The sequence below is a fragment of the Salmo salar genome, chromosome ssa27 (genome assembly GCF_905237065.1).
Source record: "Salmo salar chromosome ssa27, Ssal_v3.1, whole genome shotgun sequence".
Taxonomy (NCBI): Eukaryota; Metazoa; Chordata; class Actinopteri; order Salmoniformes; family Salmonidae; genus Salmo; species Salmo salar.
The window spans coordinates 7603474-7675562 of NC_059468.1; positions in this window are offsets into that span (position 1 = coordinate 7603474).

The following is a 72089-nucleotide window of genomic DNA, read 5'->3' on the forward strand; positions in this document are numbered from 1 at the left end:
GCGTACAGAGGCCCATTATCAGCAACCATCACTCCTGTGTTCCGATGGCACGTTGTGTTAGCTAATCCAAGTTTATCATTTTAATCCAAGTTTCTCTGTCCAATTACAAAAAAACCTTGTTCAGTAATCATCTCTCTTGTTAGATGGCAGTGTACAATGTGGCCATTGAGGACAGCAGTGTTGATCAGATGGAAAAATATCTTCTTATACCACTTGGTAGTTTTCCGAGCGCATTCCACAAAGCTGTTTATCATGTCCGTTTTATCCACTGCCCCCATTTTGCGATTAAAGTCAAACACACAGTCTGGTTTGATCTTTCTCTCTCTCTCGTCAGGTGGTCCACCTTCCATGTGGCTCTCTCTTCTTCTGTAGCTCCAAGGCATAGCGATTGGTGTCCTCAACTTCGTCTCCCACCAGGTCCTCTGTCAGAAACAGCTTGAAGCACTCTGCTACAGAGGGAGATGACAAGGGGCTTTGCACTCCATACTGTGACTCATCAAAGCCAACAGCAGGGCCAGGAGGGGTGAAATGGCTGTCGGCCTTCCAGCTACAACAGACATTCAAATCAAATCACATTTTATTGGTCACATACACATGGTTAGGAGATGTTAATGCGAGTGTAGCGAAATGCTCGTGCTTCTACACTGCGTGTACAATTATTAGGCAAGTGAGTATTCTGATCTTATCATTGTTTTCTATTCACATTTTCGAACTCCAAACCACATAAACTTAAATGCTTATTGGATTTAATAATTTTCAGGTGATATGTATTTGTGTAATGAGGGAGGGTGTGGCGAAAGTGAATAACACCTTATATCAAGGTGTGCATAATTATTAGGCAGCCTCATTACCTCAGGTAAAATGGGCCAAAAAATAAATGTAACTGACACTGAAAAGCCAAACATGTAAAATGCCTTTCACATGGATGTGACACTCTTTAAATAGCTAAACTATTGAGGTGTGACCACCTGACATTCAAACGTTTTGTTGCGAATAGTCAACTGGGGCGCAAAAAACGCATGGGGAAGAAAAGGTGCAAATTAACTGCAAAAGACTTAAGAAGAATTAAACGTCAAACTACCAGGAACCCATTATCCTCCAGTGCCACCGTATTCCAGAACTGCAACCTACCTGGAGTGTTCAGAAGTACAAGGTGTCAAGTGCTCAGAGACATGGCCAAGGTCAAGAAGACTGAAACAAGACCACCACTGAATAAGATTCACAAGTTGAAGCGTCAAGATTGGGCAAAGAAATACCCGAAGACAGATTATTCAAAGGTTTTATGGACAGATGAACTGAAAGTAACTCTTGATGGACCAAATGGATGGGCCCGTGACTGGATCAGTAATGGACACAGGGCACCACTTTATGTCAGGTGCCAGCAAGGTGAAGGAGGGGTACTGGTATGGGCTGCTATCATTGAGGATGAGGTAGTTGGACCTTTTCGGGTTGAAGATGGACTGAAACTCAACTCCCAAATCTACTGCCAGTTTCTGGAAGATTCTTTCGTCAAACAGTGGTACAGGAAGAAGTCCTCAGCATTCTAGAAGGCCATGATCTTTATGCAGGACAATGCTCCATCACATGCATCCAATACTCCACTGCTTGGCTAGCCAGCAAGGGCCTCAAAGATGCCTGAATAATGACCTGGCCCCCTTCCTCACCTGACTTAAATCCTATTGAGAACTTGTGGGCCCTTCTCAAACGTGAGATTTACAGTGACGGAAGACAATACACCTTTTTGAACAGCATTTGGGAGGCTGTGGTTGCTGCTTCAGCGAAAATTGATCGTGAACAGATCAAGAAACTGACAGACTCCATGGACGGAAGGCTCATGGCAGTTATTGAAAATAAGGGTGGCTATATTGGTCACTGAATATTTTTGAAAGGCCAAAAATGTTATATAATTGTCACGTCCTGGCCAGTATAAGGGTTAATTGTTATTGTAGTTTGGTCAGGACGTGGCAGAGGGTATTTGTTTTATGTGGTTCGGGGTGGTGTTTTGGTAAAAGGGCGTTTGATTTATTATTTCCGGGTTTTGAGTTATGGTCTATGTTTATGTATTTCCATGTGTAGTCTAGTAAGTGTGTTTCTATGTTGAGTTAATTGGGGTGGACTTCCAATTGAAGGCAGCTGTTTGGTGTTGCCTTTGATTGGAAGTCCTATATTAGTTGGGTGTGTTTGTCTGTGTATTTGTGGGAGATTGTTCTGTGTTTAGCCTTGTGCCTTGCCAGACTGTCTGTATATCGTTCGTTCACTTGTTTTGTTATTTTGGTGTTCATTTTGGGAAGTTAATAATAAACGTCAAGATGAGCTTACACATACCTGCTGCGTTTTGGTCCTCCATTACCGACGAAAACCGGGACAGAATCTCCCACCAAACCAAGACCAAGCAGCGGAGAGAGGAGCAGCACGCTCAGGATACGGACTATGGGGAGAGATGGACATGGGAGCAGGTTATGGCCGGAGAAGGCCCATGGAGTAAGGATGGTATGGACCGGGAACGTTTCCGAGGGACACGACTGGCGTTGAAGCACGAGAGGCACCCCCAAGAATTTTTTTGGGGGAGGCACACGGGTAGTTTGGCTAGGCCTAGGAAGAGCCGGAAGCCAGCTACCCGTGGTTTTATGGAGGAGCGTATGAGGTGGAGAGCGCCATGTTTCGCTGAGGAGCGCACTCTCACCCATACGCACGCACAGGCCGGTGCGCGTTATTCCAGCCCCTCGCAGGTTCCATGCTAGAGCGGGCATCCAGCCTGGTAGGAGGATGCCTGCGCAGCGCATCTGGTCGCCGGTACGCCTCCGAGGACCAGGCTACCCAACGCCCGCTCTACGCACGGCTACCATCAGGCCCCTGCACAACCCAGTCCGCCCTGTACAAGCATCCCGCTCGTGCAGGTCTACTAGTTCCATCCAGCCAGGACGGGTTGTGCAGGAGGTAAGATCAAGACCGCCTGTGCGCCTCCATAGCCCTGGGTTTCCAGCTCCTGTCTCTCGTGCGGACCCGGAAGTGCGTCAGCCCAGTCCGAATCGTCCTGTTCCCGCTCCCCGCACTAGCCTGGAGGTGCGTGTTCCCAATCTGGTACGTCCAGTACCAGCACCACGCACCAGGCTTCAAGTGCGTCATTCCAGTCCGACGTCACTAGAGCTGCCCGTCAGTCAAGAGTGGCCAGACTGCCCCGAGCTGCCAGAGCGGCCAGACTGCCCCGAGCTGCCAGAGCGGCCAGACTGCCCCGAGCTGCCAGAGCGGCCAGACTGCCCCGAGCTGCCAGAGCGGCCAGACTGCCCCGAGCTGCCAGAGCGGCCAGACTGCCCAGACTGCCCCGAGCTGCCAGACTGCCCAGACTGCCCCGAGCTGCCAGACTGCCCAGACTGCCCCGAGCTGCCACACTGCCCCGAGCTGCCAGACTGCCCCGACTGCCCCGAGCTGCCAGAGTGGCCCGACAGCCTGGAACGGCCAGAACCGGAGCCACCTCCAGATATAGGTGGGTTGGGGAGGGGGGGTGTAGCACAGTGCCGTCGTTGACGGCAGCCACCCTCCCTTCCCTCCCTTTAGTAGGGGGGAATTTTTGTTTTTGTTGTTTGGAGTTGTTGTTTTTTTTGTTTTTTTAAGGTGCTTCCGGGGTTAGCACCTTTAAGGGGGGGGGTACTGTCACGTCCTGGCCAGTATAAGGGTTAATTGTTATTGTAGTTTGGTCAGGACGTGGCAGAGGGTATTTGGTTTATGTGGTTCGGGGTGGTGTTTTGGTAAAAGGGCGTTTGATTTATTATTTCCGGGTTTTGAGTTATGGTCTATGTTTATGTATTTCTATGTGTAGTCTAGTAAGTGTGTTTCTATGTTGAGTTAATTGGGGTGGACTTCCAATTGAAGGCAGCTGTTTGGTGTTGCCTTTGATTGGAAGTCCTATATTAGTTGGGTGTGTTTGTCTGTGTATTTGTGGGAGATTGTTCTGTGTTTAGCCTTGTGCCTTGCCAGACTGTCTGTATATCGTTCGTTCACTTGTTTTGTTATTTTGGTGTCCATTTTGGGAAGTTAATAAACGTCAAGATGAGCTTACACATACCTGCTGCATTTTGGTCCTCCATTACCGACGAAAACCGTGACAATAATTCTCATTTTGTGTTACTTATCTGTTACACTTACTCTAAAAATTGAGAATAAACAAGTGAGTTGAGAGAGATTATTTTTGTAATTTAGTTGCCTAATAATTCTGCACACTAATAGTTGCCTAATAATTGTGCACACATATATTTCCCTGAGAAAGACAAAACGTACTTTTCCTTTGTTAAACATTCAGGTTTGAGGTTCAATAACATTTTGGATTGACTGAGAGCATTGTTTGTTCAACAATAAAATTAATCCCGAGGAATACAATTTGCCGAATAATTGTGCACGCAATGTAGTTCCAACAGTGCAGTAATATCTAACAAATGTGCGATGGCCTTGCGGCATAGGCAAGATGCAATAGATTGTATAAAATACAGTATATACATATGAGATGACTAATGTAGGATATGTAAACATTATTTCAAGTGACTAGTGATACCTTTATTAAAAATTTATTAAAGTGGCCAGTGATTTAAGTGTGTTGGCAGCAGCCTCTCTATGTTAGTGATGGTAGGTGCTATAGGTGTCCTGGAGGACAGGTAGTTTGCCCTTGGTGATGTGTTGGGCATACCGCACTACCCTCTGGAGAGCCTTGCGGTTGAGGGCGGTGCAGTTGCCGTACCAGGCAGTGATACAGCTCGACAGGATGCTCTTGATTGTGCATCTGTAAAAGTTTGTGGGCTTTAGGTGACAAGTCAAATTTCTTCAGCCTCCTGAGGTTGAAGAGGCGCTGTCTGTGTGGGTGGACCATTTCAGTTTGTTTGTGATGTGTTCGCCGAGGAACTTAAAACTTTCCACCTTCTCCACTACTGTCCCGTCAATGTGGATAGGGGGGTGCTCCCTCTGCTGTTTCCTGATGTCCACGATCATCTCCTTTGTTTTGTTGACTGAGACGTTATTTTCCTGACACAACACTCCGATGGCCCTCACCTCCTCCCTGTAGGCCATCTTGTCGTTGTTGGTAATCAAGCCTACCACTGTAGTGTCATCTGCAAACTTGATGATTGATTTGGAGGCGTACATGGCCATGCAGTCATGGGTGAACAGGGAGTACAGGAGAGGGCTGAGAACGTACCCATGTGAGTATCAGCGGGGTGGAGATGTTGTTTCCAACCCACTACCTGGGGGCAGCCCATCAAAGTCCAGGACCCAGTTGCACAGGGCGGGGTCGAGACCCAGAGTCTCAAGCTTAATGATGAGTTTGGAGGGTACTATGGTGTTGAATGCTGAGCTGTAGTCGATGAACAGCATTCTTACATAGGTATTCCTCTTGTCCAGACGGGATAGGGCAGTGTGATGGCAATTGCATCATATGTGGACCTATTGGGGTGGTAAACAAATTGGAGTGGGTCTAGAGTATCAGGTAGGGTGGAGGTGATATGATCCTTGACTAATCTCTCAAAACACTTCATGATGACAGAAGTGAGTGCTACGGGGGGTGGTCATTTAGTTCAGTTACCATAGCTTTCTTGGGAACAGGAACAATGGTGGTCATCTTGAAGCATGTGGGGACAGCAGACTGGGATAGGGATTGATTGAATATGTCCGTAAACACTCCAGCCAGCTGGTCTGCGCATGCTCTGAGGATGCGGCTAGGGATGCCGTCTGGGCTGGCAGCCTTGCGAGGGTTAACATGTTTAAATGTTTTACTCACATCGGCCACGGAGAAGGAGAGCCCACAGTCTTTGGTAGCGGGCCGTGTCTTTGGCACTATATTGTGCGCAAAGAAGTTGTTTAATTTGTCTGGGAGCAAGACGTCGATGTCCTTGACGGGGCTGGTTTCCTTTTTGTAATCTGTGATTGTCTGTAGACCCTGCCACATACATCTCATATTTGAGCCGGTGAATTGCGAATCTACTTTGTCTCTATACTGACGCTTTGCTTGATTGATTGTCGCGGAGGGAATAACTACAATGTTTGCACAGTGTCTTGCAAAAGTATTTTTCCTATTTTGTTGCATTACAACCTGTAACTTAAATTGATTTTTATTTGTATTTCATGTAATGGACATACACAAAATTTAAACGGAAAAGTGTTTTTTGCATATGTATTCACCCCCTTTGCTATGAAGCCCCTAAATAAGATCTGGTGCAACCAATTACCTTCAGAAGTCGCATAATTAGTTAAATAAAGTCCACCTGTGTGCAATCTAAGTGTCACATGATCTCAGTGTGTGTGTATATATACAACTCTTCTGAAAGGTCAGAGTCTGCAACACCACTAAGCAAGGGGCACCACCAAGCAAGCGACACCATGAAGGCCAAGGAGCTCTCTAAACAGGTCAGGGACAAAGCTGTGGAGAAGTACAGATCAGGGTTGGGTTATAAAAAATATCCAAAACTTTGAACATCCCACTGAGCACCATTACATCCATTATTTAAAAAATGGAAAGAATATGGCACTGCAACGAACCTGCCAAGAGGGCCTCCCACCAAAACTCACAGACCAGGCAAGGAGAGGCAACAAACAGACCAAAGATAACTCTGAAGGAGCTGCAAAGCTCCACAGCGGAGATTGGAGTATCTGTCCATAGGACCACTTTAAGCCGTACACTCCACGGAGCTGGGCTTTATGGAAGAGTGGCAATAAAAGACATTGCTTAAAGAAAAAAATAAGCAATCACGCTTGGTGTTTGCCAAAAGGCATGTGGGGAGACTCCCCAAACATATGGAAGAAGGTACTCTGGTCAGATGAGATTAAAATTCAGCTTTTTGGGCATCAAGGAAAATGCTATGTCTGGCGCAAAACAACACCTCGTCACCCCGAGAGCACCATCCCCACAGTGAAGCATGGTGGTGGCAGCATCATGCTGTAGGGATGTTTTTCATCGGTAGGGACTGGGAAAACGGTCATAATTGAAGGAATGATGGATGGCGCTAAATACAGGGAAATTCTTGAGAGAAACCTGTTTCAGTCTTACAGAGAATTGAGACTGGGACGGAGGTCCACCTTCCAGCAGGACAATGACCCTAAGCATACTGCTAAAGCAACACTTGAGTGGTTTAAGGGGAAACATTTAAATGTCTTGGAATGGCCTAGTCAAAGCCCAGACCTCAATCCAATTGAGAATCTGCAGTATGAAGTTTTGCCTTGATGAATGGGCAAAAATCTGAGTGGCTAGATATGCCAAGCTTATAGAGACATACCCCAAGAGACTTGCAGCTGTAATTGCTGCAAAACGTGGCTCTACAAAGTATTGACTTTGGGGGGCTGAATAGTTATGCACGCTCAAGTTTAGTTTTTTATACTTATTTCTTGTTTGTTTCCCAATTAATAAAATATTTAGCATCTTCAAAGTGGTAGGCATGTTGTGTAAATCAAATGATACAACCCCCCCCCAATTTTAATTCCAGGTTGTACGGCAACAAAATAGGAAAAATTCCAAGGAGGGTGAATACTTTCGCAAGCCCATTTATTCGGTCATTTAGTCATGTCGCCTTGCCATGACTAAATGCAGTGGTTCGCGCTTTCAGTTTTGCACAAATGCTGCTATCAATCCACGGTTTCTGGTTAGGGAAGGTTTTAATAGTCACAGTGGGTACCATATCTCCATTGCACTTCCTAATAAACTCACTCATCGAGTCAGCATATATGTCAATGTTATTGTCTGATCGAAGCAATCTTGAAGCGCGGAATCTAATTGGTCAGACCAGCGTTGGATAGACCTAAGCACGGGCACATCCTGTTTTAGTTTCTGCCTATAGGAGGGGAGCAACAAGATGGAGTCAGGGTCAGATTTGCCGAAGGGAGGGCCTTGTATGCATCGCGGAAGTTAGAGTAGCAGTGGTCCAGTGTTTTGCTCGAGCGGGTTCTACAATCAATGTGCTGGTAGAATTTAGGTAGCCTTGTTCTCAATATAGCTGTGTTAAAATCCCCAGCTACAATAAATGCACCCTCAGGATATATGGTGTCCAGTTTACATAGAGTCCAGTGAAGTTCTTTCAGGGCCGTCGAGGTATCTGCTTGGGGGGATTATACACGGCTGTGACTATAATCGAAGGGAATTCTCTTGGGAGATAATGCGGTCTGCATGTGATTGTAAAGAATTCTAGGTCAGGTGAACAAAAGGAATTGAGTTCCTGTATGTTGTTATGATTACACCATGAGTCATTAATCATGAGGCATACACCCCCGCCCTTCTTCTTACCAGAGAGATGTTTGTTTCTGTCAGCGCGACGCATGAAGAAACCTGGTGGCTGTACCGACTCTTACAACATATCCCGAGTGAGCCATGTGTCCGTGAAACAGAATGTTACATTCTCTGATATCTCTCTGGAAGGCAACTCGTTCCCTAATTTTGTCCACCTTGTTGTCTAGAGACTGGACATTGGCGAGTAACATGCTCGGAAGCGGTGGATGGTGTGCTCGCCTTCTAAGTCTGACCAGGAGGCCGCTCCGTCTACCTCTCCTGCGGCAACGCCGTTGTTTTGAGTCAGCCTCTGGGATTAGATCCAATGTCCAGGGTGGAGGTCCCATCAAAGGATCAACTTCGAGGAAGTCGTATTCTTGGTCGTAATGTTAGTAAGTTGACGTCACTCTTATATCCAATAGTTCTTCTCGGCTGTATGTAATAACACTTAAGATTTTCTGGGCTAACAATGTAAGAAATAATACATTAAAAAAAACGAATTACTGCATAGTGTCCTGTTTCCCATCTCTGTCGGCACATTCTTGCTGAACCGGTACTTTACCCACTGTTGGTCTTCCTCCATTACCACCAGAATCTTCAGAGGGACCTGGGACTTCGTCGGTGGGCAAGGGGTCCCCAGATGCAGGATTCTCAATGGCCACAAGGTTGGGGGCAGATCCCACTGTCATTGTCAGAATCTGATTCCTCACTGTCATACTCAGAATCACTGTCAGAATTTACAAAAATAATGGTTTGTGTGAAAAATCATTTCTTTATTTACTGTTTTATTCAGGTTTTCAAATACTGATGACAAATCATGCATTCTGATCTTACATAGATTGTAATGGACACATATCATGTGTGCAAAATCTTTTTTGAAGGTTGTACTGATTAGGATGAGCTAATGCTAAGCTACAGCTAAGCTACCAGCTACAGTATGTGCGGAGCCATGTTCATTGACATCATTCAATGCATTCTGGGTGTCACATAAACGTCCGTCAGAACAAAGATTTTAAGCAAAATGAGGTGAAGGGATGGTTCATTTGTCTTTTGAGTAAACTTCCGGAAGTGAATGATGGGAAGTGAATGATGGTAGATGACACACCCCCTTCGCCTTCAACATGCATACTGCAAACATACCCAACTCATCTTGTTACCTCTTATCTTTTGTTGATGCAGTTAAAACAAACATGGCGGCTCGCACAAACTCTACCCACCGTCGGATTACTTTCGACTTTCAGAAAGTGTTTTACTCAATTATTTTGAACACAGTCAGCGTTTGAGCTGGCCAGACTGGTGAAAAATCGGTGTGGCCAGCTCAAACGCTGACTGTTGCGTCAGACATTCTAATGAAGTGTTCTAATCACACCGATTTGAGCGTACACTGCAGGGAACACTGTAGAATGATAACATCCATGTTCAAATGAAACAAAGGGTAAAAACAATAATAATGTACATAAGTGTTGGCATTTCATTTTCTGCTGTACCGGAACTGAATCAAACCGTGACCCCAAAACCGCAATACGCACTGAACCATGGGTTTGAACCAATACACCCCTAGTTCAAAGTTATATCCTGGAGTGTAATATGCATTACATTGTATTTTTCCTCTAAAAAAAGATAGTGTATATACACACTAAGTGTACTAAACATTAAGAACACCTTCCTAATATTGAGTTGCACCCGCTTTTGCCTTCAGAACAGCCTCAATTTGTTGTGCATGGACTCTACAAGGTGTCAAAAGTGTTCCACAGGGATGCTGTCCCATGTTGACTCCAATGCTTCCCACAGTTGTCAAGTTAGCTGGATGTCCTTTGGGTAGTGGAACTTTCTTGATACACAAGGGAAACTTTTGAGCGTGTAAAACCCAGCAGCGTTGCAGTTCTTGGCACTTACTATCATACCCTGTTCAAAGGCACTTAAATCTTAAGTCTTGCCCATTCACCCTCTGAATGGCACACACACAATCCATGTCTCAATTGTCTCAAGACTTATATTATATAAATATTTATTTAGTGTGTCTCCTCCCTTTCATCTACACTGATTGAAGTGGATTTACTAAGTGACATCAATAAGGGATCATAGCTTTCACCTGGTCAGTCTGTCATAGAAAGAGCAGGTGTTCTTATTGTCAGTGTATACAGTGCCTAGTGAAAGTCTGCACACCCCTTGCACAGTCTTCACATTTTGCTGCCTTAAAATAACACCTAAAAGGGATTCAATTCAATTTTTTTCCCCCTACAGATCTACACAACCTCCTCCACATACTAAAAGTGAAAGAAAGTTAAAGAAAATGTTCTAAATGAATTAAAAATAAAATAACTAAGATATCTTGATTGTGTGTCTTCACACCCAAGAGATAATAATTGGTGGAAGTTCCTTCGGCAGCGATTACAGCTGTGAAAAATTTTGAATAATATTCTACCAATTTAGCACAACTCTTAGGGAAAGAGACTGCATGTCCTTTTTGTTTTGACAAAATTTCTCAAGTTCAGTAAATTTGGTTGGTAATGATTGATTGACAGCAATATTCAAACCTTGTCTCTGATTTTCAAACAAATTTAAGTCATAACTGAGATTAGACCACTCAGGAAAACTCTTGGAATAAAAATGTATGTAATTGTCTCACTGAAAAATAAAACTAGGTTTTCAGAAGACTGAGGCGGGTTTTCCTTTGACTTATTACCTGGGCATTGCTTCTTTCATATTTATTTTGATCCTGACAAACTCCCCAGGCCCTGCCGATGACTAGCATACCCATAACATGATTCTGCCACTACAATACTTAAATACTAAGGGTTTTTACTCTGTGTTGTATTGGATATGACCCAAAACTGTAGTTTTTAATTTAGGCCAAAAAGTAAAAAATGTAAACCTGAAATGACTTGAGTCATTAAGTATTCAACCCCTTTGTTATAGCAAGCCTAAATAAATTCAGGAGTAAAACTGTGCATAACAAGTCACATAATAATGGGTTTAACATGTTTTTTTAATGACTACCTCATCTCTGTACACCACACATACAATTATCTGTAAGGTCCTTCAGTCAGCAGTGAATTTCAAACACAGATTCAACCACAAAGAACAGAGGTTTTTCAATGCCTCGCAAAGAAGGATAACAGTAAAAAAAAGCAGACAATGAATATCCCTTTGAGCATGGTGAAGTTATTAATTACACTTTGGATGGTGTATCAATTCACCCAGTCACTACAAAGATACAGGTGTCCTTCCTAACTCAGTTGCCAGAGAGGAAGGAAACCGCTCAGGGATTTCACCATTTTTATTTAACCTTTATTTAACCACGAAGTGCTCATTGAGATTTAAAATCTCTTTTTCAAGAGCGTCCTGGCCAAGATAGGCAGCACCAAGTCATTACAAAAAATTACAGACAAATAACATGGAAAACTACAAGTAATCTAGTAAAAACCATAGAATTCACAAGAGTATATCAAAAACAGCAAATTAAAAACATTGACAGGTCAGGGAATCAGTATCAAGATCATTAATCAGTGATTTAAAAATACCAAGCGGGACAAGTTCTTCCAGTTTAAAAGTATTTTGTAAGGCATTCCAAGATGATGTCGCAGAGTACATAAAAGCCCTTTTACCAAATTCAGTTCGGACATTTGGAGCAGTTAGCAGGATAAAGTCCAACGAATGAAGAGAGTACCCACCACATTTCTGAACAATAAAAATGCCCAAATAAAAAGGTAGTAAACCCAAAATGACTTTGTATACCAGTGACTGAGCCTACGAGTGACTAGAGAATGCCAGCCAACCCTGGTATACAAAGTGCAGTGGTGCGTAAGGGTTTTGCAGTTTTAAAATAAATCTCAAAGCACCATGGTAAAGGGTGTCAATTGATCTCAAACACTGAGCGGAAGCATTCATATATAAAATATCCCCATAGTCTAGTAAAGGCATAAATGTAGCTGATACTAGCCTCCTTCTGGCTTCAAAAGAAATACGGGCCTTATTCCTAAAATACAATCCCAATTTCAGCTTCAATTTTTTTGTAAGTTGTTGAATATGCAATTTAAAAGAGGCCGTCATCAACTAAAATTCCAAGATATTTATGAGGTTACAGTCTCAATCTCATTGCCCTGACAGGTAATAATAGGTGAAAGGTTCAGAGGTCTATTTCTTGCTTTAGAAAACACCATTAGTTTAGTTTTGTCAGTATTGAGGATAAGCTTCAATTGACACAAGGTATGTTGAACAGTATTAAAAGTAGTTTGCAAGTTCTGGAAAGCTTTTGTAAGAGACGAGGCACAACAGTAAATAACAGTATCATCAGCATAAAAATGAAGTTGCGCATTTTGGACATTTGTCTAAATTATTTATATAAATAGTGAATAAGAGAGGACCAAGTACAGAGCCTTGGGGCACACCATTACAGACAATTTAACAGACATGAGCCCATCAAATTGAGTTCACTGAGTTCTATCAGACAGATAGTTAGCAAACCATGCAACTGCATGCTCCAAAAGTCCTACACTCAACAATCTCTGCCTTAGTATAGCATGATTAACTGTATCAAAAGCCTTAGAGAGATCAATAAGAAGTGAGACACAGTGCTGTTTCTTGTCAGGGGCTTCAGTGATATCATTTAAAACCTTCATGGCTGCTGTAATTGTGCTATGCTTCTTCCCGAAGCCCGATTGGTACATTGATAAAATAGAGTTAGTAAATAAATACTCTTTTAGCTATTCACTCACAAGGGTTTCAAGTATTTTCACCAGGGGTGACAGCTTTGAGATTGGCCTATAATTATTTAAAATTATTTAAAAGAGTTGGATCTCCCCTTTTTAAAAGTGGTAGGACAAATGCTGATTTCCAGATTTTTTGAATTTCATTACATTCCAGGGTTAGATTGAACAGATATGTAAGTGGTTCAGCTATGAAATCAGCTGCCAGATTTAAAAAGCAGGGATCCAGAAGATCAGGACCTGCAGGCTTTCTCTGATCTGAGGATTTCAGGGCTTTATGTACCACCTGCACTGAGAACGGCAAAAAGCTAAAAGTTTGACCAGCTCTCACTGGTTCAACCACACAGGGTTGTACAAAGACAGAGGACACTGAATCAAACAGCCTACCAGATGATACAAAGTGCTCATTGAAACAATTCAGCATTTCAGTTTTGTCATATACAGCAACACAGTCCTTCAATAAACATGACGGTAATTCTTTAACATTACCTGTTACCAGACAGACTTAATAGCCTTCCAAAACGTTCTAGGGTCATTCAGGTTATCAGTGGTAACAGACATAAAATATTCAGACTTGGCCTTCCTGAGAAGAAAAGAACACTTGTTTCGTAACTGCCTAAAAAAGAATGAGTTCCTGCAGACATAATGTCTAATGGACGGGAGAGCACATTGTCAGATGTACTCACCCAGCGACAATGTTCGTTTTCTCCAGAGTTCAGTAAAGTTAGTGCACAAAGCAATACCACGAAAATTGTCATTTTCTTTGAGAAATGTAAGAAAGAGGCCAAGGTAAGGGGAGAGGGAGGACAGTATCTATATATGAGTCTGTATGTGTCACACGCAAGTGAGTAGATTGGGTGTTGAGGTCGATTGAGAGAACAGGTTGGGGATTGTTGAGCTGCCACTGACAGCCAGGCAAAGAGCAAAAAGGAGCAGCTTGGACGAGACATTCCGCGAACGAAGAAGAAACTCAGGCCAGCCAGAGATGGGGTTACTTTGGAAAACTTCAAGTGATGAAGTGCCGAGTTGAGGGAGACCCGCGATCTTCACACCAGCAAAAACAAAATAGTTTGCACTACACAACAAGGAAATTACTCAACCATAAATGAATAGGTTATTAGTAGGTTAAAATATACTAGTCACAGACAAACGACTTGACATGCTGCCATCTTGGATTCTGAGGGCAATGGTGATTTTAAAACAGTTACAGAGATTAACAGCTGGGATAGGAGAAAACTGTGGATGGATCAACAACATTTTAGTTGCTTCACAATACTAATCTAATAGACAGAGTGAAAAGAAGGAAGCCTGTACAGAATACAAATATTCCAAAACATGCAACCTGTTTTCAACAAGGCACTAAATTATTCTGAAAAAAATGTGGCAAAGCAATTAACTTTTTCTAGATAAAAATGTGTTTGTGCCAAATCCAATACAACCCATTGCTGAGTACCACTCCATATTTTCAAGCATAGTGATGGCTGCATCATGTTATGGGTATGCTTGTAATTGTTAAGGACTGGGGAGTTTTTCAGGATAAAAAAAACTATTACAAGCACAGGCAAAATCCTAGAGGAAAACCTGGTTAAGTCGGCTTTCCACCGGATACTGGGAAGTTATGTCACCTTTCAGCAGGAAAATAACCTGAAACACAATGCCAACTTTACACTGGAGCTGCTTACCAAGCAGATAATGAATGTTCCGGAGTGGCCTAGTTACAATTTTGACTTAAATCTACTTTAAAATCTATGTCAAGACCTGAAAATGGTTATCTAGCACTGATCAACAACCAATTTGACAGAGCTTTAAGAATTTTGAAAAGAATAATGGGAAAATGTTGCACAATCCAGGTGTGGAAAGCTCTTAAAGACTTACCCAGAAAGACTCACAGGTGTTATCGCTGCCAAAGGTACTTCTACAAAGTATTGACTCTAGAGTGTGAATATTTATGTAAATGTGATATTTCTGTATTTTCTTTTCAGTAAATATGCAAACATTTCAAAAAACATGTGTTCACTTTTCATTATGGGGTATTGTGTGTAGATAGGTGAGAAAAACTTTTTGAAGGCACTGTATGGATGTCTGAGCTGTATGTTATTTGATTATGCAGACAATCTGACATTTTTGTCACAGCAAAATTGCTCATAAAAACTAGAAGAGAAGCAGTTCATCTCTCATCAAACTTCAACCAGGAAAGGCTGGCATGCATGTTGATGTTAGTTCTGTATGTGCAGTTAAGGGCTCAATGGTCACACTCTTTACTCCAGTTTAGGTCTTAGAGAAGGTTTAACCAAATATTATACTTTTCGTTTTAGATGTATTTATGACAAGTTTATTATTAATCATCCATTCTGATACTGACTAACTCATTTAGAATTTTTGTGAGCTCACTGGCTTTGGTTGCTGACATGTAGAGTGTTTAATCATCCACATACATAGTCATTCTACCTTTGAGTAAGACCAGCGGCAAATCGTTCTAACAGCACTGTACATATTTGATGTACACTCTCTGGATAAATAACTCTACAACCATGTGATGGCAGGTGATATAAAGCCGTAGAAAGTGAGTTTTTTTAATAACAATTTATGATCAATAACATCAAAGGCTGCACTAAACTCTACAGTTCCAACTATCCTTTTATTATCCATTTACAATATTTTAACCAATCGTCAGTCATCTGAGTCAGTGCAGTACAAGTTGAGGGCCCTTCTCTATGCATGCTGAAAGTCAGTAGTTAACTTGTTCTCTGACAAATAGCATTGTATTTGGTCAAACCCAATTTATCTCTATCAATTTATTAAGAACAGGCAAACTGATTGAGCAGCTGTTAGAGCCAGCAATGGGTGCTTTACAATTTTTTGGCAATGGAATTACTTTAGCTTCCTTCCACACTTGTGGACATACACTCCTTTAGGCTTTGGTTAAATCTATAGCAAATAGGGCCAAAAATACAGTCTGTTACCTAGTGACTGCTGTCTACGGAGGGCTAAATAAAGGGGGAGTAATCAAGGAGATAATGATGACCAGGTGTGCGTAATGATGGGGAGCAGGTGTGCGTAATGATTGTTGCCAAGGCCGGTGGTTAGTAGGCCGGCAACATCAAGCGCTGGAGAGAGGGTGCGGGAGTAGGCGTGACGTCTGCGATCATTTCCCATTAATGTTGTCTATACCTGGTGGCTTATTACTGTTGATGAATAGCACTAACTGGACCAACAACAATCCTTCTCTTTCATTATTAGATATTTTATCCTATAAAAATATGTTAGTTCACTGTTCAATCTCATTTCACTTCTGAGTTTTTCTACTGTACCAGTGTGACCCCCTCTTTCTTCAGGCAGATTTGTTATGACTAACTAGGCTAGTACTAATAGAGAGATAAGACCTGGGCCCCGTTTCAGAAAGCGGGTTTGGTGAAGACTCAGAGTTCGTTGACTCAGAGTTGAAGGAAACTCTGGGTTTTCAGTTTCACAAAGCCTGTTCAGCTTAACTCTGAGTCAGTTACTATGGCAACATACTCAGTGAAGCCAACATGCTCGCTGGCAGGTTATCTTCAACTAACCCTGAGTTTCTCCTTCTCTTTAGCTGAAGCCTGCAGACTGAAGGTGTCAGACATGGCGTGTCCTTTTCTTGAAGAGCCAGTTGATATTGAAGCACAAATACTAAAAAAAAAATCTCCATCGGGAAGAGGGTGATCAGACCCCGCTTGGATGTTGTATCATTCCCTGATGATTATCTGTTTGAGCGTTCCCATTTCTCTGCACAATCGATCATTCATCTGAACAATATTCTCAGCCCTCATATCGTTCATATGACACATCGTGGACATGCTCTCAGTTCGGAACAAATTCTTTGTGTTGCACATAGTTTTTTTGCCAACAGAGTTTTCTATATAACGTCGGTGACGCTGAGCATATTTCCAAGGCAACCATCTGTCGGGCTGTCAGAAATGTGACTCTTGCACTGAAACATTTACTGTACACGTTTGTGGTGTTCCCAAGTCACAAACCCACAAGACTCATCAAAGAAGAATTCCACAGAATTGCAGGTATTTATTGACACGTTGAGACTTGAAGCACTAATCAGTTAGTTTGATATATTTTAGGGTTTCCAGGTGTGATTGGCTGCATAGATGGCACTCATATAAATAAATGAAGGAGATTATGTGAATAGGAAGTCTTTCCACAGCATTAATGTGCAGGTAGGCCTAAATTGTAGCCTTTAGCATTCCAAATGAAAGATACTTCACAATACAGCTACTGTAGCTAATTACTGTTCTACACCGTGAAGATCATATGTGATTCAGCCCACATCATCAGCAACGTAGAAGCAAAGTGGCCTCTGTCTGTTCATGACTCACAAATTTTTCGTGAGTGTACACTGAGCACTAGATATGCCCGTGGTGAGATATATATATATATAGCTATATCCTATTATAATCAATATTTGGTTTCCTCTTATTAACTCTATCCTCGTATTATCATAGAAGAGTTCGATAGTTACCTGCTCGGTGACAGAGGGTACCCCTGCCAGCACTATTTGCTGACCCCTTACCCTGATCCTGAGCCCGGCCAGCTGCAATGTTATAGCTTGGCTCACTGCCGGACACGAGCCAGGGTAGAGATGACCATCGGGATGCTCAAGGCCCGGTTCCAGTGCCTTCGTAGGCTCAGGGTCACCCCAGAAAGGACATGTGACATTATTGTGGTATGTGTGATTCTCCACAACATTGCCACAATTAGAGGAGAACAATGTCCTACTCAACCAGTGAACGATCCTGATAACGATCCTGACCATCCCGCTGACGCACCAGATGGAAGAGCAGTCAGAGACACAATATTCTACCATCATTTCTGATTGACCCATCACCTGTCAAATAAAGACAATATGCCTTTCTTTTTATGAAGTCTTCTTTATTTCCTGCAAGTACAAATGGAGTACAATAGTTAATATTTTTTATGTTGTTCAAACAAGTAAAATCATCCACCCGTGGGCACCTCCCCCACCTTTAACTGATGATCCAGCAGTTGTATTTCTATTTTTATATTTTGCATCTGCAACCCTATGTGGTCAATTTCTACATTACATTTGAATAACTAACCTCTTATCAAAGCTAACGTTTTGTCACATGCACCGAATACAAGTGTAGACTTTACCGTGAAATGCTTACTTACAAGCCCTTAACCAACAGTGTAGTTCAAGAAGAGTTAAGAAAATATTACCAAGTAGACTAAAATAAAAAGTAATAATAAAAAGTAACACAATAAAAATAACGAGGCTATTTACTGGGGGCACCGGTAACGAGTCAGTGTGCGGGGGTACAGGTTGGTTGAGGTAATTTGTACATGTAGGTGGGGGTGAAGTAACTATGCATAGATAATAAACAGCGAGTAGCAGCAGTGTACAAAAAGGGAGGGGGGTCAATGTAAATTGTCCGGTGGCGATTTTATTAATTGTTCAGCAGTCTTATGGCTTGAGGGTAGAAGCTGTTGAGGAGCCTTTGTCCTAGACTTGGCGCTCCGGTACCACTTGCCGTGCGGTAGCAAAGAAAACAGTCTATAACTTGGGTGACTGGAGTCTCTGACAATTTTATGGGCTTTCCTCTGACACCGCCTATTCCATAGGCCCTGGATGGCAGGAAGCTTGGCCCCAGTGATGTAGTGGGCCGTTTGCACTACCTTCTGTAGCGCCTTACGGTCAGATGCCGAGCAGTTGCCATACCAGGCAGTGATGCAACCGGTCAGGATGCTCTCGATGGTGCAGCTGTATAACCTTTTGAGGATCTGGGGACCCATACCAAATCTTTTCAGTCTCCTGGGGGGGAAAGGTTTTGTCATGCCCTCTTCACGACTGTCTTGATATGTTTGGATCATGATAGTTCGTTGGTGATGTGGACACCAAGGAACTTAACTCTCAACCCGCTCGATGTGATGAGCTTCATGGGCACTATGGTGTTGAACGCTGAGCTGTAGTCAATGAACAGCATTTTCACATAGGTGTTCCTTTTGTCCAGGTGAGATAGGGCAGTGTGGAGTGCGATTGAGATTGCGTCATCTGTGGATCTGTTGGGGCGGTATGCGAATTGGAGTGGGTCTAGGGTGTCCGGGAGGATGCTGTTGATGTGAGCCATGACCAGCCTTTCAAAGCACTTCATGGCAACCGACGTGAGTGCCACGGAGTGGTAATCATTTAGGCAGGTTACCTTTGCTTCCTTGGGCACAGGGACTATGATGGTGTGCTTGAAGCATGTTGGTATTACAGATTTAGTCAGGGAGAGGTTGAAAATGTCAGTGAAGACACTTATGTAGGCCCTTGTGTCCTGGGGGGTGGTTGGGTAAGATGAGCTTCCTCCAGAGATGCCTTCAGCAATAGGTCACCCACTGTTTTGACTGAGGGCCATCTCTTCATCCTCTGAGTGGTGGACCGCACCTATTTTTTGGCCCTCACCCTTTTTTCTATTGGCTATAATGGAGGCAAAATTTGAACATGTCCAGTAAGCACAAATATGGAGACTTGTATGTACAAGGCATGTAGGTGTTTCTTTGAAATAGACAATATTAAATACTGGCAGGGCTGGGATGGATGAAAAAAATAAATGTTTTGCTTAGAAATCTTTTACCAGATCTATTGTGTTATATTCTCCTACATTACTTTCACATTTCCACAAACTTCAAAGTGTTTCCTTTCAAATGGTACCAAGAATATGCATATCCTTGCTTCAGTGCCTGAGCTACAGGCAGTTAGATTTGAGTATGTCATTTCAGGTGAAAATTTAAAAAAAGGGGCGGATCCTTATGGACACAGATAGATATACACACAAAAAATATATAACACAATACCAGTCAAATGTTTGGACACACCTGCTCATTCCAGGGTTTTTCTTTATTTGTACTATATTCTACATTGTAGAATAATAGTGAAGACATCAAAAATATGAAATAACACATATGGAATCATGTAGTAACCAAAAAAGGGTTAAAGAAATTCATCTACGTAGCCTCCGTACTTCAGGCCGCTGACACAGATCAAGCAGTACCAGCACTTCAGGTGAAAATAATTTTCATTGCACTGTATGAGGTTATTTTTCTTATCTGAACTTGGGAGGTGAATTGATGTTGTGCAAGGTTGTAATGGCTTCATTTTTTGTTTGTTATTTCCTGTTTTACAGCCTCGATGCTCTGGAGGCTGGTGTTGTCGCCAAGGAGCGTTCGAACTCAGTCGGGACCAGGTTTCAGCTGCTGCGCATCACTGACATCTTTCCTCCCATAGATGGTCTGCCTGTACAAGCACCACCTGGACTGGACACAGCTATGAACATCACATGCCCTGCACCAAAGTCAAGTCCAAATATAGATTCCCTTGTTTACACTTACATTTTAGTCATTTAGCAGACGCTCTTATCCAGAGCGACTTACAGTAGTGAATACATACATTTCATTTTCATGCATTCTTTTTTTTTTTTTGCACTGGCCCCCCGTGGGAATCGAACCCACAACCCTGGCGTTGCACACACCATGCTGGCGTTGCAAACACCATACTCTACCAACTGAGCCACAGGGAATGCGTGGTTCGGACGGACCAGTTCATCACTGGGGGCGAGTTCCCAGCACTATCTGCACTACCAGCACTATCTGCAGTGCCTCTATTCAAATGGCTCTCTCCTAACACACACGCCATATGTTGCTGCTACAAAAAAATTTATCCTGCTGCCCAGCCACTTTACCCCTGATTGTATGCATATAACTACCCCATCTATCACTGATATTGTTATTGAGATTGTTCTTGTACATAAATGTATTTATATTGACACTATCTATTTTTTATATTGCTACTATGCAATTAACCTCTCTAGGGGAGGTGGGACGAAATCGTCAACAGCCAGTGACAAATTCAGAGCGGCAAATTTAAAATAACAAAATGTCATAATTCAAAGTTCTCAAACATAGGACTATTTTATAGATACACTTCTCCTGAATCGAACCACGTTGTCCGATTTCCAGAAGGCTTTACAGCGAAAGCAAAACATTAGATTATGTTAGGAGAGTACATAGACACAAAAAAAACACACAGCCATTTCCAAGCAACTAGCATGCATCACAAATACCCAAAACACAGCTAAATGCAGCACTAACCTTTGATGATCTTCATCAGATGACACTCCTAGGACATTATGTTATACAATACATGTATGTTTTGTTCAATCAAGTTCATATTTATATCAAAAACCAGCTTTTTACATTAGCATGTGATGTTCAGAACTAGCATACCCACCGAAAACTTCCGGTGAATTTACTAAATTACTCACGATAAACGTTGACAGAATACATAACAATTATTTTAAGAATTATAGATACAGAACTCCTTTATGCAATCGCTATGTCCGATTTTAAAATAGCTTTTCGGCGAAAGCACATTTTGCAATATTCTGAGTACATAGCTCGGCCATCACAGCTAGCTAATTTGACACCCACCAAGTTTGGGACAACCTAAACTCAGAATTACTATTAGAAAAATTGGATTACCTTTGCTGTTCTTCGTCAGAATGCACTTCCAGGACTTCTACTTCAACAACAAATGTTGTTTTGGTTCCAAATAATCCATAATAATATCCAAATACCGCCGTTTTGTTCATGCGTTCAGGTAACTATCCAAACGGTGACGCGCGAGCGCATTTCGTGACCAAAAAAATTCAAAATATTCCATTACCGTACTTAGAAGCATGTCAAACGCTGTTTAAAATTACTTTTCTCGTAAAATAGCGATAATATTCCAACCGGGCAACGTTGTATTCATTCAGAGAGAGAAAGAAAAACATGGAGAAGTCTCATGAACGCGCATTTCAGTCTCACTGTCCCCAGGCTGACCACTCACAAACAGAGCTTTTGTACTTTTCCCAGAGACAGCAGACACCCCATTCCACTTTCTGGCGGCTTTAGAGAGCCAATGGAAACCTTAGAAAGTGTCACGTTACAGCACAGATGCTGTAATGTCGATAGAGATGCAACAGAAGGACAACAAATTGTCAGACAGGGCACTTCCTGTATGGAATCTTCTCAGGTTTTGGCCTGCCATATGAGTTCTGTTATACTCACAGACACCATTCAAACAGTTTTAGAAACTTTAGAGTATTTTCTATCCAAATCTATTATATGCATATTCTAGTTTCTGGGTAGGATTAGTAACCAGATTAAATCGGGTACATTTTTTTTATCCAGACGTGCAAATGCTGCCCCCTAGACCCAACAGGTTAACTACTTGTAACTTTTATTTCTTATTCTTATTTGTATTTTTAAACTGCATTGGTAGTTTTCCGAGCGCATTCCACAAAGCTGTTTATCATGTCCCCCTTATCCACTGCCCACATTTTGAAATTATATTCAAGCTCACAGTCTGGTTTGATCAGTCTCTCTCCCATCAGGTGGTCCACCTTCCCTGTGGCCGACATGGTTGCTCTATGGACAGTGGAGAGGACATGGACGTCTTGTTTGTCATGCAACTTTACTGCCAGCTGTTGACCGTTCTCCTTCAACTCCACCTCCCCTCTCTGCATCTTCCTGCGTCTGAATGCCGGCATCCCCTTTCTGTTCGACCAGACTGTGCCACAGGCCCCTGTGCTGTTGGAGAGCAGATGCTGGAAGACTGTGGGACTGCTGTTCCAATTTTCCACATACGTGTGTCCCTTGACGAGATGAGGAGCCAGCATCCCCCCCGTGGTGCACTCCATCAACAGCAGGTGCATTTCAAGAGCGGCAAATTTGAATCCAAATAAATGTCAAAATTCAAATTTTTCAAACATACAACTATTTTACACCCTTTGAAAGATAAACATCTCCTTAATCTAACCACGTCTTACGATTTCAAAAAGGTTTTACGGCGAAAGCATAAATTTAGAGTATGTTAGGACAGTACATTTACAAGAGTTGTGTGTAATGTTTTGTCAATTCAAAGACAGGGTCACCAAAACCATAAAACCAGCTAAAATGATGCACTAACCTTTTACAATCTCCATCAGATGACACTCCTAGGACATTATGTTAGACAATGCATGCATTTTTAGTTCTATCAAGTTCATATTTATATCCAAAAACAGCGTTTTACTATGGCATTGATGTTGAGGAAATCGTTTCCCTCCAATAACCGGCAGTCAAGTCAGCATCACAAATTAAATAATTAAAATTAGAAAACATTGGTAAAATATTATATTGTCATTTAAAGAATTATAGATTTACATCTCTTGAACGCAATCAACTTGCCAGATTTAAAAATAACCTTGCTGGGAAATCACACTTTGCAATAATCTGAGGACTGCGCTCAGAAAAATACGCGTTGCGATACAGACTAGTCGTCATGTTGGGGAGATCTAAAATCGAAAATACTATGTAAATAATCCATTACCTTTGATTCTCTTCATCAGATGTCACTTCCAGGTATCACAGGTCCATAACGAATGTAGTTTTGTTCAAAAAAGCTCATCATTTATGTCCAAAAATCTCCGTCTTGTTAGCACATGATCTAAGCCCGCCGGACTTCACTTCATGAACGAGGGGAAAAAATATATTTACGTTCGTTCAAACATGTCAAACGTTGTATAGCATAAATCATTAGGGCCTTTTTTAACCAGAACATGAATAATATTCAAGGTGGACGAATGCATACTCTTTTATAACGTATTGGAACGAGGGTACCCAACATGAACTCGCGCGCCAGGTGTCTAATGGGCCATCATCGTTCCATGGCTCTTGTTCGGTCAGATCTCCCTCCAGAAGACTCAAAACACTTTGTAAAGGATGGTGACATCTAGTGGAAGCAATAGGAAGTGCCAAAATATTCCTCAGCCCCTGTGTTCTTCAATGGCATAGGTTTAAAGGTAATACAACACATCAGGTATCCACTTCCTGTCAGAAAATGTCTCAGGGTTTTGCCTGCCAAATGAGTTCTGTTATACTCACAGACACCATTCAAACAGTTTTAGAAACTTTAGAGTGTTTTCTATCCATATATAATAAGTATATGCATATTCTAGTTACTGGGTAGGATTAGTAACCAGATTAAATCGGGTACATTTTTTTTATCCAGCCGTGCAAATACTGCCCCCTAGCCCTAACAGGTTAAAACATGTTGGTATTACAGACTCGGACAGGGAGAGTTTGAAAATGTCAGTGTGAATGTTGACCTGTTTAAAGGTCTTACTCACATCGGCTGCGGAGAATGTGATCACACAGTCGTCCGAAACAGCTGTCGCTCTATGCATGTTTCAGTGTTATTTGCCTGTTTGATGGTTCGTCGGAGGGCATAGCTAGATTTCTTATAAGCTTTCGGGTTAGAGTCCCGCTCCTTGAAAGCGGCAGCTCTAGCCTTTAGGTTAGCGCAGATGTTGCCTGTAATCCATGGCTTCTGGTTGGGGTATGTATGCATGGTCACTGTGGGGATGACATCCTCAATGCGTTTCTTGATGAAGCCAATGAATGATGTGGTGTACTCCTCAATTCCATAGGAAGAATCCCGGAACATATTCCAGTCTGTGCTAGCAAAACAGTCCTGTATCTTAGCATCTGCTTCATTTGACCACTTTTGTATTGACCAAGTCACTGGTGCTTCCTGCTTTAATTGTTGCTTGTATGCAGGAATCAGGAGGATAGAATTCAGGTCAGATTTGCCAAATAGAGGGAGAGGGAGAGCTTTGAATCCATCTCTGTGTGTGGAGTAAAGGTGGTCTAGAGTTTTTTTCCCCTTGATTGCACATTTAACATGCTGATAGAAATTTGGTAAACATATTTCCCTGCATTAAAGTCCCTGGCCACTAGGAGCGCCGCCTCTGGATGAACGTTTTCCTCTTTGCTTATGGTGGAATACAGCTCATTGAGTGTGGTCTTCGGTCTGTGTTGTTATGTAGACGGCTACAAAAATACAGATGAAATCTCTCTAGGTAGATAGTGGTCTACAGCTTATCATGAGATACTCTACCTCTGGCGAGCAAAACCTTGAGACTTCCTTAGATATCGTGCACCAGCTGTTGATTACATACAGTGCCTTGCGAAAGTATTCGGCCCCCTTCAACTTTTCGACCTTTTGCCACATTTCAGGCTTCAAACATAAAGATATAAAACTGTAATTTTTTGTGAAGAATCAACAACAAGTGGGACACAATCATGAAGTGGAACGAAATTTATTGGATATTTCAAACTTTTTTAACAAATAAAAAACTGAAAAATTGGGTGTGCAAAATTATTTAGCCCCCTTAAGTTAATACTTTGTAGCGCCACCTTTTGCTGCGATTACAGCTGTAAGTCGCTTGGGGTATGTCTCTATCAGTTTTGCACATCGAGAGACTGAAATTTTTGCCCATTCCTCCTTGCAAAACAGCTCGAGCTCAGTGAGGTTGGATGGATGGAGAGCGTTTGTGAACAGCAGTTTTCAGTTCTTTCCACAGATTCTCGATTGGATTCAGGTCTGGACTTTGACTTGGCCATTCTAACACCTGGATATGTTTATTTGTGAACCATTCCATTGTAGATTTTGCTTTATGTTTTGGATCATTGTCTTGTTGGAAGACAAATCTCCGTCCCAGTCTCAGGTCTTTTGCAGACTCCATCAGGTTTTCTTCCAGAGTGGTCCTGTATTTGGCTCCATCCATCTTCCCATCAATTTTAACCATCTTCCCTGCCCCTGCTGAAGAAAAGCAGGCCCAAACCATGATGCTGCCACCACCATGTTTGACAGTGGGGATGGTATGTTCAGGGTGATGAGCTGTGTTGCTTTTACGCCAAACATTACGTTTTGCATTGTTGCCAAAAAGTTCGATTTTGGTTTCATCTGACCAGAGCACCTTCTTCCACATGTTTGGTGTGTCTCCCAGGTGGCTAGTGGCAAACTTTAAACAACACATTTTATGGATATCTTTAAGAAATGGCTTTCTTCTTGCCACTCTTCCATAAAGGCCAGATTTGTGCAGTATACGACTGATTGTTGTCCTATGGACAGAGTCTCCCACCTCAGCTGTAGATCTCTGCAGTTCATCCCGAGTGATCATGGGCCTCTTGGCTGCATCTCTGATCAGTCTTCTCCTTGTATGAGCTGAAAGTTTAGAGGGACGGCCGGGTCTTCGTAGATTTGCAGTGGTCTGATACTCCTTCCATTTCAATATTATCGCTTGCACAGTGCTCCTTGGGATGTTTAAAGCTTGGGAAATCTTTTTGTATCCAAATCCGGCTTTAAACTTCTCCACAACAGTATCTCGGACCTGCCTGGTGTGTTCCTTGTTCTTCATGATGCTCTCTGCGCTTTAAACGGACCTCTGAGACTATCACAGAGCAGGTGCATTTCTACGGAGACTTGATTACACACAGGTGGATTCTATTTATCATCATTAGTCATTTAGGTCAACATTGGATCATTCAGAGATCCTCACTGAACTTCTGGAGAGAGTTTGCTGCACTGAAAGTAAAGGGGCTGAATCATTTTGCACGGCCAATTTTTCAGTTTTTTATTTGTTAAAAAAGTTTGAAATATCCAATAAATTTCGTTCCACTTCATAATTGTGTCCCATTTGTTGTTGATTCTTCACAAAAAATTACAGTTTTATATCTTTATGTTTGAAGCCTGAAATGTGGCAAAAGGTCGAAAAGTTCAAGGGAGCCGAATACTTTCGCAAGGCACTGTATATGCATAGTCCGCCACTCCTTGTCTTACCCCTTGTCTTACCAGATGCCGCTGTTCTATCCTGCCGATACAGCGTATAACCAGCCAGCTGTATGTTGATAATCATTCAGCCACGTCTCCGTGAAGCGCAAGTTATTACAGTTTTTAATAGGTAGTCGCACACGGAGGCAATGCAAAGTTTGCCTGTCTGGCACCAGGAAAAGGAAGCATAGGAAGTTGACAAAGTATGTGTTCAGCTTGTGACACACCTCTATGTGTTTCACCATGCTTTGGGAAGTATCATACGCTCAAGCACTATTGAGCACATCTGCAACAATTACTGACTGACTGACTTGACTGAGCAGTTCCAGTTATGATATTGGCAAATAATGTTCAATACTGAATGTGTGTGGTTTCTGAAAGTACAGAATAAAGAGGAATTATTAGTAATTAGAATGCAATATCAGGATATAGCAATGAAACAATTTTACAAAGAATTGACAATGCATTGGCAAAATCACAAATATGAGTTATATAACAGTAAGAAACAGTAACTGTTGAGCTCCACAAGGTGGCAGGGCAGAACAGAGCTATGCTAAAAAGGCCAAATGAAAACAAACCAAAGGCCAGGGTAGCTTCAAAAGTTAACACAAGCTAATATTTCTCTGATGCAATTAGAATTGTTTTACAGAGGTAATAAAATAATGTAGCTAGCTACATAAGCACGACTGAGTATAACACCATAAAGGACATGAAATTAGTAACGTTACCTCACGTGTCCACGGTTATAAGGAATATAAACAAATATACTATGCTCCATACATACAGTGAGCTACAGTAGAAATGACATAACGACATAAAGAAACTATTATAATGTAACAAGGCACTTACTTTGATAGAAACATATTATCATGTAGTAATGAAAACAACAATGAAGGCGAAGCAAGCACCAACCTGAAAATGTGAAAACATTTGTGCAGGTCCTGTTCTGACTGGAGATGTGCAAATGTCTGCATACTTGATCTGCGGAAACAATGGGGAAGTGCTTGGGGAAGTTTGTCCGGCTCAGTAATGCCTAAAACATAAATTGTCCGCAAAAGTGAAATGGCCTATTTTTATGTGAAATAATGAGGAGGCTGAACACACCTCAATTCAAACTGTTGTTAGAAAATAAACTTGTTCGAAAATCATTTGAAACTGATAAGTTGATACAGCCTATAAATAAAATCAGGCAGAGTACCTTAGTTTGAAGGCAGCGCAGATTAACTGTCCTGTTGCGTAACAATCACATTTTGGAACAGTGAGCGCATTCTGACATCACGTGCATAAAAACACTCACGCTCGGGCAACTGTTAGAGATATTTGGAACTCACATTTGAAAAGGTTAACGGTCAATTTCCGTGAGGCCGAAAGTTATTTGCTAGACAATTACCGGCTGACAAAATTTTGTGACCTCCACAGCCCTTCCTCAGGTGCATTCTGTTTCCATTGATCACCCTTGATGTTTCTACAACTTGGAGTCCACCTGTGATAAATTGAATTGGTTAGACATGATTTGGAAAGGCACACACCTGTCTATATAGAGGTCCCACAGTTGACAGTGCATGTCAGAGCAAAAACCAAGCCATGAGGTCGAAGAAATTGTCTGTAGAGCTCCGAGACAGGATTGTGTCGAGACACAGATCTGGCGAAGGGTACCAAAACATTTCTGCAGCATTGAAGGTCCCCAATATCACAGTGGCCTCCATCATTCTTAAATGGAAGAAGTTTGGAACCACCAAGAGTCTTCTTAGAGCTGGCCGCCCGGCCAAACTGAGCAACCAGTACGTAAAAAAAAATGTATAAAATGTATGCATTCACTACTGTAAGTCGCTCTGGATGAGAGCGTCTGCTAAATGACTAAAATGTAAACGTAAATGCAATTGAGTGAGAAGGACCTTGGTCAGGGAGGTGACCAAGAACCCGATGGTCAGTCTGAAAGAGCTCCAGAGTTCTTCTGTGGAGATGGGAGAACCTTCCAGAAGGACAACCATCTCTGCAGCACTCCACCAATCAGGCCTTTATGGTAGAGTGGCCAGATGTAAGTCACTCCTCAGTGAAAGGGACATGACAGCCCACGTGGAGTTTGCCAAAAGGCATCTAAAGACTGAGAGCATGAGAAACAAGATTCTCTGGTCTGATGAAACCAAGATTGAACTCTTTGGTCTGAATGCCAAGCGTCACATCTGGAGGAAACCTGGCACCATCCCTACGGTGAAGCATGGTGGTGGCAGCATCATGCTGTGGGGATGTTTTTCAGCGGCTGGGACTGGGAGACTAGTCAGGATCGAGGGAAAGATGAACAGAGCAAAGTACAGAGGAATTCTTGATGAAAACCTGCTCCAGAGCGTTCAGGACCTCAGACTAGAGCGAAGGTTAGCTTCCAACAGGACAATGACCCTAAGCATACAACCAAGACAGCGCAGGAGTGGCGTTGGGACAAGTCTCTGAAGGTCCTTGAGTGGCCCAGCCAGAGCCTGGACTTGAAGCCGATCTAACATCTCTGGAGAGACCTGACAAAGCTTGAGAGGATCTGCTAAGAAGAATGGGAGAAACTCCCCAAATACATGTGTGCCAAGCTTGTAGTGTCATACCCAAGAAGACTCGAGGCTGTAATTGCTGCCAAAGGTGCTTCAACAAAGTACTGAATAAGTATGTAAATGTGATATTTTATTTTTGAATTTTAATACATTTGCAAAAATGTCTAAAAACCTGTTTTTGCTTTGTCGTCATGGGGTATTGTGTGTAGATTGATGAGGGATTTTTTTCTTAATACATTTTAGAACAAGGCTGTAACGTAATAAATGTGGAAAAAGTCAAGTGGTCTGAATACCTTCCGAATGCACTGTATATTCCTAATCGATTCATGTCTGAGTAAATGTCCAATTAATCTGCATTATCGTATCAGTGGGAGTTTAGCACCATGAAATATGCATGAGTGATCCTTCAGACAGCCCTGTGTTTAAATATTCTTTTCATCCCATTGCCTGAGGAAATGTGTCAGATTGGACCGGAGTGTGTGTGTGTGTGTGTGTGTGTGTGTGGGGTGGGGGGGGGATGTGTTTAGCTATATTTGTAGTTACCAGAAGTCCCCAGAAGAATAGTAAACGAACATAAATTTGACCAACTGGGGACATTTTAGTCTTAAGGTTAGAATTAGGGTTAGGGTTAGAATTAGGGTTAGGTATAGGTATAGGTATAGGGTTCGGGTTAAGGTTAGGTTTTCGGGTTAGGGTAAATAGGATTTTGAATGGGGACTGAATTGTGTGTCCACAGAAGGTTAGGTGTGTGTGTGCGTGTGTGTGCGTGTGTGTGCGCGTGTGTGTATGTGTGTGCGTGTGCGTGCGCGTACGCGTGTGTGTGTGTGTGTGTGTGTGTGTGTGTGTGTGTGTGTGTGTGTGTGTGTGGACTCCCAGACCTCTAAGGGTAGCTCTTTCTGGGAGATGAGCACTGATGTGAGTGGGCCCATTGTCCGGAAACACACACACACGAACACATACACCCTTGAACACACGCATGCACATACTGTATGTATACACACTCACCAATAAACACACACAACCAGTAACATAAACACACTTATGTGTGCCAACACAGAACACCCCATTAAAACACACACGCTCACCTAGAAACACATTCCAACACATTAAGAAAACCACTGAATATCCCCTAGCACCAGTTCTCAGGCTAGGTGATCAATAGATTGTATCCAGAGCCAATAACGGGAGAGGATCCAGGGCCCGTGAGTGGTCTAAGTAATCATTGTGTTTAGTTACCCCACACTCAGGGCTGGCTCTAAGTGAGCTGTTTGTTGCCCCCCTCTGTTTTACAGTTAATTCCCTACAGTTTTACCCATTGAGCCATGACTTACGCCATGTTAATGATATCTGAGTGAGAGTGACTAACAAAATCAATGTGGGCTCCCTGGAAGTGAGGGCCCCTGGTTACATGCCCTGCGTGCCTGGTCGGTATTCAGCCATGGTTACTACAAGTTTAGATAACTGGCTAGACTAACTTACCAATCTAACAATTGTTAGCTGACATGGTTAATTGAGCGATTGTCAGTGACTGACAAAACAAGATAAAAATTGCTGATGCACAACCACATTTCGAACTTGCACCTTGTGTATTCTACTGTTATAACTCTCAACAGTAAGTTGAGACACCGACTGAGTTTTTTTAGGTTGGGGGCCCATAGCGGCCTAGGGCCCTAAGTGACTGCTTATTTCGCTTATGCCTGGAGCCGGCCCTGCCCACACTTTTATTTCCCTGGGGGACCTGGCACTATGGATTAGTGTTTGTTTGTTTCTTTGTTTGTGTGTGTGGTGTTAGTGTCGCGCGGGTCAGCTGTTTGTTCACCCACACCCGGCCGCAATTGCTAATAGCCAATCCGCAACCGCCTAACTGTATGTAAACATCTGAGGACCACACCCAACCGTAACCCGCAACTATAGAAAATGCTCCATAGGCTACAGTCAAAGATGGCAGAACGATTTTTGACAGGGGGTGCAGGACATTTTTTTGCTTCATTTAGATACACAATATATACAAAAGTATGTGGACACCCTTTCAAATTCAGCCACACCTGTTGCTGACATGTGTATAAAATCACTGCCCCTCCTTTCAGTGATGATATACTCCCAGTGTTGTGTAAAGAAGTGGAGTACAACTGTCCATAGTCACTGGTCTTAGAAATGTCCACACTGTTCTGAGACCAGTGTCTGCTAATGCTGTTTGTACCCCAAGCCTTAAATAAAGATGTCCCACCATGATAGGGAGAGGGAAAGGGGGAAAGAGAGAGAGAGATTGAGACGTAGAGAGATGTTTTGAGAAAGCCGATCGAGCAAGACAGATAGAGGAAAAGAGTGTATATTAAAATGTATGTGTGTGTACAAATATATATGTGTGAAAGTGTAAAGGGGGTTAGTGTGCTCCTAACCGCTTAGCTTCCTCCACTTTACTGGGCATAAACCAGTGATCCTTTGCTTCACAGCACACGTGACCGGCGCCAGTGCTTAATTTTGGACTGTTTTGTTTCCGTAACCTATTTGGCCGGATCCGGTAACTCTAGTAGAAAAATTCAGATCAAAGTTCATTCGAGTTGCATCTTCACTAATTGTCCTGCCCCCACAAAAAAATGTAATGTTAAAAAGTTGATTTTCAGCACCTACCTAATATTCAACGGGTTCGGCCAGCCCGGGTTTATGGTTTGCGCAACATTGTAACCAACTGTAGGCCTATGTGTGAGACCAAGTGTCCGAGGTTGTGTGAGACACGCTTCTGTATCTCTCACATAACTAGAAGGAGATTCACTTTCTATGATCTCTCTCCCTCTCTGCCCTGACAGACATGAGCCTGCAACTCTCATCTCTCCAGCGTTGCATGTCATCATTTATTTCCTTCTAGAATCACAGCCCCGCGATGGGTTCTGAAGGAACTGCACCACCCCTAATAAATTGAAATAAATACTGTTGTCTGTTCAGAAAGTAATGAAATCATTCAGAATAGCCTACTACACCACGAGAAGGCCTATAATTTAGCCACAGAGGATAAATAGCTTATTTTTAATATAGCCTAGCTTTGGATTGTAGCCCAATAACAAGGATAGCCTACATTCAGGAACGCGCGGTAAATCTGTCATTGAACAAACAGCATACAGACAAAACAGTCCTTTCGCAATATTTCAAATACAACGAGGAAAAATACAAGTTGGAATGCAAATGGCTACTGCTGAAAAGAGAAGACTCTATGCTGTAGGCTACTAAAATATTTGATCAACTTCCAAATATAGTTTAACAAAGTAAAACAAGAAAGAGATAGGCTTTTGGCATGAGCGCATTGGCCATCACCAGCGAGTGAACTGCTCATCATTGGGTAAATCAGTGAAATTGGAAAGCATTTTTAAGACTATAATTTCCTCCTCATATTGTAACCTACAATATGATTGCACACACCTAGGCCTAGGCCATTGATGGATTCAAGACATGGCCATTTTTATTGATCTCAGTTTGTCAGTGTCAAAGTAGCCTGCCATCTCAATCATTTAGTTTCCAGTCATGTAAAATGGCGTAGAATTGCATGAAATGAGTTTATTAAAAGCCACATTTTCCCCAGACCCTAGGCTACAAAAATATACTCCATGTGTGCAACTTCTGTAAGTGCCTATACTCCACTGCTTTATGCCACTACGCAAATGCGATCATATGCATGCAATGCTTTATTATAAAGGAGATTCTTTCCTCAAAGTTCTGTCACCTCAGAACTCCCCCACCCCCCTCTCACTCTCACATTTTTGTTCCGGCACCTCTCAATTTACAAATTAAGCAATGGTGACCGCCCTCCTTGACAACGTGCAAGCAGATTGAGCCTTAAAAAAGGTACCTCTTGAATGGCTCCATCCGTGACATTTCAAAATAGCTGTGGAGTGAGTTTATGGTACGTTCTTAACTCTGTTACACGTGTGTTGTACTGTATTTCATATAACAAAACTGTATAGGACAGAATGCACTAATTCACTCCAAACAAGTAATTTACATGTAATTACAGTCGGTGGCAGTATCTGCAATTTAATGGAATCCCTTATTATGCATGATGGTGTTTACATCTTCACTACCTTATCTGGTTCTATGTATGGTTTTATAATGGCTATATTCTCTGTGTACAAAGGTCTACTCGGGTCTAGATCCGCTTGGGAATAAACAGGCCTGCTGTTGGAAATAGAAAGCCAAGCTTGTATGATTTAATTTCCATGGAAATAGGCTGAGGAGAGTGCTGGAATGAGATGGGAATTCCAGAAGCCCTGCTCATTTGCTTCCCTCCTGGAATTCGGTATCCGGGCATTTGCCCCTTCATCAGGAATCTGATTAATTCAGGCTTGGGCTTCTCTGGCCTCGGTCTCTATGAGGCAGAGAGAGGAAACCTCTGAATCATTACAATTGGTTTGCAAAGTAAAGGTTGTGCTACCATTTAAAGCATGCTGCTGTCCCCACGGAAATGGACCCATCACCTGAAATAACATTCAGATAAAGATGTTGCATTTGAAATGAGGTGGACAATATCAAGTGACAGTCAATTTTCCAGACAATATTTGCAATTTTAACACTTTTTCTGACCGGATGTTGCCTGAACGGTCCTGTTGGGGACATGAACACAAAATTCCGGCAGCTGTCCCAAAGCCGATTTGAATCAAAGATAGTAACGACCTTTGACTTTTGTAATATCTCTCCCAAACCTGCGGCCTGCATGGCACTATAGACAATGGCAAACTGTTTGTAACGGTTGTCGTCGGATTTAGACCAAAATGCAGCGGGGAAATGTGCACTCATCTTCTTTATTATACACAGACAAGAAGGAGAACCAAAACAAACACAAAGAAAACACAATGACTAATCACAGGCTTGTAAGGCACAAGGCTATACACAGAACAATCTCCCACAAAGTACTCAACAAACACATACCTATATATAGGACAATCAATCAGAGGCAACTAGAAAACACCTGCCTCCAATTGAGAGTCCAACCCCAATAAACAAAACATAGAAATACAAAAGACTAGATAAAACATAGAAATACACTAACATAGAACAGTGCCAAACAACCCCCCGGAATACATAAATCAAATACCCTACTAAAACAAACCACCACCCCAAACCACATAAAACAAATACCCTCTGCCACGTCCTGACCAAACTACAATAACAAATAACCCCTATTACTGGTCAGGACGTGACAGTACCCCCCCCCAAAGGTGCAGACCCCGGATGCACCTCACACAAAACATTTTTTTTTTACCCCAAAACAAACATAAATCCTCTAAACTAAAGGGAGGGAAGGGAGGGTGGCTGCCGTCAACGACGGCACCTGTGCTATACCCCCCCTCCCCAACCCACCTATACTGGAGGTGGCTCAGGTTCTGGTCTACAGCCACCCCCTGACCAGTCCACCCCTGCACAATGTTCAGGGCTGTAGAGCGTCTCAGGGGGCTCCGGACTGTGGACCAACTCTGGAAGATCCAGACTGTAGGCAGACTCGCTTGGTTCCGGACCGTAGGCAGACCCATTCGGTTCCGAGCTGTAGGCAGACTCACACAGTTCGGATTTATCGGCAGACTCACACAGTTCGGAGTTATAGGCAGACTCACACAGTTCGGAGTTATAGGCAGACTCACTCGGCTCCGGACCGCTGGCAGACTCACTCGGTACCGGACTGCAGGCAGACTCACTCGGTTCCGGACTGCAGGCAGACTCACTCAGTTCCGGATTGCAGACAGACTCACTCGGTTCCGGACTGCAGGCCGTCTTGCTCGGTTCCGGACTGTAGACCCATTCACTCCTCTCCGAACTGTGGGCCATCTCACTCGGCTCTGAACAGTGGGCCGTCTCCCTTGGTTCCGAACTGTAGGCCGTCTCACTCGGTTCCGGGCTAGACACTCTTACCGGATACTCTGGACGGGGCACTGTTGCCAAATATTCTGGACGGGGCACTGTCGTCGGACACTGGACGCACTGGAAGCCTGATGCGTGGTGCTGGTACTGGAGGTATTGGGCCGTGGAGGCGCACTGGCGGTCTCGATCGCACCTCCTGCACAACCCGTCCTGGCTGGATGGAACTAGTAGCCCTGTACGAGCGGAGTGCTGGTACAGGGCGAACTGGGCTGTGCAGGGGCCTGATGGTTGCCGTGCGTAGAGCGGGCGTAGGGTAGCCTGGTCCTAGGAGGCGCACCGGTGACCAGACGCGCTGCGCAGGCATCCTCCTACCAGGCTGGATGCCCATTCTAGCACTGCATCTGCGAGGGTCTGGGATCACTCGCACTGGACTGTGCGTGCGTATGGGCGAGATCGTGCGCACTTCTGAAAAACTCGGTGCCCTCCACTCCATACGATCCTCCATATAAGCACGGGGAGCTGGCTTAGGGCTCACCCTTGGCCCAGCCAAACTACCCGTGTGCCCCCCCAAAACATTTCTTGCGGGTGCCTCTTGTGCTTCTCCCTCAGCGCGTACATAGCCTCGTACCGACGCCTCTCCGCCTTAGCTGCCTCTATTTCCTCCCGTGGGCGACGGTATTCCCCAGCCTGGTACCAAGGTCCAGCCCCGTCCAGAATTTCTTCCCATGTCCATTTCTCCCGATAGTCCATATAGAATTCCTCTTGCTCTCCTTATCCCGCTGCTTGGTCCTTTTTTGGTGGGTAGTTCTGTCATGGTTGTCATAATGTAGAGATGACCAAGATGCAGCGGGGAAATGTGCACTCATCTTCTTTATTATAAACGGACAAGAAGGAGAACCAAAACAAACACGTACACAAAGAAAACACACCGACTAATCACAGGCTTGTAAGGCACAAGGCTATACACAGAACAATCTCCCACAAAGTACTCAACAAACACATACCTATATATAGGACTCTCAATCAGAGGCAACTAGAAAACACCTGCCTCCAATTGAGAGTCCAACCCCAATAAACAAAACATAGAAATACAAAAGACTAGACAGAACATAGAAATACACTAACACAGAACAGTGCCAAACAACCCCCGGAAATAGTAAAACAAATACCCTACTAAACAAACCACCACCCCGAACCACATAAAACAAATACCCTCTGCCACGTCCTGACCAAACTACAATAACAAATAACCCCTATTACTGGTCAGGACGTGACACTGTTTTAATATCGGCCCGGGCCTGAGATACGCTGGAAGGAAGGATGACCTGAGAGAAGGGGGAGGGAGGAGTGGTTGGGATGGAGGGGCGGAGGGGCGGAGGGATGACATTATTGAGCGGTGGGGGTAATAATAAACAGACGATTGGATGGGGTGAAGGTGCGGGTCGGGGTGGAGGATGGAGGGAGGATGGGTGAACGTCTTCAAAGGCCCTGGCTATAAACAAGAGCGGGACTTAAATATTCATAACCTGGGAATGGGTCAGCCCGTTCCTTTCATCTCCTTTGGGGAGAGACGGCCAGAGATTAGGAAGAGAGGAAAGAGAAAGATGAAGAGGGAGGAGAGAGAGGGAAGAAAGTTTGGCGTTAACTTTGAATATAGGGTGATTTCAGGCTCAATTACAGAGCTGATGAAAGCCGGAGCTTTGTAATTTAGCTTCTTGCTCCCCTTTCTTTATCTCTCCGTTCCTTTCAGACAGTCTTCTCTCTCACTTCTTTCTCTCGCTAGCTCGCTCTTCAACTCTTGCCCTCTTGTTTTCTTTTTTCAACCTTCTTTTCCTCTCTGTTTTCTCCTGTGTTGACTCCAAGAGGCCTCTAACTCTGTCAAAGGAGGAAAGTAATCATGGTGATCTCCTAGCTGTGCCAGTGTGTTAACTGGCCTAAAGGTAGAATGACAGCAGTGGAGTGGGGAACAATCGGACACTGGATCTCTGTCTGTAAGAGGAGAGAGAGATGGATAGGAGGTCAGACCAGTGTGGGTGTGCTTCATTGGTCATAGTATGATCCTGGGGGATTTATACACCATTGTTGACCATACAGTTCATTTCAACACAAATCAAATCATAGTTAACATTTATTTACAGACTTGTTCACGACACCTGCAATGTAAATAGTCCGGTGGCCATTTGATTAATTGTTCAGCAGTCTTATGGCTTGGGGGGTAGAAGCTGTTAAGGAGACTTGGCGCTCCGGTACCGCTTGTCGTGCGGTAGCAGAGAAAACAGTCTATGACTTGGGTGACTGGAGTCACTGATTATTTTATGGGCTTTCCTCTGACACCGCCTATTATATAGGTCATGGATGGCAGAAACCTTGGCCCAGGTGATGTACTGGGCTGTACTCACTACCCTCTGTAGCGCCTTACGGTCAGATGCCGAGCAGTTACCATAGCAGGCTACTTAATGTTCATGGTTTAGATATATCTGCATATACGCTTGTTACGCTATCCACGGCTCACACGTTCCAAGACTACAGCTATAGTATAATAACCAGCCCTCAGTATCATTGCCAAAGATTTATAAGGCCGCTAATAGTCTCGTTAAACCACAGTCTAAAACTTATATGACGCTTCAATGGAGGTATTAATGCCAAGTTTTCTTTGTTCTTTCTAAGGGCCTGTCTGTCTTGGTCTGTCTGTCTCTGCTGAGTGTGACACGAGTTGTAGGGATGTCAGGTGTAGACTGGACCACGGATGACGACTCAATCCCTTGAATCAGAGATCACTCGGGAACAGCCAACAGGGAGACAGAGGATAAGACAGAGATTGGTACCAGAGACCAAAAGCTTACATCATACCTTACTTCATACCATCATACCACATCATACTCTTTTCATTTAAAAACATTGTTATATAGAACCCCGCAGTATTAGTTCCACCAGGTACTCCTCTCCAGTCCTTATACAGACACAGAATAATGGATGTAGGGGAAGAATTACATCAAACAACCCGTAGCAATTTGATGTCTACAGTACCATAATCTTTATACCATTATGGTGTGTTCTTTATTGCATCATACCTTGTCAGGTTTGTGTGTCCCTGATTGACAGATTTGTGTGTTTTATTACGTCATGTTCCCTTACTGTGATCTAATCTCGACTTTGGGCTCTCTGTCGTTATTACATCACACGCTCCACTTTATTGCATCTGTGTCATAGGGGTATTACATCTTCGCTGCATTGCATGACAGTTGGAGATCGTGTCACTGTAGTCCCGACTCCCGAGCTTCAGTATCTGTTGTCATCATCAACAGATGTGGGCAGATTGAAGCCGGGCGAGATACAGAGGGCGGGAGGGGCAAGCTATAACATCTAAGGGTCAGGGGCCCTAAGCTCAGAGATCTGGAATCATATTGTTCTCCAGCCTGGTCTCATAGTCTAGATGTAACATAGTAAACCTGAATCTGGGACACTCACATTAGTATGATGTGTTTGGTATGGTTGCATGAGACAGATGGTTACTTAAGGCAAAAACAAAAGTAAGGTGGTTGGTCAGGGTGGATGGGTAGACCTATAACACGAACGTCTAGCAATGGGTCTTCCAAATGGACAATGACTCCAAGCATACTTCCAAAATTGTGGCAAAATGGCTTAAGGACAACACATTCAAGGTATTGGAGTGGCCATCACAAAGCCCTGACCTCAATCCTATAGAATGTTTGTGGGCAGAACTGAAATCCGTGTGCGAGCAAGGAGGCCTACAAACCTGTCTCAGTTACACCAGCTCTGTCAGGAGGAATGGGCCAAACTATGCAATGCGACCAAATACTAATTGAGTGTATGTAAACTTCTGACCCACTGGGAATGTGATGAAAGAAATAAAAGCTGAAATAAACCATCCTCTCAACTATAATTCTGACATTTCACATTCTTAAAATAAAGTGGTGATCCTAACTGACCTAAGACAGGGAATTTTTACTAGGATTAAATGTCAGGAATTGTGAAAAACTGATTTGGCTAAGGTGTATGTAAACTTCCCACTTCAACTGTATGTGTCACTCAGGAGCCAGAGCCACATGGCAATGATGGCCTATTGGTGTTCTAAAGCTGAGTATGCCAACGGTGGAGGGTAGGTGGATTTAGATGGAATAGGGCTGTAGGAAGGGGCTGTGGATTCTGTTCAGGGCTACTGTAGTGTGTAATAAATAAAGATGTTGTACCTACACAGTCACATGGCCCCTGGCATTCAGTGAAGGACACATGGCCCCTGGCATTCAGTGAAGGACAGACTATGGAGTCAGTAGAATAAACAGATAAATGAACAAAAAATGGAAATAAATGGTTTGAAACAAAAGGCCAAAAGATAGAGACAGCGAGATAAGAGAGTGAGGGAGGAGAGGGAGGGGGGTCTTTTTACATGCTGCATTAAAATAAACCTCTTTCCCTGTCCAGTGAGTTAGGAGAGAGAAAGAGTGTGTGTGTGTGTGGGTGTGTGTGTACTGGTATGTGTGTGTGTCCAAAGATATTTCTTAGGTATTTTATCAGATGCGCCATTTCGCCAATATCTACCTCACCGGCTCCTCTTGCGGTGTCTCTCTGGTTCTTTGTCCATCATTCTCTTTAGCGTAGTTTAGGGGTCAGTGAGAATGTGGGAATTCCACTTATTGTTCCGTATTTGTGTTAGAGTAGTTTGGGAGCCACCTCTGTATCCCTCCACCCTATGTCCATAGGCTTAATTTGGGAGAAATCCTAGGGGGAATGCTCTTTGTTTCAGGGTTTGAGAAGATTATGTTGTGACAAAGGCTGAGAGGGCATTTGGCTAGATTGTTTCCTCATCCCTGCAACAAACTGAATTTCTTATTTTTCCTATCACACAAACACACACACATATTTAGTGTTTTTTACACTACAGCAACCCAATCCCCCTTTTATGAGGAACAGAGCTACTCAATTCCCAATGTATACAATTCTGCTGACTAGAATGTTCACATTTCTTTATTTCAACTGTTCAATTCATAGAAGGCTGAATTATTCCACCGTCATTTCATTCATATACTGAGATATCACTGTCTTACTCAAATTTTATCAGGGAATGAGCATGACGTTACAAAAGTTGAAACACTGGAACCGTTATCTTATCAAGAACCGTTATCTTATCAAGAATCAAGGCTCTGGATTTCATCTTTCTTGTAGGGCAAAAAGGACATTGTCTTCCCAACACTGAGAATGCATGGCCTGCATTATCTTCTCATATAGCCTGCTAATACACTACATGACTAAAAGTATGTGGACACCTGCTCGCCGAACATCTCATTCCAAAATCCATTTGCTGCTATAACAGCCTCCACTCTTCTAGGAAGGCTTTCCACTAGATTTTAGAACATTGCTGTGGGGACTTGATTCCATTCAGGCACAAGAGCATTAGTGAGGACCCAAAGGTGTTGAATGGGGTTGAGGTCAGGGCTCTGTGCAGGCCAGTCAAGTTCTTTCAAACCGATTTCGACAAACCATTTCTGTATGGACCTCGCTTTGTGCACGGGGGCATTGTCATTTTGAAACAGAAAAGGGCCTTCCCCAAACTGATGCCGACAAAGTTGGATGCACAGAATCGTATAGAATGTCATAGTATGCTGTTGCGTTAAGACTTCCCTATACAGGAACTAAGAGACCATGAATAACAGACCATTATTCCTCCGTCAACGAACTTTACAGTTTGCACCATGCATTCCGGCAGGTAGTGTTCTCCTGGCATCCGCCAAACCCAGATTTGTCCATCGGCCTGCCAGATGGTGAAGCATGATTTATCACTCCAGAGAACAGTTTCCACTGCCCTAAAGTCCAATGGCTGCAAGCTTTACACCACTCCAGCCTACACTTCTCATTACGCATGGGGATCTTAGGCTTGTGTGTGGCTGCTCAGCCATGGACCCGTTTCATGAATCTTCCGCCAAACAGTTATTGTGCTGACGTTGCTTCCAGAGGCAGTTTGGAACTCAGTAGTGAGTGTTGCAACCGAGGACAGATGATTTTTACATGTACGTGATTCAGCACTCAGTTGTCACATTTTGTGATCTTGTGTGGACTATCACTTTGCGGCTGGGCCGTTGTTGCTCCTAGACATTTCCACTTCACAATAACAGCGCTAACTGTCAAACTCACTTGTTGGAAAGGTGGCATCCTATAACTGTGCCACGTTGAAAGTCACTGAGCTCTTCAGTAAGGCCATTCTACAGCCAATGTTTGTCTATGGAGATTTCATGTCTGTGTGCTCAATTTTATACAAATGTCAGCAACGGGTGTGGCTGAAATAGCCGAATCCACTAATTTGAAGGGGTGTCCAAATAACTTTTGTGCATTGTGCATTAGCATGCAAGTAGCCTATTCAGCTTCTGGTTGTTGGATATGGGCCATCGCGTAGGCTAACTCTGACAGGCATGATTCGATGAGAGGGTGTTGAAGTATAAATACCCCGCTGTCACGGAATATCTTCCATCCCAATTTCAATGAATCGGGTCGCTATTTTTGCCCCCAGCACGCTAGCACTTAACACTGTTTATTTATTTAAGAGGGTAGAGGTGGGGGGTACGTAGGGAGAGAGGGCGGCATTGGTGGTGTGGAGGATCTATGTGCTTCTTCTTGGCCCTCTTGTGTTGACCTTCAGTTAACCAGCGTTTGCGTCCAATCCCGCTAATTAGCACGCCACACACTCCAGCACCCACTCTGCTCTGCTCTCTTGGATGTGGCCCAGTGACATGGCAGAATGCGGCATGGGAGAAAATCACTGCGGCAACTACAATGCAAACACTCATAGATTGAACTCCCCTTTTATTTCCCTACATCCTCCTCTCCATGAATTCCAAGGGTAAAAGAAAACAGACAGCCGTATCTGGAAAAAGTCGATTACGTCTGGAGGAGAGAAACAGGGACTGGGTGGGTGGGTGTGAATTGGCTCTGATAACTATTGCTGTGTTGAGCGTGGAGGCACTCATGTAAATGTATTCCTTGTTTATTGTATGCCAAAGTCTTGTGAAATACAAATGAGGACATTACTGTGCTGTTTCTCTCACTGAAACGCTCTGGCACAAAACCTGATCCGGATATAAAGGATCTATTTCCCAGAGATGGACACACACATACATCATGCCCTCCCTCCTCTCCTGTTTTCAGCCCCTTGTGTCCCCTGTGTATTAATCTGTGATTCTAAAGATGTGATTTTATGGCGCCTTTCATGAAATATTCATGGGCGGGCAGGCAGACAGGCAGCGCGTCCTGCTGGGCCTGATCACCAGGTAGGATGAATACCATTATCATGGTTTCACACATGAGCAGCGCCATCATGGCTATCTAATGCCGGCTGTCCCTCTTCATCCATTAAGTGCCTCCATTGTCAACACCGCCCCGATACTATTTATTTATCAATCGCCTTTTTGGCACCAAGGCGCTTTTGGCTCTGCAACACCGCTGCAGCAAATTTGAGGGGGGTGGGTGGGAGGGTGTTAATGTCTGTATATTTTAGCTTCTCCGTCCCGTTCCATCCTGTTTCCCGGCCTGATGTTAGTGCTTTTGCTAGCGCCGGAGTCGCATTGCCTTATTTCAATGGGATTTCAATGGTATCCAAGGGAGCCTCCGACTGTCTGGGAGCTTTGAGCCCCTCCGGCCATAATCATCCAGCAGAACAACCAACACTCCGCCAAAAGGATTCCTCCTCATTTCAAAGGGGCCTCTTCATAGCCGCAGGAGGTATGAGTGCTAAGGTTGCTGCTGCACCCCCTGAAAAATCAGAATTTAAAAAGGTATTATTAAGAAATATTTTGGCATTCTATTCTATGTTCTATTCTAAGGATTTGGTTGTCGAACCACACACTGACATGCACAGCTCTCTGGGTGAGGTTCTTGCTGTCTAACCACACACTGACATGCACAGCTCTCTGGGTGAGGTTCTTGCTGTCTAACCACACACTGACATGCACAGCTCTCTGGGTGAGGTTCTTGTTGTCTAACCACACACTGACATGCACAGCTCTCTGGGTGAGGTTCCATCTTCATTAGTCTCCAGTAAGTGATGAAGTCCCTTCCGTCTATGTAATGTATTACAGGTTATTGGACAGGCGCACTCAGGTGGAAGGAGGAGTGGAGTTCATGACACTCCATCCTAGATGTGGCAAAGTTTGCCTCAACCCATGGGTCCAGCAGGCAGAGTTCAATAAATACAGGCAGATGTGAGATGCAGGAAGATGGCCCTCTTCTCATATCAATCTGTAGCTACTGACCAAGTTTCCTCCAGGAGAAGGCTTTGAATCGGTCAATAGCCCACAGAGTCACACGAGAAGAGTGCAAGTATTAAATGTCTGTAGATATTCAAAACAAGGTGTTTTGATCACTTTCAAGTGTAACCGTTGAATATAGAATAAACCATCCATCACATAATACTGTAGAACATGTAACAATGTGCAAATATTACACTTGTCTTTCATATTGTATTGTTATTCACAGCCGATACAGATACTGTACCTATCGGGGGAGGGGGCTATTCGGTCCACTAATACATTACCCCACTCTTCCATCAAGGCACCTGCAAGTTCCCACACATTTCTGGGGAGAATGGCCCTAACCCTCACCCTCTGATCCAACAGGTCCCAGACGTGCTCAATGGGATTAAGATCCGGGCTCTTCGCTGGCCATGGCAGAACACTGACATTCCTGTCTTGCAGGAAATCACGCACCGAACGAGCAGTATGGCTGGTGGCATTGTCATGCTGGAGGGTCATGTCAGGATGAGCCTGCAGGAAGAGTACCACATGAGGGAGGAGGATGTCTTCCCTGTAACACACAGTGTTGAGATTGCCTGCAATGACAACAAGCTCAGTCCAATGATACTGTGACACACCGCCCCAGACCATGACGGACCCTCCACCTCCAAATCGATCGCTGTCCTGAGTACTGGCCTCGGTGTAACACTCATTCCTTCAACGATAAGAGACAAAACCGCAACTCGTCAGTGAAGAACAGTTTTTGCCAGTTCTGTCTGGTCCAGCGATGGTGGGTTTGTGCCCATAGGCGACGTTGTTGCCGGTGATGTCTGGTGAGGACCTGCCTTACAACAGGCCTACAAGCCCTCAGTCCAGCCTCTCTCAGCCTATTGCGGACAGTCTGAGCACTGATGGAGGGATTGTGCGTTCCTGCTGTAACTCGGGTAGTTGTTGTTGCCATCCTGTACCCGTCCCGCAGGTGTGATGTTCGGATGTACCGATCCTGTGCAGGTGTTGTTACACGTGGTCTGCCACTGCGAGGACGATCAGCTGTCCATCCTGACTCTCTGTAGCTCTGTCTTAGGCGTCTCACAGTACGGACATTGCAGTTTATTGCCCTGGCCACATCTGCAGTCCTCATGCCTCCTTGCAGCATGCCTAAGGCACGTTCACACATATGAGCAGGGACCCTGGGCTTCTTTCTTTTGGTGTTTTTCAGAGTAAGAATAAAGGCCTCTTTAGTGTCCTACGTTTTCATAACTGTGACCTTAATTGCCTACCATCTGTAAGCTGTTAGTGTCTTAATGACCGTTCCACAGGTGAATGTGCATAAATTGTTTATGGTTCATTGAACAAGCATGGGAAACAGTGTTTAGAATCTTTACAATGACGATCTGTGAAGTTATTTGGGATTTTTACAAATGATCTTTGAAAGAGGGACGTCTCTTTTATTGCTGAGTTTATTTGAGTTGTTCTTGCCATAATATGGACTTGGTCTTTTACCAAATAGGGCTATCTTCTGTAAACCACCCCTACCATGTCACAACACAGCTGATTGGCTCAAACACATTAAGAAGGAAAGAAATTCCACAAAGGCCCACCTGTTAATTGTTAATTGAAATGCATTCCAAGTGACTACCTCATGAAGCTGGTTGAGAGAATGCCAATAGTGTGCAAACCATTTCATGGTTTTGATGTCATCGCTATTTTTCTACAATGTAGAAAATAGTAAAAAATAAAGAAAAACCCTTGAATGAGTAGGTGTCCAAACTTTTGACTGGTTAGATAGATAGATAGATAGATAGATAGATAGATAGATAGATAGATAGATAGATAGATAGATAGATAGATAGATAGATAGATAGATAGATAGATAGATAGATAGATAGATAGATAGATAGATAGATAGATAGATAGATAGATAGATAGATAGATAGATAGATAGATAGATAGATAGAGTTGAAGTGGGAAGTTTACATACACCAAATGCATTTAAACTCAGTTTTCACAATTCCTGACATTTAATCCTAGTAAAAATTCCCTGTCTTAGGTCAGTTTGGATCACCACTTTATTTTAAGAATGTGAAATGTCAGAATAATAGTAGAGAGAATGATTTATTTCAGCTTTTATTTCTTTCATCACATTCCCAGTGGGTCAAAAGTTTACATACACTCAATTAGTATTTTTAACATTGCCTTTAAATTGTTTAACTTGGGTCAAACCTTTCGGGTAGCCTTCCACAAGCTTCCCACAATAAGTTGGATGAATTTTGTCCCATTCCTCCTGACAGAGCTTGTGTAACTGAGTCAGGTTTGTAGGCCTCTTTGCTCACACACGCTTTTTCAGTTCTGCCCAGGGGCATAAATCCCGGGGGGGACGGGGACACACACGACCCCCCCATCCTGGGAAAAATATGATTTGTCCCCCCCAATATATCACTGAAACATAACTATGTAATTTAAATAATATGAATAATATGCAATGAAAGCAATTGTGCTGATTATAGACACTTAATAGCGCGTTTTTAAGTTTCAAAAGATTGCGACCCCCCACCCTTTGCCTCACAATGATTTGATCCACTGGCAAGGTAACAGAGGGGTCGTGTCTACTGTCTGAAAGGCACTCAATGAACGTAACTGACGTGAGGTTAATCCAGTCAATCGCGCACACACACTAGCTGAATATGCAGAGCTAGCTCGCAAATATTAACTATTAAGCTAGCTAGTACCTATTCCATTTATGTGGCCTCGTCAAAGATGGAATCTTTGCTATCGTCAATTTATTCCGAGATCAGCATGCAGATAATGTAAGTTAGTGCTTCAAAGTCCCTGTGATAAGGTTAGCGATAAACTGAAGTCCAAACTGAACAGAACTACAGTCTCTTCTACCATTGTCTTAAATATATTTAATGGTCTCGTTGCAAAAGCTAAATTGTCGCAAGGGAACTTTTATTTATTTATTTTATTTAACCCGGGTAGCAAAGATTATAGCAAACACCACTGAAACAGAATTGGTGCTCGCTTGCTTTGCAAATTCAGCTATTGATGGAAGCCAGCCAATATGAAACAAACTATTAAAATTACAAAAGGTTGCAGCATATGTTGTGTAAATGGTGAACTCATACAGCTGTCAACTCTTGTCATTTTAATCCGTTTCACATTTGCTAGCTACCTTTTAGATCGAAGCCCAAATAGAATGATAAAAGATAAGACGATAGAAGCCCATCTCCTACTGTAAATAACCTACACACTGTGTGTGTGTGTAGCCAGCCAGCCAGGTAGAAAAATGGCAGAAAAATAAAAGACGGACATCAGAGTATTTTTCAGTACACCAAAACGCAAAGTAAGAACCCTAGTAGCCTAATATCTCAAAGACTAGTTGATAAAATGTTCATAAGAAAGAAATGAAATTCTAATGGAAATGTTTCACAATGATGTCATTAGGCAGAGCAGGCAACAGATGGCACACAGACAGCAGAGTTGGGGACAGATATGCAGGGACAGACTGGCAGAGACGGAGTCTCAGGTAAGTTTGTTGAGTCTTTGTTTGGCAGCATTATGAAAGGTTCTCAATTTTTTTGACTTGTAAAATAGGAACATAATTGGAAAATGCCATGGATACCCACACTCTCAACTTAAACTGGTGACTGAACTAAGATTTGTTAAAGGCAATGGTATTGCTGTTGTGAGTAGTTGTGTAGTTTTGGGTACCGGTAGTTAGGAGTACGGCAAACACCTTATTTCTTTGGTTCCTCAATATACATTTACCATATTACAATGTAGGCGATGTGTTACAGCACTACTTTTGGTGTCCCCCTCAGGAATTGCTCTTGAGAAAATTTCATGTAATTGTCCCCTCCAAAGTTGATATCAGATTTTCGCCCCTGGTTCTGCCCACACATTTTCTATAGGATTGAGGTCAGGGCTTTGTGATGGCCACTCCAATACCTTGACTTTGTTGTCCTTAAGCCATTTTGCCACAACTTTGGAAGTATGCTTGGAGTCATTGTCCATTTGGAAGACCCATTTGCAACCAAGCTTTAACTTCCTGACTGATGTCTTGAGATGTTGCTTCAATATATCCAAATAATTTTACTTCCTCATGATGCCGTCTATTTTGTGAAGTGCACCAGTCCCTCCTGCAGCAAAGCACTCCCACAACATGGTGCTGCCACCCCCGCTTCACGGTTGGGATGTTGTTCGTCGGCTTACAAGCCTCCCCCTTTTTCCTCGAAACATAACGATGGTCATTATGGCCAAACAGTTCTATTTTTGTTTCATCAGACCAGAGAACATATCTCAAAAAAATAATCTTTGTCCCCATGTGCAGTTGCAAACCGTAGTCTGGCTTTTTTATGGCGGTTTTGGAGCAGTGGCTTCTTTCTTGCTGAGTGGCCTTTCAAGTTTTGTCAATGTAGGCCTCGTTTTACTGTGGATATAGATACTTTTGTACCTGTTTCCTCCAGCATCTTCACAAGGTCCTTTGCTGTTGTTCTGGGATTGACTTTCACTTTTCGCACCAACGTATGTTCATCTCCAGGAGACAGAACGCGTTTCCTTCCTGAGCGGTATGACGGCTGGGTGGTCTCATGGTGTTAATACTTGCGTACTATTGTTTGTACAGATGAACGTAGTACCTTCAGGCATTTGGAAATTGCTCCCAAGGATGAACCAGACTTGTGGAGGTCTACAATTTTATTTCTGAGGTCTTGGCTGATTTCTTTTTATTTCTCCATGATGTCAAGCAAAGAGGCACTGACTTTGAAGGTAGGCCTTGAAATACATCCACAGGTACACCTCCAATTGACTCAAATGATGTCAATTAGCCTATCAGAAGCTTCTAAAGCCATGACATCCTTTTCTGGAATTTTCCAAGCTGTTTAAAGGCACAGTCAATTTAGTGTATGTAAACTTCTGACCCACTGGAATTGTGATTAAGTGAAATAATCTGTCTGTAACAATTGTTGGAAAAATGACTTGTGTCATGCACAAAGTAGATGTCCTAACCGACTTGCCAAAACTATAGTTTGTTAACAAGAAATGTGTGGAGTGGTTGAAAAACTAGTATTAATGACTCCAACCTAAGTGTATGTAAACTTCTGACTTCAACTGTATATCATTTTTTTTTTAAATTTAAATTTTTTATTCTATTTCCCGTGGCTATGGTCGTCATCCCTTCATATGGTGTCCCATATAAGACAGATCCCTGACATGTTTGAAGAACAAGCATGTTTGGGTTAGCACTTGCTCTCGATAACTCAGGCCCTGGTTGCATTCTGCCTTTACCGTAATGGAACTGGGAGTCATGATCAAGGGCTAGGATAGTTAGCACTAGCTAGCTAGCATTCGGGTGCTTTTTCTGCTAATAGTGGTAAAACAACATATCTGTTCTCATAAAAAAAAAGTATTTTCTAGGGCAAAATTAAATGAGTACCAGTCTTTTTAGCTTACAGGTTAACGTTACATTGCTGAATGCTTGCTGACACGTTGTCACGGTTGTCGTTGGGTAGAGATGACCAAAACACAGCAGGAATGTGGATGCTCATCTTGATTATTTATTTTTTAAATAAAGTGAACACCAAAACAACAAAACGAAGAACGACATAAGACAGAAGTTTAACGGCTGTCGTAGGAGAGAGAGGACCAAGGCGCAGCGGGTTGCGTGCTCATCATTATTATTTATTAAAATGTGAACACGGAAAAACAATAAACAAAGAAACGACAGGAACCATTTTACAGGCTATAATAACAACAGCAGTGCTTAAGACAACTACCCACAAATCCCCAGGTGAAAACACGCAACTAATATATGACTCCCAATCAGGAACAACGACGTACAGCTGTTCCTGATCGGGAGCCACACAGACCACACAGAAATAAACAAACTAGAAAACCAACCTAGAATACAAAACCCAGAACATACACCAAAACCCTGTAATACATAAATAAAACACCCCTCTACAATACCCATAACCCCCGAACCACATAAAACAAATACCCTCTGCCACGTCCTGACCAACCTACAAATACAAATAACCCCTATACTGGTCAGGACATGACACACGTATTTGTAGCATGTTAGCTAAAAAGACTGGTGCTCAGGCTAGACAAGTTCCATCCTTCATTTAATTTTTCCGTAGAAAATGCACAATAGACTTTTATGACAACAAGTATGTTGTTTTAGCACTAGTAGCAGACGAAGTCCCATAGGGCGGCGCACAATAGGCCCAGCGTCGTCCGGGTTTGGCTGGTGTAAATAAGATTTTTGTTCTTAACTGACTTGCCTAGTTAAATAAAGGTTACATGTATTATTATTGTTTTTTAAATGAATAGAATTGCAGGAAATTAGCTTTAAAACTGAGAAAAAAAATCTCAGCTCCAGGACAAATATGTAGAATCGCAGGAAGTTAGCGTTAAAGGTCCAATGCAGCCATTTTTATCTCAATATCAAATGATTTCTGCGTAACAACTAAAGTACCTTAATGTGATTGATTTAAATTAAAATGGTCAAAAATACATTAAAATAGCTTCTTAGCAAAGAGCAATTATTCAAGCAAGAATTTTGCTAGGACTGTCTGGGAGTGGTCTGAGTATGGTGCCTAATTGTACAAGCCTAATGGGAGGGATATGTGTAGACACTAAATTATCCCGCTGCTCTTTTGTTCACTACATACTTTAGTCTGAGACTGCCATCATCATTGAAGTCATTTTTGGAGATGAGGGGCACGTCGGGCATTGTACTAAACAACTCTAACTAATAGAGTATCAAACAGAGTACTCTAACAGAGTATCAAAGCCAGTTAAACATGTTTTGGCTCTGGTCCAACCCATCTGTTTCTGGTGCAATCAGATGGCCCGGAGTGTGTTCGCATTCTGTGAAGAGTCAGGGCCTAATGATCATCTCTAGGATCCAGATCCAGACTCGTTGCGGAGAAGAAACTAACGTCTGTGGACATGGTGTAGCTTTTGTCCGAAGCAAGGAGTCTGGGTAGCCAGGCAAGGATATGTAACCTGAAAACTAGATGCTATTGGCAGACAGGTTTGAAACTCTCTTTGTTATTGTTCTATTAACTTATTCCGCTTGGTGATGTCACCAGGCAGGCCAAAGCTTTCTCCTACCAAAACAGGCAGAAATTTCAGCCGGTCTTTTCAAACCGCTTTTACACTAAAAGTGTAAGGGCACTGGGCCCTTAAAACTGCAACATTTTCTCTCAGTTCATGGCAAAATGTGTAGAATTGCAGGAAATTTGTATTAAAACTGCAAAAACTTCTCTCAGCTCTATGGAGAAATCTGTAGGTTTAAATATGCAAAAAAATTATCTACACTGCCAAGATGGGGGCCTCTAAAATGTTCAGCCGCGTTGACTGGCCAAGAGCGCCCATTGCCAAGCCCCCTACCACACCTCCCTGCCATGCCCACCACCTAAGCCCCTTTTGATCCAGAAAAAAACCCTGGATGCATACAGTAAAGAATGTGTGTGTGCATGTGGTGTGTGCGCTTGCATATGCATGTGTGTGTGTGAGTCCACATTCCCTGTTCCTCTGCCTTTTCAGAAGCTTTTCAACCACCATGACTTTTCTAAATATTTTCTACCATTTCCAAGTCACGGTGTTTCAATTCAATATTCTTGGGACAAACAAAAACATGGTAATATTGCACCCCCACCCCTCTAGGCTCTTCTGAACCAGGAACATGTGGTGCTCTTTGCCATAAATATTTGTAATGGGCTCTTACACACCTCCCTGAACTACATCCAAGGAGATCTCAAGCAATTTGAGCTTATTTCTCACCCAGAAATGTAACCAAGCGCCCCTCTTCCTTTTTCCCCGTCTCGCTCCTCCTTTTCTTCTACCCCTCTCCCTCCCTCTCTTTTTCTTTCTCTGCCAGAGATGGGATTTGAGCTCTTCGGGTTCACAAGCAGGCCAGCCAAATCTGGCAGACAGAAAAGTTCCTCCTGCATTTCAATTGTTCCGTTTGGGGAAAGTTTGAGCCATTCTCATAGCCCAGAGCGCTTTTATAAAATACTTGCTTCTATCTGATATAAAACTGTTGTAGCTACACAAATAGAGACAAAGACTTACACTGCCTTACACTACTGGCAGACTTCATGCAAAACAAAATGTATTTGAACTAAGAAAACTACCAATTCAAGGGTCTACGATGGTCAACAGCATAAAACAAGGCAGGTTGGGAGGCTAACCCTGGACAAAACAACAAAAAAGTAAAAATAATTATTTGTTACCTCTTTGTTCTTGTGTTTGACCTTTGTATAACCTTTATGCACTCATTCACCATAACCTGAACGACACTCATAGTGATAACAATGAAATTTAAGCATTCAGTCACAGTGGTGCTAAATGAATGTCAGTATCTGAGCAATCCTAAAGATTTGCCATTACGTGAGGTACCTGAGCTTAAAGAGTTCCTTCCCTAACATGAGAGAAAACACACCGTGAGTCCCTTGGGTTACATTCCTACAGAGTGGAATTCATTTGAGACCCCTGAGGTAATGTGATTATTATTAAGGCAGGGTAACAAGGGGGTGACAGTTTTTTTATGTTTCTGGCATTTACTCAGGAAACCCTTTGAGAGAAGTGGGCGACGGTACTTCGTTTTCATGCCACGCTAATTATTCTACATCTCATATGGGCAGATCAAAGGAGTGAGAGGAGATGCTCTCTCATTCTCTTTAGAGTTGCCGGGGAGAGAGATGTAGCCTAGGACTGTTTATGAGCAGCCCTGTCTCAATTATGCCGGCTAGCTGCTTAGCATTCCCCAGTCAGCCTGTCTCGATACTCTGTGGACCTGTTGTTAAACTGTGGAGGAGGTAAGGCAATAAGGTGCAGGCAGCCCGGAACAATAGGTGTGCTTCTTGAACCAAACATTGGCAGGCTACCTAGCCCCTCAATACACATGAATCTTCAAGGCATGTAGATATCTGTGAACAAATCTACCATGCACTGTATATCGTGGATCTAATAAAATGGCCAGATGTTTTGTCCCATTCCTGATATCAATTTTATCTAGTCTCAGATTAAAATCCAGTTCTTACCATAGTTATCTATTGCTTTTAGGGGTTATAATTAGCTAAGAGATTTTCAGTAATGTGTGCTGCAAAGCAACGGATCAGGTCAGAGATATGAAATAGTCAAACAAGTTGCCCTCTAACCCATTGCCCCATAACCCAGCGGTTCCCAAACTAGAGGTAGCGACCCCCCCAAATTAAGAAAATAGGGGCTTCATCTGTTAAGATAATGGGCAGGTCTCTGCACTCTAGTTAAGAATACATTTTAAAAATTCACCTTTATTTAACCAGGTAGGCAAGTTGAGAACAAGTTCTCATTTACAATTGCGACCTGGCCAAGATAAAGCAAAGCAGTTCGATACATACAACAACACAGAGTTACACATGGAGTAAAACAAACATACAGTCAATAATACAGTAGAAAAATAAGTCTATATACCATGTGAGCAAATGAGGTGAGATAAGGGAGGTAAAGGCAAAAAAAAGGCCATGGTGGCAAAGTAAATACAATATAGCAAGTAGAACACTGGAATGGTAGATTTGCAGTGGAAGAAAGTGCAAGTAGAAATAGAAATAATGGGGTGCAAAGGAGCAAAATAAATAAATAAATACAGTAGGAGATGAGGTAGTTGTTTGGGCTAAATTATAGATGGGCTATGTACAGGTGCAGTAATCTGTGAGCTGCTCTGACAGCTGGTGCTTAAAGCTAGTGAGGGAGATATGAGTCTCCAGCTTCAGAGATTTTTGCAGTTCGTTCCAGTCATTGGCAGCAGAGAACTGGAAGGAAAGACGACCAAAGGAGGAATTGGCTTTGGGGGTGACCAGTGAGATATACCTGCTGGAGCACGTGCTACGAGTGGGTGCTGCTATGGTGACCAGTGAGCTGAGATAAGGCGGGGCTTTACCTAGCAGAGACTTGTAGATAACCTGTAGCCAGTGGGTTTGGCAACGAGTATGAAGCGAGGGCCAACCAACGAGAGCATACAGGTCGCAATGCTGGGTAGCGTATGGGGCTTTGGTGACAAAACGGATGGCACTGTGATAGACTGCATCCAGTTTCTTGAGTAGAGTGTTGGAGGCTATTTTATAGATGACATCAACGAAGTCGAGGATCGGTAGAATGGTCAGTTTTACGAGGGTATGTTTGGCAGCATGAGTGAAGGTGCGTACTGTTGACAACAAGGGAGCAGTCATGCCCAGTGATAACCCTTAACCTCCTATGCCCTAAACCCTATAAACAGAGCCGACACTAAAGAAGATTCAATAACGGGGGTCCCACGAGGGGGGCATGCTAATAATGACCAATTACAGTAGGCTGGCGGTGGGGTGCTTTGGTGTGGCATCGAGGGGGTCTGAACGTGCTCCCAGAGCACTGGAGCATACAGGGCATCAGTGTTAAATACAAAACATAGTTTAATCTAATGCTTCAGTCGCTCGCTGCGATCGCTTGTCAGTTTTGCCAGCTAATTATAGTCACGTGCACGGCTGACACATTCTCCCTTCTCTCCCCCACTTTTTCTCTGCTCTTTTTCTCTTTCCCACCCCTCATTTCTCTCCCCATCTACCTCTCTTCTTATATCTACCTCTCCTCTTTCACAAATCTTTGTTAGGATACGGTTTGTTGAATATCCACATTTGACCTATCTACCAATGTTGAAAAGTACTTAAGTAAAAATACTTTAAATTACTACTTAAGTAGTTTTGGGGGGTATCTGTACTTTACTTTTTATATTTTTGACTACTTTTACTTCACTACATTCCTAAAGAAAATATTTGAGTTTTTTACTCAATACATTTTCCCTGACACCCAAAAGTACTCGTTATATTTTGAGTGCTTAGCAGGGCAGGAAAATGGTCCAATTTACACACTTATCAACAGAACATCCCTACTGCCTCTGATCTGGTGGACTTACTAAACACATGCTTTGTTTGTAAAGGTTGTCTGAGTGTTGGAGCGTACCCCTGGCTATCCGTCAATGAAAGAAAAAATAAAATGGTGCAGTCTGCTTTGCTTAATATAAGGAATTTGAAATAATTTATACTCTTGATACTTAAGTATATTTTAGCAATTACATTTACTTTTGATACTTAAGTATATATTAAACCAAATACTTTTAGACTTTTACTCAAGTAGTATTTTACCTTTACTTGAGTCATTTTCTATTAAGGTATCTTTACTTTTACTCAAGTATGACAATTGGGTACTTTTTCCACCACTACTACTAAGAGGAAACCACGAAGGCAAAAACCCCCAGATGTTTTTAGCACAAAGACAGTCAAATAGATGGAAATAATCTCCTAAAAGAACAAATAGGATAATTTGAGGGTTAATACATTGTTGGTGTTTGTGTACTTTCTCTTACAGTAATTGGTAACTAAGCCTACTCCCATTGCTTAACTAGCTGCTAGGATGACCAGAACGTATCGAATCGCCTTCTAATGTCTCACAATGATAATAACATTCACCCCATGCCGAGCCATGATGACAACAGGTCACAGTTGCAGGCGACAGAGTGGGGTTAGGGTGTCAGTGGAGTTAGAGAAACTAGAGGCTTGTCGATGTCAAAGGGAGTTACGGAGCTCACAGAAGCATTGTGGAACCATAAGCACATTCTTTTGAAGGTATTTTTTATAATCTCCCAGGCTTCACCTGGTAGACGTTCAGCAGACGTGTGAAGAAAGACACGGTTGATGGTAGACCCCTCCAACCTCCCACCCCCTTTTCATCTCTTCATTTATTTCGTATTATTTTCACCACTTTTTCCTCATCTCTCTCATCTCTCATTCCTTGGGCTCGTTCACTGACAGAGGTAGATGGGATGCCATGTCAGGTAGGGGGATGGGGTTGGGTTGTCAGAGACATCTCTCTCTCTCTCGCTCTCACTCCCCAGGAGATGTGAGAAGCATATCTCGGAGCACAGGTAAGATGGGTTGTATGTCAGCAGCGGACAGAACATCAGAGCTCAGGGGAAACTGGTTCTCCCTCTCTTTCTCTCTATGTACCCCTATAAGTCTTCTGTGTATCTGACCGTGTCAGCCATGTAAAGGCCTATAGGCGTAAAGAAGCTGTCCAACATCTTGTGTTCTTGAGGTGTCCCTTTCACCCAGAGATGGAGAGAAAGAAAGGATAGATGGATGGACAGACAGATTGAAAAACATTTAGTGAAACATTTTCACATATACAGTACAGGAAGCAGATTCGACACGTACATACGCATACACGTACAGTGGTTGCTCAACTAAAAGTTTTGAGATTATGCTGCATGATTTAGAGGTAATTTGAGGTTTAGTACGTTATCCCGCGTCACTGCGTCACTACTCCAGACCAGCACAAGGGGGAGTTAGAGCACTGATAATGCTTACTGGAAAATACTCTTTCAAAATGAATGGGAGAGGCAAGTGGAAGGGGGAAAAGACAGCATTCAGAGGTCAAGACAGCAGTGCTCTGAGACAAGCATGGGGACTGGTCTTGATAAATCAATGAGATTTTTATTTTCACTGAATCTCTGTTTGGGTATTGGTTAGAATACAATTAGGGTGTGGAAATGTTAGGATTATTTTGCTCTTACTGTAGTACTGGAGCCAACTCCTGACCAGTCACATTGTACAGCACCATTATGGGCTATAAGCAGAACAATATATACTTTGTGCAAGGCAATTGATCAGCATTAAAAACTTTGTGGATGGTGCCTTCCAAGTGGCGCAGCAGTCTAAGACACTGCATCGCAGTGCAAACTGGCTTGCTACAGATGCTGGTTCGATACCTGTGGCGACGGTGGGCTTGTGGTTTCTCTCCCTCTAAAAACAGAAATAAATAATTCTAAATAACAAACTGGCCTTATTTACAAATTAGTAAGAATGTCTCACCCCATGTTCAAGAATGGCCTTTTTCTCACTCACTTTTGGTTATTTGAAAATGAAATCCTCTCCAAAATATAGTTATTTTTTAAACAAGCCATAGAAAGTTGGTTGCAATTTCAGTTTAATCCACCACTTTATCAATTTGAACTTTTAACAAGTGGAAGGGGCATAAAGTACTATTATTATTATTATTAACCCTGCATTATAATGATATAAAAGCCCCTTAGATATTCTGTGTTTGTATTTACAGTAGTGATATGAAAAGATGGCGCCGAAGAACATGGCTGACGTTTTACATTCTCCCAACCAATTGTGCAATTTTGTAAAAAAAAAAAAAGTGTTTTGTGTAACTTATTTTTTAACTATTGTGTACATAATGTTGCTGCTACCGTCTCTTATGACGGAAAATAACTTCTGGGCATCAGAAAAGCAATTACTCACCGCGGACTGGAAGAAGCTATTTCCTTTAACGAGTCCGACGAGAAGGATATCCTACTGTCACTGGAACAGGCCCAGATCCACACCTTAAGCGTGAAGAAAAGATGCCAGAAAAGGGGACACAGATCAGGGATCCTTCTGAGGATCCGGAGGTGAGCGAGCAAACTCCCAATGCCTTCTATTCTTCTTGTTAACGTGAAATCGTTGGAAAATAAAATTGATGACCTACTATTAAGATTATCCTACCAACGGGACATGAAAAACTGTAACATCTTATGTTTCACTGAGACGTGGCTGAACAAAGAAACGGACAATATAGAGCTGGCTGAATTTTCCATGCACCGGCAGAACAGAGACGCTACCTCTGGTTAAGACGAGGGGTGTGTGTGTGTGTCTTTTTGTCAATAACAGCTGGTGCACGATTTCTAATATTAAAGAAGTCTCGAGGTATTGCTCGCCTGAGGTACCTTATGATAAGCTGTCGACCACACTATCTACCAAGAGAGTTCTCATCTGTATTATTCGTTGCCGTCTATTTACCACCACAAAGCAAAGCTGTCTCTAAGACCGCTCTCAACCAACTCTATAAGGCCATAAGCAAAGAAGAAAATGCTCACCCAGAGGTGGCACTCCTAGTGACTGGGGATTTGCCTGCTATTCCAAATCAGTTTTACCACATTTTTACCAGCATGTTACATGTGCAACCAGGGGGAGAAAAAAATCCTAGACCACCTTTACTCCACACACAGAGATGCATACAAAGCTCTCCCTCTGTCACGTCCTGACCAGGATAAGGGTTATTTGTTATTGTAGTTTGGTCAGGACGTGGCAGAGGGTATTTGTTTTATGTGGTTCGGGGTGGTGTTTTTGTAGAAGGGTATTTGATTTATGTATTCCAGGGTTTTTGGGCACTGTTCCTTGTTAATGTATTTCTATGTTTAGTTAGTTAGTTAGTTGTATTTCTATGTTTAGGTTAATGGGGGGTTGGACTCTCAATTGGAGGCAGGTGCTTTCTCGTTGCCTCTGATTGAGAGTCCTATATATGGGGATGTGTTTGGTTTAGTGTTTGTGGGAGATTGTTTCTTGTTTTGCGTGTGTGAGCATGACAAGACTTTTTGTTGATCGTTCGTTCTTCTTTTGTTATTTTGGTGTTTTCTTGGTTAAAATAAAATACAAGATGAGCATCCACATTCCTGCTGCGTTTTGGTCCTCCATTCCCGACGACAACCGTGACACCCTCGCCCTCCATTTGGCAAATCTGACCATTATTCTATCCTCCTGATTCCTGCTTACATGCAAAAACTAAAGTATTTCACAAAACGACCGTGCATGTTGTAGCTGGGACCAATTGGATTGCAAATCAGAGGAAGATTTTTAAAAAGTTAGTGATTATTTAATCGCTATTTGTGATTTTATGAAGCCTGTGCTGATTGAAAAAGATTTTGTTGTGGGGCACCATCCAAAAAACAATCGCATGGTATGCTTTCGCTGTAAAGCCTATTGTAAATCGGACAATGCAGTTAGATTAACAAGAATTTAAGCTTTTAACTGATATAAGATACTTGTATGTTCATAAATGTTTACTTAATGTCCTTAATTTTAATGATTATTTATTTGAATTGCGCGCCCTCCATTTCACTGGAAGTTGTCGACAGGTGTCCCGCTAGCGGGACGCCTAGCCTTAAGAAGATTTATAAGAAATCCTGCTACGCCCTCAGACGAACCATAAAACAAGCAAAGCGTCAATACAGGATTAAGATTGAATCCTACTACACCGGCTCTGATGCTCGTCGGATGTGGCAAGGCTTGAAAACTATTATGGACTACAAAGGGAAACCCAGACGTGAGCTGCCCAGTGACGCGAGCCTACCAGATGAGCTAAATGTATTTTATGCTCGCTTCGAGGCAAGGAACACGGAAGCATGCACCAGAGCACCAGCTGTTCTGGATGACTGTGTGATAAAGCTCTCGGTAGCCGATGTGAACAAAACCTATAAACAGGTCAACATTCACAAAGACGCTGGGCCAGACGGATTACCAGGACGTGTACTCAAAGCATGCGCGGACCAACTGTCAAGTGTCTTCACTGACATTTTCAACCTCTCCCTGACCGAGTCCGTAATACCTACATGTTTCAAGCAGACCACCATAGTCCCTGTGCCCAAGGAAGCGAAAGTAATCTGCCTAAATGATTACTGCCCCGTGGCACTCACGTTGGTAGCAATGAAGTGCTTTGAAAGGCTGGTCATGGCTCACATCAACAGCATCCTCCCAGACACTCTAGACCCACTCCAATTCGCATACCGCCCCAACAGATCCACAGATAACTCAATCTCAATCGCACTCCACTCTGCCCTTTCTCACCTGGACAAAAGAAACACCTATGCGAGAATGCTGTTCATTGACTACAGCTCAGCGTTCAACACCATAGTGCCCACGAAGCTCATCACTAAGCTAAGGACTCTGGGACTAAACACCTCCCTCTGCAACTGGATCCTGGACTTCCTGACGGGCTGCCTCCAGGTGGTAACAGTAACCAACCACAAGTCTGCTACACTGATCCTTAACACTGGGGCCCCTCAGGGGTGTGTACTTAGTCCCCCCCCTGTATTCCCTGTACACACAGGACTGCGTGGCCAAAACCGACTCCAACACCATCATTAAGTTTGCTGACGATACAACAGTGGTAGGCCTGATCACCAACAGCGATGATCACCGCCTGGTATGGCAACTGCTCGGCATCTGACCGTAAGGCGCTACAGAGGGTAATGCGAACTGCCCAGGACATCACTAGAGCCAAGCTTCCTGTTTGTCAGAGACTTCAGTCACCCAAGTTTTAGACTGTTTTCTCTGCTACCGCACGGCAAGCGGTACCAGAGCACCAAGTCTAGGACCAAAAGACTCCTCAACAGCTTCTACCCCCAAGCCATGAGACTGCTGAACAAAAATCGGCATTTACATTGACACCCTCCCTTCTTGTACACTGCTGCTACTCACTGTTTGTTTGTTACCTATGCATAGTCACTTCACCCCCACCTACATGTACAGATTACCTCAACTAGCCTGTACCCCTGCACTCGGTACCGGTGCCCCCTGTTATAGCCTCGTTATTGTTATTCTTATTGTGTTACTTTTTATTATTACTTTTCATTTTAGCCTACTTGGTAAATATTTTCTTCATCTTGAACTGCACTGTTGGTTAAGGGCTTGTAAGTAAGCATTTCACGGTAAAGTCTACACTTGTTGTATTCTGCGCATGTGAAAAATAAAGTTTGATCTGATTTGACTTGATTTGATGGACAGCTGGAGGCATTTTGTTAAATAAAGATTATATTTCAATTTAAAAAACCTCATCAGCATATAGTTTTCTTAGAAAGGGAGGAGAATTCTCCACCTGAGCGGACTGTGAGAGGATCACGTACAAACTCAATGATATCCTTGGGCATGCTGTAGTTTTCAAATGTGGTGGAGAAGTTGTCCCTCATCTGCTTGATGAAATATTCCATCACCTCTGTGACAATGCTGCGGCCTGGTCCCTCTGCCTGTCATTTCTTCAGTGTGCTGAAGTGCAGTAGCCTTAAAGATTACAAGTCCAAATCGAACAGCTAAAGCTTCCTAGTAAAGGCCTTAAATTTCTCCACCTTGTCCGCGACTGTTTCCCTCTTCCTTGTAACTGCACAATTAACCCGTTTAAGTTACAGAATATGTCCACAAAAAAAGCGGTGTGTGCAGCTTGCAGTTAACGATTCAATATTTCTGAGTCAGGCCTCGATATGGAGCGGGAAGGTCACTTAAAGTTCGATGCTTAGATTCATAATTAGTCTGAGATTGAATTATTTGCAAACAGTGATATTTTCATTGTAAATAAGACACACTGGCTTGGCATTGGGAAAAGATGGAGAGATGAACGTATATCTCTCTGTACATTCTTCTCTGAAACTTTGATTTTCATTATCCACCTTTCTTCTTGATACCTTTTGAGAGCGACATTTTATCTTGCTATCAAGCAAATTGTTCTGAACAAATGTCGACGTTAAAAAAGTAGTGTAGCCTACAGTAGGTTACGTAGACCTGTTTTCCCCACCAATCAACACACAGAGAAATAGACTAAAATAATAATTGAATAGAGACAGTGATTTTATGAGCGTAGTCATATCAAAATTATTATCTTATTGTCACTGAATTTATTATGTACTAATCATATGTGTTTAACATGTTACATTTGTAGTGTTGGCCAATTAATTGTGCTAATATTCTATACTTATTATGTTCTGGCCTGCCGTCATCCAATTGTTACAATAGGATTTGAAGCAATAGCCTACCCGGGTGTGTTCAACTATTTCAGCACCATTTCGCACTGTTCTGAGACAAGCATGATGACTGGTCACTGACTGGTCACTATTTTCACTGAATCTCCGTTTGGGTATTAGTTAGCCTACAATTAGGGTATGGAAACGGGTCACGTTGTTCAGCGCCATATATTCCTAACGGTTTTTATTTTTTATTGGAATAGAAACACCATAATATTAATCAAATTAATTAAGCTAAATTTAAAATCAATCCCATATACTTTGTTCTTACAATTAAAAAAAAAAAATCTCTAGTACAGCCAATATTACAAAAAGTAAAATGCTTCTCAAAGATGCCCTCTGGTGGTCAAACTAGCACTAACTAGCATTAATGGCAACAATGGCTGACAATGAAATAACATGCCATAGAATTCTGTGGCAGCCCGCAAGGTGTGCTGCAGTATGACGCAACTTTTACAGGAAGAACCACTGTACATATAGACGCTAAATATCTCACATTTCTGATATGGTCTGGCTGTGGAGCTCAGCATGGTGTGAAATTGTGTTTCTGAGCATGAGGATGGTTGGATGTGTGTGTGTGTGTGCGTGTGTGGTCATTTCCATGTAAACCCATAACCCATAAGCACCAACATACTGTATGAAGTTTATAGGAGCATTTCAAGTTGGGTGTCTACTGAAAGATAAGAGTCTATATTTTAGAGAAAATAAGGCATACTGTATATAAACATTTTCAACCATTTTCCATCCTAAGAATGTGGCATAAGTAAAGGCTTTGATTTCTGGTCAAACAGATGGAAAATGGGTCTTAGAAAATATCTAGCAGAAAAAGTCTTAAAAGGTATTAAAAATGCATCAAAACCCAATAATAATAAGTAAAGACCCCTACTAACTAATATCAACACTAATATTTCGTTTCTAATATCAACACTCATTTAGTTTTGGACATTTGGTCAATATGTTTATATAATATGGATCTATTCCATATTTTATTGGGTTACAGCCTGAATTAAAAATGTATTAAATTGATGTTTATTCTCACCCATCTACACACAATACCCAATAATAACAAAGTGAAACATGTTTTTAGAAATGTTAGCAAATTTATTGAAAATGAAATACACATCTCATTTACATAAGTATTCACACCCCTAAGTCAATACATGTTAGAATCACCTTTGGCAGCAATTACAGCACTTAGTCTTTTTGGGTAAGTCTCTAAGCGCGTTGCACACCTGGATTGTACAATATTTGCATATTATTATTTATAAAATTCTTCAAGCTCTGTCAAGTTGGTCATTGCTAGATAACCATTTCCAAGTCTTGCCTTAGATTTTCAAGCTGATTTAAGTCAAAACTGTAACTCAGCCACTCTGGAACATTCAATATCATCTTGGTAAGCAACTCCAGGGGTGTTTGTGTCCCAGTCTATGAACCACATTTTCCTCTAGGATTTTGCCTGTGCTTAGCTCTATTCCGTTTCTTTTTATCCCCAAAAAACTCACTTGTCTTTGCCGATGATAAAAATAACATGATGCAGCCACCACCATGCTTGAAATTATGAAGAGCGGTACTCAGTAATGTGTTTGATTTGCCCCAAACATAAAGTTTGTATTCAGAACATGAAGTTAATTTCTTTGTAATTTATTTCTTCAGTTTGACTTTTTTTAAATGTATTTAACTAGCAAAGTCAGTTAAGAACAAATTCTTATTTACAATGACAGCCTACACCGGCCAAACCCAGAAGGCGCTTGGCCAATTGAGTGCCGCCCTATGGGACTCCCAATCAGGGCCAGTTGTGATACAGCCTGGATTCAAACCAGGGTGTATGTAGTGACGCCTCTAGCACTGAGATGCAGTGCCTTAGACTGCTGCACCACTCGGGAGCCCCGTTAGTGCCTTATTTATTTTATTTTTTATTTCACCTTTATTTAACCAGGTAGGCCAGCACGAGAACAAGTTCTCATTTACAACTGCGACCTGGCCAAGATAAAGCCAAGCAGTGCGACACAAACAACAACACAAAGTTACACATGGAATAAACATACAGTCAATAACACAATAGAAAAGTACAGTGTGTGCAAATGAGGTAAGATAAGGGAGGTAAGGCATAGTAGGGAGATAAGGGAGATAAGCCATAGTAGCGAAATAATTACAATTAAGCAATTAAACACTGGAGTGATAGATTTTGGAATATTTTTGGGAATATTTGTATTCTGTACAGGTTTCCTTGTTTTCACTCTGTCGTTAAGGTTAGTATTGTGGAGTACAATGCTGTTGACTACAATGCTACAACTACAATGCTGTTGATCCATCATCAGTTTTCTCCTATCACAGCCATTAAACTCTGTAACTGTTTTAAAGTCAGATTTGGCCTCGTGGTGAAATATCTGAGCGGTTTCCTTCCTCTCCTGTAACTGAGTTAGGAAGGATGCCTGTATCTTTTTAGTGACTGGGTGTATTGATGCACCATCTGAAGTGTAATTAATATGCTCAAAACCATGCTCAAAGGGATATTTAATGTCTGCTTTTTTCATATTTACCCATCTACCAATGGGTGCCCTTCTTTGTGAGGCAATGGAGAACCTCTGGTCTTTGTGGTTGAATCTTTGTTTGAAATTCACTGCTCGACTGAGGGACCTTACAGATAATTGTATGTGTGAGGTACAGAGATGGGGTAGTCATTTAAAAATCATGTTAAACACTATTATTGCACACAGAGTGAGTCCATGCAACTTATTATGTGACTTGTTAAGCACATTTTTACTCCTGAACTTATTTAGGCTTGCCATAGCAAAGGGGTTGAATATTTATTGAATCAAGACATTTCAGATTTTAATTGTCAATTAATTTGTAAAAATGTCTAAAATCATAATTCCACTTTGACATTATGGGGTATTGTGTGTGTAGGCCAAAGACAAAAAAAATCTCAATGTAATACATTTTACATTCACAACAAAATGTGGAAAAAGTCAAAGGGTGTGAATACTTTCTGAAGGCAGGCCAGGTTATAATAATGAATATATTCAGCAAGTGTATCTGTCTTTATGGCCTTCTGTGTTTACTTGAGTCCTAACTTAAGGTACTGCTATATTTACCTGCAGTGCCTTTCCTTCGTACTCAACTGTAGCTGCAGTGCTATTTGCAGTGTTAGCTCTTTCAACTTAAGGTGACTCACATCTTCCCCTCTCAGTCTGTCAACTTGAGTGCTTCCGGCAGTTACTTTGTTTTTGCTTTGCCTTTCCTCTGTAAGTACAGAGTCGATGCATCATGACCTATTGTGTAGCACAGCCAGTGGTCTCTCCTGAAATTCTCAGAATACTTCACCTAATTGATAACATTAACATTTCCTTTCAATTAATGAGAAACTTTAGAGAGTGAATTTCCAGAGCTTTGAAAGTCCACTGAGATGTCTTACTCATTCCACTCGTACCACTTTCTCCCTAAAGGCTGAGGCTAGCTACATCCAGGCTCCATTGTAACATTGACTGAGGTGAGAGTGTTTATGAGAAAGCAGATGGACCAGAGATTAAGGAGAGGACAACAGATGTGTAGACTGACAAATATGAGTTGCTCAGAGGGCATGCAGGACATGGAGGTTGTACAGTAGTACTGTGGAGTTGACACACATTGAACTGGATGGCATGGAGGACCCTATATATAGTGGAATTACATTTGCAGACAATATATACTGTAGATGAATGTATAGATTGATAGTCGGCCACTCTCTCCAGGGCCCAGTTTCCAGATAGCGATGGAATTTAGGCTTACGAGTGTTTAAACCGTACATCTTTCCTACAACGGCCGAAGATGTAACAGGTGTTTCACAAAACACCATGTAGAGATGGTCGCTAAGTGCGTGGTTGTAGCATGTGTCAATACTGATAGGATCGAAAGGGAGCGCTGCTCTCGGATCAGCTTTCTCCATTCAAATCTTTCCTTAAAATTGTAATTATTTCACAATACTGACAACGGATCAGCTCTTAGAGAGATAACACCACCTACGGCTGCAAATATTAAGGTGGCTTATTCTAATGCTTACCCACTAAAAATGCACTTAATCACATATTTGGCACATCATTGTCATGAAATGTATTGAGACAAATTATCGACAGTAGCCTTCAAGTAGCAAAATAGAACTAAATTGATAGAACATGAAATGTATTTCAATATGATTTAAATAGGCCTATAGCCTACTGTTTATACTTTAATGCAGTCATCCTGGTTTTCATTTGAAGCATATTTGTATACGTCGCTTGTTTGTATCAACTGCAAAGACAACGGCAACTTTGAACTTGTAGTCGACTTTGTTCTGAAGTTATCGGTGTCACAGAAAGTCGGATAAACCATGGGATTCTATGTTTATGTCACGTCCTGACCAGTATAAGGGTTAATTGTTATTGTAGTTTGGTCAGGACGTGGCAGAGGGTATTTGTTTTATGTGGTTCGGGGTGGTGGTTGTTGTAGAAGGGCATTTGATTTATGTATTCCGGGGTTTTTGGGCACTGTGTCATATTCATGTATTTCTATGTTTAGTCTAGTGTATCTGTTTCTATGTTTAGTTAATTGGGGTTGGAACTCTCAATTGAAGGTAGGTGTTGTCTCTTTGCCTTTGATTGAGAGTCCTATATATTAGGCTGTGTTTGGGTTTGTATTTTGTGGGAGACTGTTTCTTGTTTTGCCTGTTTCTTGTTTAGCGTGAGTAAGCCTTTCAAGACTGTTTCGTTGATCGTGAGTTCGTTCTTTTGTTATTTTGGTGTTCACTTCGTTATTTTAATAAACGTAAAGATGAGCATCCACATTCCTGCTGCATTTTGGTCCTCCTTTCCCAACGACAACCGTGACAGTTTATCGGAGATCGTCTCTAAAGTGACGCGGGAGGACAAAAACAACATTTGACAATGCACTTAGCTGTTCTAGATTACAAACGTTTTCAAGTGCAACGTTAATAATGATGGTTTTGGGAAACAACTCATGGATTTAGTGACGCTCCTACGAAGGTTCTAAAGATAAACTTAGCCTTAAGATGCTTTTGGGAAACTTGGCCCACATGAATGCAAGATTACAGATATTGATTTTGCAATTAACAAATATAGATATGTAATAAACATTGTAAAGAGTAAGATGAAAGAGAGGCAGTAATGTTGGTACTCTGTTGGTATTCTGATAGCAACCATGCTCCAGGCATTCAGTCTAAGATTAGATAGATGAAGCAGGCAGCACCATGCTGAGGTGATGCCAGGCCAAGTATCACACACACGCATGCACACAAGCATGGACGCACACACACAAGCACGCACACACATGCACACATATTCTTAGACCCCACACAACCAACGAGCCCTCCCACCCCATGCCAGGTGCATCTGTGTTTGCAGGCGAACGGCAGGACATGGGGAGGGCTATTTCGGGGCCAGGACAGATTGAAATCCGGATTAATCTCAGTTTAAAATTCTCTCATTCTTCTGAGCAACACTAAATCCAAATCAAATGACTCACCAGTCGGAGCCCCCCACTCCTCCTGACTTGCCACTGTTCAGTGTTTCTCAAGCTGTGGCTCATAAAGGCTTAACAAATTACTAGTGACAATCTAGAGCCAGTGGAAACATCCCTAATGAAAGAACTGACTGGGATTCATCATTGGGACAACAGTTTGCCCTCTGAAGATGGGCAGAACTAAATCACAGGAGAACACACTAATCTGGAGCCTCTAATCTGCAATCCCCTGTAAATCTGGTGATGAGAATTCACAAGAATGGTTTCTCTATCTTTCCCTTCCTTACTCACGCCGTCCTTGTATCTTCCTCCTATTTTGTAATGTATGTGGAGTATGGAATGTGTGTGTGTGTGTGTGTGTGTGTGTGTGTGTGTGTGTGTGTGTGTGTGTGTGTGTGTGTGTGTGTGTGTGTGTGTGTGTGTGTGTGTGTGTGTGTGTGTGTGTGTGTGTGTGTGTGTGTGTGTGTGTGTCCTGTTCTGTATGAAGAGGTCAATCAGACCTACACTTCCCACATAACCATCTAGTTGTGTGATGGACGCGGAGGAGTGGAGAAAGGGGGATGTGTGTGTGATGGAAGAGTGTGGGAGAGGAAGCAGCCGGTAGTGTGTGAGGGAGGTAGATGAGTTCATTCCTGACAGTGTTGACATGCCCATCCAACAGCAGAGCCACACACATACTGGGTGGGACACACACACACACAGGCATACCATACAATTCTATGCACAAGGTCTACTTTTAACAATTAACACTGAACATTTCACAAAAAAACACGTTTACTGGAAGAACTGTGCATATGCAAAGTTTGGCAACAGAATTTTGGTAAAACTTCCCTCAGTGTTTTGTGTCCACGTTTTCCAAAAACTCTGTTAAATATCTGCTGCGAATTAAGATCCAACTATGTCTGCAGAAAGAATGGGGTGTCAGCTATGACCTGACACATTGACTTTGAAAAAAAACCTCTCTTGGTTTTTCAACAACAGTAATAAGTGAAGTGGATTTAACCCCGGTAACAGAAATGCGGTTACGGAATTTCATCATGGGTCCCTGATCTGTACTAAACATGAATGCATAACTATGGATATGATTGTCGTTCTCGTCTTGTTCATATATCTTAAATACAGTGCATTCGGAAAGTATTCAGACCCCTTGACTTTTTCCACATTTTGTTACGTTACAGCCTCCTTCTAAAATTGATTAAATAAAAAATGTTTCATCGATCTACAATCACAATACCCCATAATGAAAAGCGAAAAAAACTGGTTTTTAGAAATGTTTGCAAATGTATTAAAAATAAAAACCAGAAATACCTTATTTAGATAAGTATTCAGAACCTTTGCTATGAGACACGAAATTGTGCTCATGTGAATTCTGTTTCCATTGATCATCCTTGAGATGTTTCCAAAAAATGTCTGCAGCATTAAAGCTCCCCAAGAACACTGTGGCCTCCATCGTTCTTAAATGGAAGAAGTTTGAAACCACCAAGACTCTTCCTAGAGCTGGCCAAAGGTTCACCTTCCAACAGGACAACGACCCGAAGCACACAGCCAAGACAATGCAGGATTGGCTTCGGGACAACTCTCTGAATGTCCTTGACATTTACATTTGTTTGTGCTAGTTGAGTGTTGAGTTAGATTACATACTCTATCTACCTCAATCATTATTTACATTTTTTGTGGTGGATTCACAGCAATTGCTAGCTAGCCAAAATCTTGATAGCTGGCAGGCTGAGCTAAATAAAAATAGCACTAGATACAGCCATGTCTCATAGTCATGTCATGAGAATTGTAAATTAAAGAAGAATATAATAATATGAATCAAATGGAGTTTCCCATCTCCCCATTCAGAGTTTCTGGCGTAGCACAGAAATGCCTTATCCAGATGGCGTGACAAAGGCATTTCCTATTTTATTTTATTTTATTTATTTCACCTTTATTTAACCAGGTAGGCTAGTTGAGAACAAGTTCTCATTTGCAACTGCGACCTGGCCAAGATAAAGCATAGCAATTAGACACATACAACATCACAGAGTAACACATGGAATAAACAAAACATACAGTCAATAATACAGTAGAAAAAAAGAAAACAAAAAGTCTATATACAGTCAGTGCAAATGAGGTAAGATAAGGGAGATAAGGCAATAAATAGGCCATGGTGGCGAAGTAATTACAATATAGCAATTATACACTGGAATGGTAGATGTGCAGAAGATGAATGTGAAAGTAGAGATACTGGGGTGCAAAGGAGCAAGATAAATAAAATAAATACAGTAAGAGGATGAGGTAGTTGGATGGGCTGTTTACAGATGGGCTATGTACAGGTGCAGTGATCTGTGACCTGCTAACTTTTTTTGTTACTTTTAAGGTTGGAACCAACATGCAGTACCTCCCTCAGGCAGAGAGGCAAGAACCATTTGTCCGCCAGCTCAGGGACAAGCTACACTATTCACAGCCCAGTGTAGTGTTCAATGTTATTGCATTGCTGGCCTTTATTAAACTTAATGTATTTGTATTGTTTTAAAAATGTACAAATAAAAGGACATGTATGGTTTAAAAATGTTTTTCATGTTTATTTCTTTTAGCTCTTAGTGATAATTAAGTGTTAGTACATTTATGTTGACATCATTAGGCCTTTATGTACATGTTATGAACGACCAAAGGTGTCTTACTTTAAGTACAGCGTCATGCGATATAGAGTCGAAGCATGTGCTATGAACGACCGAAAGCGTCTCACTTCAGAGAAAGTATTACAGGATTCTACATGAAGTGTCAATAAATAGGTTATTGACGTTCTGGTGATTTTATGAAGGTTCTCTCATGATCCACAAGTTACTGTAGGGTGTGAGAGATATTTAAATGAGTTGATGGACCTGCAAAGCTTGTGTTTGTGTCAGTCCAGCCTTAGACTTCCGCACCAGGGGCCTCATTTATAAAATGGACTATGACTTACGCAGAAAACCACATATAAATAGTTATTTATAAAACCTTACTTTGACATTGAAATGATCATATCTCTTTGCAAAGACTTGAGAGAAGTGATTTTCCTGCTGGTTATGTGTGGCTATTTTTTTTCCCCCCTTGCAGTTTGTCAGACCATTTCTTTTTCACATCAGCCACAGTTCTGTCTTGCTGACCCACCTCGTTCACTGCAGCAGCGACACTCTCCCAAGCTACCTGGTTGACTTTGTTTGTCAACCCACTATTTAGTCCACCGAATAATACATGTTACCTGTCTTCAATCTCCTCTACCATCGCCGTGATCCTGTCTTCCAAAAAGTTAGCTTTTCTCTTTTGGTCCATGGCTATTCCTGACTAAACCCTCATTTGTGCTAGCATTCTATAAGGGGAAATCGCTGATTGTAAGGCACGTTCAGGTGCCGTCAATTTTAAGTTCATTTGAGATTTATAGTTCACAGGAGCGTAAGCTACAAATGGGCTTAGAACCTGCGTAAGCAAGGTTTTTTTATGCCAGTATCTTTTATGAATCAAACTTAAGAACACAGTCGGAAATGATCTAGGAACATTTGTATAAATGAGGCCCCCAGTATTCCTCTTTCCATGCTGGAGACAAGGACTTGATTACAGCCTGTTAACAATGGTGCCAACATTTTGTGGCTGATCTTTCAGTGGGGGAGTGGGTGAATGTGTCAAAAGACCTGACTGGGCCCAGCATCGCACGGTATGGCTCGTTTTTGTTGTATGCGTGTTTGTGTACAGAGGAACATGTAACTTGGTTCCAGAAGAAAGACTCTTTCAATGTTTTAAGGTTGGGGGCTTTCATCAAGGTAAGTGTTTCTTGGTGTAACGTCGTCCCCAGGCTATTGCGCACACAGCAAATATAACCATGGGATATCAACTATTCAAAGTTGGCCTAAGTGGGTGTGTCCATAAAATTCTATAGGAGTGATCTGAGTAAAGTATTTGTCATCGTCACTAGTTAACACAGTCAAAAAGTCATAATTATGGCTAAACCCTGCCCATTCCAACAATGTATCTTCTTAAAATTGTACTTTAAACTTAACCCGAACTAATAATGCGTTGGCCCACCAGACCTTCCGTGCATTTGGGCGGAAGTGTCTGAGAATGGTGTAATGTGACTAACATGACTTCACTTTAGAGCATATGCCATCCTTCAGCACAACATGTCACCATTTATAAAGGCTGCACATGTTTATATCACATTTGACATAGTGGGTTATGTCACATTTGACATTGGTGATTATGTCACACAGACATGCCACATTTATGAACCCTTTATAAAGCACGACATGCAGTTATAGATGCTTTGTAACACATTCATGTAGCGCTTATAAAGACATTATGAATGCGTTATGAAGCCTTTATAAGGTGAACGTCATTTAAAGCGAGACCGAAATGGTCAACACAAACATATAAAAGGAGACACACCTCAGGTATATACTGGTGAGTGACCTCATAATGTACCCTTCAGTGCCACTAATCACACTTAACTCATTTCCAAGTTTGTCCATCACCTTTTAGGTATTGCAATGTGTTTGTTCCGCTTCGTTAGCCCGCTGATTTTGCATTTAGAATGTTGCTGATAACGATTATCAGTTAGCTGAGGCTAAATACCAGAGGAACAGTTTTAAGGAGAGGTTGACATAGCCTTTGGGACATTGAAATAAGACTATGTGCTCTGAAAGTGGAGCAGGCCCATGCTGCCTCTAATCACTGACAGCTCCAATTGTGGCACTGGTGACAAACAACAACAATCCATCCCTCTCTTCATTTTCTGCAATTAGCCCGTGCTTCCTGCTGATCTGATGCAGAGGGGATAGAGGGAGGGATGTCTGTTGCTGCCCAGATGCTGAGTGCCTCACTGATTTAGAGGTCAATGCCTGGGGCCTCATTTATAAACCCTGCGTACAGTGCATTCGGAAAGTATTCAGACCCATTGACTTTTTCCACATTTTGTTTCTGCCTTATTCTAAAATGGATACAATCGTTTTTATTCCCTCATCAATCTACACACAATACCCCATAATGACGAGGCAAAAAAAAGGGTTTTAGAAATTTTTGCAAATGTATTAAAAATAAAGAACTTAAATATTACATTTACATAAGTATTCAGACCCTTTACTCAGTACTTTGTTGAAGCACCTTTGGCAGCGATTACAGCCTCGAGTCTTCTTGGGTATGACGCTACAAGCTTGGCACACCTGTATTTGTGGAGTTTCTCCCATTCTTCTCTGCAGATCCTCTCAAGCTCTGTCAGGTTGAATGGGGAGCGTCGCTACACAGATATTTTCAGGCCTCTCCAGAGACGTTTGATCGACTTCAAGTCCGGGCTCTGGCTGGGTCACTCAAGGACATTCAGAGACTTGTCCCGAAGCCACTCCTGCATTGTCTTGTCTTGCTTAGGGTCGTTGTCCTGTTGCAAGGTGAATCTTCACCCCAGTCTGAGGTCCTGAGTGCTCTGGAGCAGGTTTTCATCAAGGATCATTTTGTACTTTGCTCTGTTCATCTTTCCCTCGATCTTGACTCCTACTCCCTGCCACTGAAAAACTTCCCCACAGCATGATGCTGCCACCACCAAGCTTCACCGTAGGGATGGTGCCAGGTTCCTCCAGACGTGTCGCTTGGCATTCAGGCCAAAGAGTTCAATCTTGGTTTCATCAGACCAGAGAGTCTTGTTTCTCATGGTCTGAGAGTCCTTTACGTGCCTTTTGGCAAACTCCAAGTGGGCTGTCATGTACCTT